Here is a 72,089-nt window from a genome sequence, read left to right on the forward strand (position 1 = left end):
CAGTTCTGGTTGATACATTTAAAGCGGTGCACAGACCGTGACACTCGGTCGTGCTTTGTGCCTGCAGAGGGCACCTTGTGACAGGAGGCAGCGGCGGCTGCTGCTTCGTACTTACAGACTTGGGGGGAGGCTGCAAAGCCAAGTTGTTCTGCAACACCCCGAGCACCTTCCTGCCGCCCTCAGCCGTGGCTTTGCGGAGATTTCGCTTGCGGCCTTCTTGCTCCGGATCCTCCCAAATCGCGCTCTTTAGCCCCGCGGGTGACACGTTTTCTCGGTTCCCGGCAGCATCGTCGGGACAGCTCCGAAACATCTTGAGTTTCAGTGGATTTCAGTGGACACATAAAAGTGCAGGATCAAGTTGAGCAAACGCGAGGCCCCAGCCTGGACGGTTTGCCCCTTCCGGAAGTCTGAGCAATGCCGGCGGCGGCGGTACCGCTGAGCCCGGCCCAGGCCCAGCCAGGCTCGGTGCGGGGGGAAGAGAGGCGGCGATCACTGAGCGCGGATTCCTCAAACTCTCACTCAGGCCCGGGTCCCGCTCGGTATCTCGTCCCTTCCCCCCGCCTTGCACCCACACTTTTCCTAAGGCCACGCTGCGTGGGCTGCAGCTGCAGCTCCCCCTCCCCCGGGCCGATTGGGGCAGTTGCTCTGCGACCAGCAGCCCCGCTGCCTGAACCCTCTCACTGCCCTACGTCACCAGCGGCAACCGAAACCCTCAGTTCAAGTCTCCCGCGACTATTGAAATCAGCCAATAGCCGCTCCGCCCGCGGACGTTGGTCCCCTTTCGGATTTGAATTTTCTTTTGCTATTGGCGCGGTGGCGACTGTCAATCAAGTGAAGGGCGGGGCTACGGTCAACTCTCTGTCACCCTGGAGGGGAAAGAGCCGACACGGGAAACGATCCGGATCGACAGGTTGCAGCGAAATAGAAACTGACTGACTCACTCACTGACTATAGTTGTAAGGATGTGGGTTGCCCTTTGGCGCCTAACTTCATTCATTGTTCCAACAGTTAAATGCCCGCTGCTGTATTTAAAAAAAACGCCCTGCAGATGCTGGAAATCTGAAATAAAAACTAAAACTACTGGAAAAACTCAGCAGGTCAGGCAGGATGTGCGGAAAGAGACATTTCACATTTCAGGTTGAAGAGCCTTCCTCAGAACTGGGGCTAAAAAATACTGTCAATTCCTGGAAGAAATGGAGACGCAAGAGATTCTGCAGTTGCTGGAATCTGGAGCAACACACACAAAATCAAGACCCTTCATCAGGACCTGCTGGAAACGCTCGGCAGGTCGATCAGGATCAGGACAGGGCCTGATGAAAGGTCTCAACCTGAAACATTGACTGTTTATTTCCCTCCATAGATGCTGCCCGACCTGCTGAGTTCCTCCAGCATTTTGTGTGTGTTGCTCCTGGAGCACATAGAATTGGGCAGAGCATTGACGGATGGGATTTAATTCTGACAAATGCAGGGTGATGCGTTTTGGGAAATCAAATAAGGGTAGGACACACACAGTGAATTATAGCGCCCTAAAGGAGTATTGATGAACAGAGAGACCTTGGAGTACAAGTCCATTGTTCCCTGAAAGTAGCAACAGAGGTCGAAGGGGTGGTGAAGAAGTTAAATGGTATGCTTGTCTTCATCGGATGTGACATAGAATATAACAGTTGGGGATATCATGTTACAACTTTACAGAACATTAGTTAGGCCGCAGTTGGAGTATTGTGTGCTGTTCTGAGTGCCTTACTATAAGAAGGATGTAAGTGTGTTGGAGAGAGTGCAGAGCAGGTTTGAACAGTACGACAGTCGGCATAGACATGGTGGGCTGCAGCATCTGTTTCTGAGCTGGACAACTCCATGACTCACTGACTCTAGGAGTTAAAAATCCTTGAAATACCCAGCAGATTAGACAGGATCTGTGGAGGGAGAAACATTTAACATTTCAAGTTTATGAGCTTTTATCAGAACAGTGAAAATTTGGAGGGAAACTAGTTTTAAGACCAGATAAAAGGGGGAGGGGAGCAGAGAATACAATCGGCGTGATTAAATGGCAAAAAACAGCTATAACTGAAGGTGAAAGAGGATAGTAAGTAGGAAATTATAGTGATTAACTTACTGTCTCAGTAGTCAAAATTATGAATCATTCACTATGGCAGCTGGGAAATTTAAATTCAAAATAGCAGAGTTTTTGAAAAAATACAATTTAAAATACAAAGCTGGACTTAGTAATGGAAACCATCAATCTACCAGATGCTTGTAAAAACTCATACTGTTCATGCATGTCAGAATCAGGTTTATTATCACTGACATATGTCGTGAAATTTGTTGTTTTGTGGCAGCAGTGTAGTGCAAGACATAATAATTACTATAAGTTACAAAAATAAATATTCTTGCAAAAGAGGAATAACAGGGTAGTGTTCATGGGTTAATGGACCGTTCAGAAATCTGATGGCGGAGGGGAAGAAGCTGTTCCTGAAACACTGAGTGTGGGTCTTCAGGCTCCTGTACCTTCTCTCCAATGGTAGTAACGTGAAGAGGGCATATCTCAAATGGTGAGGGTCCTTAATGATGGATGCCGCCTCTTGAAGCAATCTATCCTCCTTAACTGACCTAGTTGGTATGTGACACTTTTGAAGCATATGAAATACTTAGTGGGCTCAACACGCTAGATACAGGGTGCATGTTTCCCTCGGCTGAGGAGTTTAGAACTAGAGGTGCCACTCTCAAAATGAAGGCCATTTATGACTGAAATTTCTTCACCCAAAAAGTGATAATATGTGGAATTATCTACCACAGAAGGTGTTTGAGGATATAGTTCTAATGGCAAGGGAAATGGGGGGAAAGCAAGAACAGGGCACTGAATGCGGATGATCAGTCAAGATCATACTGAGTGGGGGAGCAGGCTTGAAGGGCCAAATGACCTGCTCCTGCTCTTATTTTCCATGTTTCTACGAAATGAGGAGAAATCTCTTAACTCAAAGGGAAAATTTAGAATTCTGTACCCCACAGAGCTGTGCTGATTGATTGCACTTGAAACAGAGGTCAATAGATTTCTGGATATTAGGGGAATCAAGGAATTTGGGGATAAAGCAGGAAAACGGTGTTAAGGTTGAAGATCTGCTGTGATGTTGTTCGATGGAAGAGAAGGCTCAAAGGGCTGAATGGCCTTCTTCTGTTTTTATTTCTTATGTTCTTATGATCCACCAATGTAGTTAACTATGAACTGCCTCCTCAGTTCAGATGCAATTTGGGATGGAAATTAAATGTCAGCTTTGCTACTGAAGTGCACATCCAGTGAACGAATAAGAAGTAAAGAAACAGAAGGTCAGTGTGTGGAGACATACTGAGCATTTGTTTATCTTTTTATTTCAATTATTAGTGACGATGTGGTGAAGGCTGCTTGATAGGATGTGCCAAGAGCAGATGGTGAGAGAGATGGGATTGTGGAGGAAATAGGGACCCTGGAGGTTAGGTGATTGGGATTCATGTGAAGAGAAAAGGGAGTGAGTGCCTTTGGGACCAGTATTTTCAATGCTGCTGGATCACAGGTGGGTGGGAGTGATATTGAGGGATTTGAAGCCAGGATGATTGAAATCCTAGCTGGAGGCCAACATTAGAAGTAAACAATCAAGTCTGTCCCCTACAGAATAGAGATGGTGTAGGGATAGTGGATTCTTTAAATAAATAGAGTGCCAAAGGATGTGTTTCTTCATGGGCTAACATGAGACATGGAGAGCCATAGAGTTATGTAGGACAGAAACAGGCCCTTTGGCCCACCTCATTCATTCAACCAAGACTTCTATCTGAGCTAGTCCCATTTACCTGCATTTGACCCACATCATGTGATAGAAATTAGAAAAGGCAATAAATCTGGTTGTCGTAATCCATGTTGGAATAAAAGATGTTGTGGTACAAAGAACAAATGAAGGGATCCATGGGAGTATCAGGAGTTAAGAAAGAAAATAAAAATCCAGGTCTCAAGAGTAAAAATTTTTGGATAATTGCCCAAAATGTGTGCAGATGGCTTAGAAACTGACTAAAGTGCTGTTGGGAAGGAAGTTCTCGGATTTAGACGCAGCAATGATGATGGAATGATGAATCATTTTCAAGTCATAATAGCTTGTGATTTGAAAAGGAACATACGGGTGATGGTATTGCCATTCCTTTGTCCTTGGTAATATAGATTACAGATTATGGATATTGCAGACATCTACAGATATTATTTGTTTCCAGGTATGGAGAAGAGCAAAACCATCAATATTAAATAGCCACAAGGAATTAAACAGAGAATTCAGAAGAAACCACTTTACCCAGAGAATGGTGGGAATTCTACACTATCACAGAGTATAACTGAGGTGATTGGTAAAGACATATTCATGGTGAAGCTGAATTTAGTTAATTATCAGTGGAATTCAGCAATTAACTATTAATTATTTGTAGAATTAATGCTGCACCCCTCAGTTTCTTTCACAATGAAATGCCTTGCAAGGCAATCCACAATGTTTGTACCAAAACTCCAATTAAACCATTTTCATAGCCTGTCCATTTCTAGATACTTCAAAAACACATACACTCGTTGCCTTAGTGATGGAGGGTCTTTTCTAAAATCCAGTTAATTGTTTGTATGTCTCTGCCATGGCTTTCCCCATATTGCTATGTTCTGAAACTACCCCCTCCAACTGTTTTGATCTCCCACCTCTCCCCATCCTTCTGTTCAGCTTCTGTAAAACCAGAGTGAAATTTGGGGGTGGGGCTGGCCACAGTCAGGTTGGAAACACCATGCACTGTGCGAAGCCTCACTGATCCAATCGGAGCTGGCCGCTCACTGAAAGAATGTGACTGGGACATGCTGTTCGAAACAATGTGCTCCAAAGGGTGCACGAGTGGCAAGATCAAGCAGTTCATTGGTCATTGGAAGATTTACCACCTTATTTCAGATGAAGTAACAAGCTATTTAGACAGCTATTTGCTTCATTTTCTCTATCAGTGAGACCCATTTGTAGCTATGGTAACTCCCTTCCTGTGAGAGCTCCCAAAGCATTAACAGCACAAAAGAAGCTATTTACTATGACTAGATAGCTGTTCAAATGAAAACTTGTCTATTAAAAAAACACCTATAATAAAATGAAACCATTATTCCATCCATGAGATGATGCTTAATTTTCTAGATTTGCACCAATCACCAGCAGACATGAAGGGCAAGGTAGTCTGTTGCAAAGTGGTGAGATTTTCTTGAAGTAACTCATTAAATATTCATAAGGTGTTTGCACCATTGAATTAACATGGAGTTGGGAGCTCATTGACAGAATGGATGAGTAAAAAGTAACTTGCAACTGGAGTTAATAACTAAAGAACTCCATAGTTATTGTTGGTGTAAACAATGGGAAAAAATGGTTGGATAAAGAAGCAGATCTGCTCAACTCATTGACGCTTCTTTGGAGTTCGGCTGGAGGAAGTTGCTGAAATATCAGTCTGCAAGGTGGTTAGATTGAAGAGGAGAAGTATCAAGACCACTGGATTCCTACTATATACAGTAATTACATCCTAAATGAGTTGGCATTCTTCACCAATGCCACCCCTCTCCCCAAGCCTTCCCCACCACACCCAAGGAAACAGTTCATGTTAAGCTTCACAGAGTTATACAGCATGGATACAGGCCCTTCAGCCCAACTCATCCATGCCAACCAAGTTGTCTACTTGAGCTAGTCACATTTGGTGCATATCCCCCTGAACCTTTCCTATCCATGTACCTGTCTAAATGTCTTTTAAACATTGTAATGGTACTTGCCTCTACCACTTCCTCTGGCAGCTTGTTCCACATACCCACCACCCTGTCCACTTTGGGCAGTCAGAGACTTTTTCCCAGGGCAACAATGGCTAACACGAGGGGACATAATTCTAAGGTGAGTGGAGGAAGACATAAGGGGGATGTCAGGGGTATGTTTTTTACACAGAGAGTGGTGGGTGCGTGGAACACACTGCCAGCAGAGGTTGTGGGGGCAGATACATTAGGGACATTTAAGAGACTCTTAGATAGACACATGAATGATAGAGAAATGGGGGCTATGTGTAATAGGGTTAGATAGATTTTAGAGCAGGATAAAATGTCAGCACAACATTGTGGGCCAAAGGGTCTGTAGTGTGCTGTAATGTTCTATGTTCTAGTTCCCTCTGTGTGAAAAAGTTGCCCCTCAGATCCCTTTTAAATCTTTCCCCTCTCACCTTAAACCTATTGCCTCTAGTTTTAGACTCCCCTACCCTGGGATAAAGACTATGACCATTCACTTTATCTATGCCCCTTATGATTTTGTAAACCTCTATAAAGTCACCCCTCAGCCACCTACACTCCAGGGAATAAAGTCCCAGCCTATCCAGTCTCTCCTCATAGATCAAGTCCTCCATACCTGGCAACATCCCTGTGAATCTTTTCTGCACCCTCTCCAGCTTAATGCCATCCTTCCGATACCCAGGCCACCAGAACTGCACACAGTATTCCAAATGCGGTCTCACCATTGTCTTGTACAACTATTACATGACATCCCAACTCTTGTGCTTAGTGCCCTGATTGATGAAGACATGAGTACCAAATGCCATCATCACCACCCTGTCTACCCGTGTCTCCACTTTTAGGCAACTATGTACCTGTACTCCTAGGGTCCGCTGTTCGAAAGTGTGGTAAACCAGGGCCCTATCATTTACTGTGTAAGCCCTGGCCTGGTTAACTCACCAAAGTGCAACACCTCCCACTTGTTCGAGTTAAAGTCTTAGTGAAACTGCACATGCAGATCTGCTCACCCTCCCTATCCCACGTTACCAATGGAATTTCTGAAAATAAAAAAAAATGATAGTGGCTATGTCAGTGCTATTTTTTGAAACAGTAAACCCAAAGGCTGTTCAAAATTACTTTATCAGTGTCACAATTACAGTCATATTGCAACGAACAGAGATCCCATCCCTCACACCAAATTGTTGATGTCTAGGGAATTATCAATTCCCTAAATAAAACACAGTCAGCTGATGCCATCAACTGAACTGTATCATTAGGGCTATGGGGAATTATATCAGGAAAGGAGTGTAAGGTAGTGCTGTGAATTAGATGCTGGCCTTTCAACCAATAAAGTAAATACAATTCACATTGCCAGTATTTGTCTCCTGCGCCCATCAGCTGTGAAGGTCTCATGTAAATGAGTTCAGACAACCTCAATCTTATTCCTAGGGGCATTGATCCATGGCACCAAATATTAAAGAAAGAAAAAGGATTAGCATTTGTATAACACCTTTCATGGTATCAGCATGCCCAAAGCATTTTACAGCCAACAAAATGCTTTTGAAATGTATGCAAGATTGTAGAAAATGAACAACCAGTTCCCACAAAGGCAATGAGATAGCCAGTTAATCTGTTTTTAGTATTGGTTGAGGGATAAGTATTGATTAGGGCTTTAGGAGAAGTCACTTCCCATTTGAAATCTTGCATTAAACTTTCATATCTATCTGCGAGGTTGGCTTTGTCTTGGTTTGATATTTCGTGCAAAAGATGCCACCTCCAACAATGCAGCATTGCTGCTGCATTATCACTGAAGTGTCAGCCTGGATTATTATTTAAATCTCTGGAATGTGGTTTGTATTCACAATCTTCTAACTCAGGCAAGATAGCTACCACTGAGCCACAACTGATAATTTCCATTCCATTGGAAATTCCATCAGAGGTCATAGGATCACTAAAATATGATACAAAGTAAGGTTAAAACATGATTACAGGGGATTATGGTATAGACAGTTGAAATATAAAATTATAATAATTGGGTAAAGAATTCTCTGTCAGTATGTTGAAACTTGGTAAGGAGAGATTCAATGTTTCTGATGCCTGCTTCTTCACATACATGGAAATATGTAAAAAGAACTGAAGAATTTGGCTGCACTTTTTTGATGCTAGAACCTGATCCCAACAGCTTTGACAAGGCAGGAAAACCAACATTGTTCCAATCCTAAAGAGGACTGACTGCCATTTTACATTGGCCCTGAGAGGGGAAGTAGTATTGGGATCTAGTTATCGCTATAAAGAAGTTATTTCAAATTTTCATAAACTATAACTGGCTTGGGTTGAGACCCTTCATTCATCTGGACCCTTCATCAGGGTCATTACCTAAAATCCTCCCATCAACCCATCAGTCCTGATGAAGGGTCGCAACCTGAAATGTTGACTGTCCATTTCCCTCCATAGATGCTGCCTGACCCGCTGAGTTTCTCCAGCATTTTGTGTGTCCATCCATATGTTAGTCTTATATGTGTCTTTACAGCCTACATCATTTATCTATTTAAGTTTAAATTATTAATTCTCACTACTGAACACAAGAAATGTCTGTAAGTATAAAGTCCCATCCTCATGAGCATGAACACTTATTGTTTGGTAGCTGAATAATTTGGCCCAAATACTTGATATCAAAGATGATCAAATAAACATTAATCCTTATACCTTCTTAAGTTGTTTTCATGAAGCTTATTTTTAGTCTAGTGACTACAAGTAAAACAGTTTTCAGCTGCTTAATGTACTCTGTAGAAAAGTAAACAGAATCATAAAGTGAAGTGATTTATTCCGTCCTGCCAGCAAGAGCTAGTGAGAAAAGGAAATAGCTCCAGTGTTGTATGCTGCCTGCAACCTAGTTCAATCTATCATTAGAGAATATGTTGTACACCTCATTATCATTGTTAGCAATAAGACAAGGGAATATGATGGTCTATTAAGATTTCTATGTACTTTAAGAAAATATATGTTATTATTTAAATAGTGATATAGTTACCAGGGAAATTTGCTGGAGACATAAGAGACTACAGATGCTGGAATCTGGAGCACAAAATAAATTGCTGGACTCAGCAGGTCAAGCAGCATCCATGGAACCAAAAGGATGGTTGATGCTTCGTGTCAGGACCCTGCATCAGGACTGAGAGTGTAGAGGGAAGATAGCCAGTACATAGGAGTGAGAGTGAGTGATGAGACAGAGGCTGGTAGGTGATAGGTGGAACCAGATGAAGGGAAGATGATGGGCAGATGGAACCAGGTGGGGGAAGTTGAGCATTATGGGTAATGGATGATGGAAAAAGTGAACAAAGGGACAGAGACCCTGGATGAACTGTTGGGAGTGGGAAAGGAACACAGGGGGAATGGGTTACATGGAATTAGAAAATTCCTTGCTTATATATTAGGGGTATAGGCTACCTAAGTGGAATATGAGGTGTTCTTCTTCTAGTTTGCATTTGGCAGTAGAGAAGGCCAAGGGCAGATAGGCCAGTGTGGGAATGGGAAAGGGAGTTGAAATGGCTAGCAACTGAAAGCTTAAGTTGGCCATTGTGGGCAAAGCAGAGGTGCTCTGCAAAACAGTAGGCTAGTCTACACTTGACCTCACCAATATAGAGGAGGCAACATCGTGAGCACCGAATGCAATAGACCAGGTCAAAGGAGGTGCAAGTGAATCTCTTCCTCTGTTGGAAGGGCTGTTTAGGTCCCTAGATGGTGGCAAGGGAGGAGGTGAAGGGACAAGTGTTGCAATTCCTACAGTTGCAGGGGAGAGTGCCAGGGGATGAGAAGGGTTGGGTGGGACAGGGAGTCAAGGAGTGGTCCCTGTGAAAGTCAGAAAGCAGGGGAGAGAGGAAGATGTGGTTGGTGGTGGGATCCCTTTGCAGCTGACAAGAGGGGCAAAAGATAATATACTTGATGTGGAGGCCAGTAGGATGAAAGGTGAGGACTAGGGGAACTCTCTCTATTCTATCTGGGGCGAGGTGGGGGTTGAGAGCAAACGTGAGGAAATGCATGTGAGGGCTCCATCAACTGAGGCAGGGGGAATCTACATTTGCTGAAGAAGGAGAACAATTCATAAGTCCCAGTGTGGAAAGCCTAATCTTGAGAACAGATGTGATGGAGACATGGAAACTGAGAGAAAATGATGATGTCCTACAGGACAGAGGGTGGGAGGAGATGTAGTCTAAGGAGCTGTGGGAGTCTGTAGATTTATTGTTGATATCATTGAATAGTTTGAGTCCCGATATGAAGGCAGAGAGATCCAGAAAAGGAAGAGAAGTATTAGAGATAATCAAGATGAATTTGAGAGCAAGGTGGAAGTTGCTGGCAAAGGTGATAAAATCGATGAATTCGGCACAAGTGCAGGGTGCAGCACCAATATAGTTGTTGATGTAGTGGAGAACAAGTTGGGAAAGGGTGCTAGCCTAGATTTGGAACAAGGACTGTTTCACGTAGCCAAAAAAAGAACAGGCATAGTTGGTACCCATACAAGTACCCATGGCTGCATCTTTGATTTGTAGAAAGTGGGAGGAATCGAAAGAAAAGTTGTTGAGGGTAAGAGCTAGTTCTGCCAGGTGGTTGAGAGGGTCAGTGGATGGGAACTGGTTGGGCCTTTGTTCCAGAAGGAAGCAGAGAGCCCTAAGGCCTTTCTGATGGGGGATGGAGGTGTATAGATATGGACGTCCATGGTAAAGATGAGGTGGTTGGAACCAGAAAATTGGAAGTTGTTAAAATGACGGAGGGCATGAGATGTATCCTGGATGTAGGTGGGAAAGGACTGGACAAGGGGAAACAGGATAGAGTCAAGGTATGAGGAGATAAGTTTGGTGTGGCAAGAGCAGGTGGGTAAGCAGGTAAGAGATAGAAGTGGGCACTCCAGGACTGGGACACTATCAGGCTGGAGGCTGTGAAGGGGAGATCTCCTGATGTGATGAGATCTGTAATGGTCTGGGAGACTGTGGCCTGGTGTTTGTTAGATTGGTAGAATATATGCCATGCTACCTTACATGTAATTTGACCATTGGAATAATAGTTTTAGAAATCGAACCCTCAGAATCAGTCATCCATGAGTCACCACAGTGGCTTCACTTCCTCTGCAGTTCCTCCATTAGGTTCTTCCCCTTGAAGGTGCAAGTAAGAATTATGCAGCTGCTGAGCAAACAGTTTTAAGAAAGATTGCTGGTTTGTGACCAACAACAAGTGAGCGTTGGGAAAAGACATTACAGGATTAAATCTTTATAAACTGAAAAATGGTGTTTCATAAAGATTAGGTGCATGTCCAGCATTAGAAAAACCTTGTTTGAATTTTCAGAGTGACGTGAAAGGATAGTTGTTTATCACTTTTCAGCCAAGGAAAAATCAATTTTTAATCATATAATGTCAAAACAAACAGCTCCAATGACAGCATTGTGGGTATACCCACACCCTAAGGACTGCAGTGGTTTAAGAAGGCAGCTCACCATCACCTTCTCAAGGGCAACTATGGATGGGCAATTAAACGCTGGCTCAGACTGAATATATAAATAATGATTAAACCCCTGGGCTGACATCTTAATAGTGGCTACTGCAACAGTCACCTTTAAAAGTCATTGGGTTTGATGACATCTAAACTATGCTTTCCTGGATATTATCAATTCAGAGCCAGCTCCAACAGGGAAACCCCAATTTTGCAAAGGGGGCTTCAAATAGGCTTTAGACACATAAGGAGCTTATTGCCCATTTCAGATATGGATTCCTGACGGTCTGAAATAAGCATGTTATCTTGAATCCCTAGGTTTTGTTTTTGTTTCTTAAAATCAGACATTGTGTAATTGAATTAACATGCTGATATCTCCAATTATGCAGCAGTGCTGCATGAGCATGTCAACCTAGATTATGTGCTCAAGTCTCTGTAATGTATACAAGCATTTGGAAAGACGGGTTGACTAGGGATGGTCAGCGCTGCTTTGTGCATGCGAGATCATGTCTCACAAATTTGATTGCTTTATTGAAGAAGTAACCCAGAAGGTCGATGAGGGCAGGGCAATAGACGTGGTCTATATGGACTTCAGTAAGGCCTTTGATAAGGTTCCACATGGTAGGCTGCTATGGAAAGTTAGATTGCATAGGATCCTGGGAGAGCTGGCTAATTGGATACAGAATTGGTTTGATGGTAGGAAGCAGAGGGCAATAGTGGAAGGTTTTTTGGGTTGAAGGCCCATGACTAGTGGTGCTCGCCAGGGCTTGGTGCTGGGCCCATTGCTATTTGTCATCTATATCAATGATTTGTATGAGAATGTACAAGGCATGGTTGGTAAGTTTGCAGATGACACTAAAATCGGTAGCTTCATTGACAGTGAAGATGGTTATCAGGAATTACAGAGAGATCAGCTGGGAAAGTGGGCTGAGAAATGGCAAATGGATTTTAATTCAGATAAGTGCAAGGTGTTGCATTTTGGGAAGACAAATGAAGTTAGGACTTTCATAGTGAACAGTAGGGCCCCGTGGAGTGTTGTAGAACAGAGGGATCTAGGAGTACAAGTACATGGTTCCCTGAAAGTGGTGTCACAGGTAGACAGGGTGGTGAAGAAGGCTTTTGACACACTGGCCTTCATCAGTCAGGGCACCGAGTGTAGAAGTTGGGATGTTATGTTTCAGTTGTCCAAGACATTGGTGAGGTCGCATTTGGAATATTGTGTTCAATTTTGGTCACCCTGCTGTTGGTAGGATGCCATTAAGCTGGAAAGATTGCAGAAAAGATTTATGAGACCGTTGCCGGGACTCGATGGATTGAGTTATGGAGAGAGGTTGAACAGGTGGGGACTTTTTTCATTGGAGCATAGGAGAATGAAGGGTGATCTTTTAGAGGTCACAGTCTTTTTCCCAGGGTTGAAGAATCAAGAACTAAAGGGCATAGGTTTAAGGTGAGAGGGCAGAGATTTAATAGGAACCTGAGGGGCAACTTTTTTTACCTAGAGAGTGGTCAGTATATGGACAAGCTGCTAGAGGAAGTGGCTGAAGCAGGTACATTAACAACATTTAAGAGGTACTTGGACAGGTACATGGATAGGAAAGGTTCAGAGGGATATGGGCCAACCGCAGGCAAATGGGACTAGCTTAGATGGGAATCTTGGTTAGCATGGATCAGTTGGGCCAAAGGGGCTGTTTCCGTGCTGTATGAGGCTTGATTTTATACTATCTGAATCTGTGATAGCAATGCAACCTCTAAACTTATCCTCCCACTTGATTAAATTATATTCTCTAAAATTCTGAGTTAATCTAAAAGTATAATTAAAGAATTCTAATGGTTTGCAGAAACATGAAAATTGCAAATAAAATTTAATACTCAGAACATGGCATTTAATGAAATTAAAGCCTTCAGCACTCAGACAAATAATTCTGTACATGAAGGACATATCTGTTATTCCAATTTTAATTCACAAAGCTAATTATCCTGCGACAACCCACATGCTCAGCATTATCAAATTAGCTGTTATATTCGGAGACTGGCTTGACAGTTGGAGCAAGGATCACAGGAGATTACTGCAGATCCTATTGGGAGTTTATTCTCTGAGCTAACATTACAGGGTAGTACCAAATCTGTAAGCTCAAGACTAAAGCAAATTGACAGTAATAATGTAAACAACAATTTTCAAACAGACATTGTCTTCAACAAGTTGTGCATTGAGAGAATGGTTAAAATTCACCTACTTAACCCACACCGAATGTTCAATTCATATAATGTTCTGAATGCAATTATTTCCACATAATGTAAAATTAGATATTTTCTTACTATACCTCATTTCAATTTTTTTTGTTTTTGTTCCCTTCTTTCGTATTTCTCGTTCAAGAATTTTTTCACTTTCCTCATTGTTTTGGCTCCTTTAAAAAATCCTTTTTTTCCATTCCTTCCCATTAGCTGAAGACACATATTAGCATGGCCACTTTAAAGTTATCAAGGGCAACTCCTCAATAATTCACATATGGCAATTCTCCCCAGGATTAACATATGATTTAATCATCAGGGCATGAAAGTTGTATCTTCAGCAATGAAGATCACTGGATAGAATACAGTTACTACCTTTAGGAAATGAAAGAAGCAAAATAATTTTGGTTGGAACAAGGGAATAGGCCTCTGTCCTCACCTGTTGCTTCTTGAGTAACAATCTGAGATCTCCAGAAAACCCAGGATATTCAGTTTTTCATTCTTTCTACCACAGGCCACCTAATGAAAAATGGCACATCCAACTCTACCAAATCACGAACGCTTATCTTTATATATTGAAAGCTTTGACAGTCAGCACATGGATTGAACATATGAAGCTTCAGATCATTATCACTACTGTGCACAACCTACAAATTACAAACATTTCCTTCTTTAAAGTATTAATTCAATTGCCTTGATAACTCCTGAACTACAGATTGCCAAAATAAAGCTGGTCTGACCATGTGTTGTCCTTATTATGAACATCAGGCTGACTTCCAGTGTCTCCTCAATGTATTCATCTTAAACAACACCATTTGAATCATTGCTTGACTTTAAAACAGCTCCACTTGTTCCCGTGTGGAATATTTCTCTTCTATCTCTGGTCATTGCTCGCAACCAATGGATGTGTATCTAACTCTTAGGCAAAATAGGAAGGCTAAGGTCCCTCTTGGCCTTCCTTTCTTCAGTGTTTAAGTAAGTGGCATGTCCATTACCTCTTTGTGGAAAGCTTCAAATGCAGATGAACTGGCATTAACTGGTCAAAGAATTCCAAAGAGATTGAAGTCACACTGAGATCAGACCTGCTGACGATGGCAGTACATTTTCACAAGTGAAAGCTACAGCAAATCCAACAGTTCTGATGAAGGGTCTCAACCCAACACGTCGACTATTTCTCTCCATAGATGCTGCTTGACCTCTTAAGTTCCTCCAGCACTTTTGTGTGTGTAAATCCAACTCATTGTGATATCTATTTCACCTTAGTCACAATGAATATGCCCATCTCAACAACTGCTACTAAGAAGGATTGATCTGTCACTGTGGCACAGCAGTTAGTGCTGCTGCCTCACATCTAGGAGTATCTGGGTTTTACCCTGATTTTAAGTGTTGTCCGTATACAATCTGCAAATTCTCCAAGTGGCCACTTGGGTTCCACCAACTGCTCAGTTTGCTGCATTTGTAGGTTAGTTAGCTACTCTAAATTACCCGATTTTGTAAATGGAAAAAGAATCAAAGGGAAGTTGATGGACATGCATGGGAGAATACATCATAGCATTACAGGGGATCAAGAAATGAGAATGGGACGTATGGGATTGCTCTGCTGGGAGCCAGCATGGACCTGATGTGTTGACTGGCCTCCTGTTTTACAGTAAGAGAGAAAGAGTAGGTCTATTCTCTCAGGTCTAGAAGAAATAATGATCATCTCATTAAAACATGTAAGATTCTAAGGGATCTTGACAGACTGGTAGCTGTAAGGATGTTTCCCCTGCTAGTGATGTCTGAGATGGAATATGGCTGGGTAGACTGATCATTGTTTCAGGATATAGTTTAGTCCACTTAAAATTGAGATAAGGAGGAATTTCTTCTCACAAGATGGAAATCTTTGGAATTCTCTACTTCAGAGAACTAAGAATGTATGCAGGTCTGAAACAGACTTTCGGGCTACAGGAGAATTAAAGCCTTACGTTCTGAAGTACAACACAATCTAACTCATGACATTCAATCACACTTCAGTTCTTGTCCTAATCTGTGATCTGCTTCTGGAGATCTGTGAGAAACAGCCGTGAAGACAAGATGGATGAATATAGAGCAAAGAAGAATCATTGGGAAGAGCAGGAACACCATCATGGAAACACTTCGCATTTGGCTGTTGCACTGGTCTACACACATTACTGAATTGAGTATTTGCATGTTTTGAAAGCACCAATTTATGGCACAGTGGCACAGCTAGCAGAGCCACTGCCCCACAGCACCAGAGGCCCAAGTTCAATCCTGACCTTGGGTGCTGTCAGTGTGCAGTTGTGTGTTCTCTCTGTTACTGCATGGGTTTCCTCTGGGTGTTCTGGTTTCCTCTCACATCCCAAAGACGTAAGGATTGATAGGTTAATTGGACACTAAATTGCCCCTAGTGTGTAGGTGTGGTAGAATCTGGGAGGTTGATGAGAATGTGGGGACAATGAAAGAAGGGGATTAGTGTAAGTGGGTGGTTGATGGTCAGTGCCAACTCAGTGAGCTGAAGAGCCTGTTTCCATGCTGTATCTCTCAATGACTATAACTCATTCCAAATATGTGAATGCTTGGCTGATCATAATACATACTTACACTAGAACTCCGTATTTTACACTGGTTCACCGATTACTGTTGCAGACCAATGATGGATTCCCAAACATTTACAATTTGCTGCAATGCCTGCATAAAAAGCAACCCAGGTCTTCCTATCCAAAGAGACTTAATGGATTTTCCAGCTAATTGCTCGATTTTCCAGAAACCTTTTCGGACATGTGCCCAAGTATCTGTAGGACAAGACAATGCCAAATCTACACAGAAATTTTGGGATGAAACCATTGCCTGGAAAGAAAATCTAATTTCCCATTCAAAGGTGAAGCTCACTGGGTTTAACCTGTCAGATAAATCTTACAAGGTTTTTAATTGGGTCTGAACAGGACATGTGGCCACCTGCTGCACAAAAGAGGGTTGGCAGTTCAAACTAATCACCACAGAACAATACTCTCCTCTAAACAAATATTGTGGTTATACTACTGGAGGTAAACTCCTTCTCCTCAAGATCTATTTAGAAAGACCTTTATCAGAGTATTATTAAATATCTTCTGGACATTTTACTCAAACACTGAGCCATGGGGATTATGTGATTATTTTAATTATTTTGTCAAGAACCCTCTTCACTACCATGTAGATACAAGGTAACAGTTGCATCAACTTAATAATATTGTTCAATCACATGCTTTTTCCATTATCCATATTTTCCTCACTGTTTTGTTGTTCTTTTTCTGTAAGGTTTTCGACAAGGATGAGACCAAGAAAATGTACAATAGACATCTGATAAATGTATTCCAATTTAATATTGATACATACAATCAATCTTTCATAAAACACAATCATTGAATTAATGAATGCATGTACTGAAACATGTAATCCAGCTGGGTAAAATAGATGGCATTTGCCCTAAAAAGACAAAAATTATTGTTGCACTTCCTTTAGTAAATGAAGTTACCTACTAAAATTGCAGTGCTGATAACTTAACAGAAGCTTTAGTGAATAGTATGTCAGCTGACATTATAAAAGTTTTCCATATTTATTTGTTATTATATGAAGGGAATTATACTATTCTGTATACTCATACAAGTACTGTATTACACAATATTGATTACAAGGCATATGCTATGATATTAATGAGTAATCCCATATCTACATATTTTACCCCAAAATTTAGTATGACTCAAAGCAGCGTACATGTTAGCTCTCACAAACAGCGAATATACTTTAAAATCGTATATGGGCATCTGGCCTATAAGAAAGGTATTTTAGGTTTGGAGTGATCAATATAAACAATAGTGTTACTCCAGAGGGACACAGGGAGAATCAAACTGTGCCCTTATTACTATACTTCAGTAAAAGGAAAAGGCATAAAAATATACCTTTAATACAAGCTCTCTCTCTCTCTCTATATATATATATATATATATATATATATATATATATATATACATACATACATACATACACACACACACACACACACACACACAATATAAATAAGTAAATTATCAAAAAAGTTCAGAAAAAACATAACATTAAATCAAAGTGAATTCTGCGCTTAGCCTTGCTGGATTCCTCCAAAGAAAAGTTTAGTATTGATGCCTGGACTTGGGATGCCGATTTTTCAAAGTATAATGAACTACTGCCAGATAAACATTTAGGTTATACCGTATATATCAGCTGGGGTAGGGCATGCCAATGGGAAATTGGTTGGTGATAGTTATTCCACTCAAGTTTTAGTCAACTCTTTCAAATTCTGGAAATAATGCCTTTTGAAAATATTTGACTATCATTTCAAGAAAAAAATGCAAGTTCATATTTACATTGTATTATATAACACCTGCAGATTTTGAGGTAGAGACTAATTTCCACAGTGGCTATCCCACCCTTGACAAAAATTAAAGGTGATCCAATGAAATGCAAGAATACAGCAAACTGTTTATACTATTTTCGACTTCCATATTATCTTCCACCCAACCAACAGTAAATACGCGAGAGAAATTCATCTCCTAAATAGCTCCACAGTAAGCTGATCAGTTCATGTGTATTCTGTCCATCAATTAGGTCAAATGGCTGTACCACTAATACAGAACATATTCCCATCACAGTACTTTAGTCAGGAACTTTACATATGTTTATCAACAAGCTTTGCATAGCTTCTCTATGCTGAATCAAAGAATGCTGCAAGACTATTAGGGTCATAATTATCCAAAATTTCTAGCAGAAGAGGAACTTTGGTTTTCACATTCGTACCTTTGAATTTGAATTTATCTATAAAGAGGTCAGTTATCATGCCTAAATGGGTTGTGGGGGAGGGGGGGGGAAACAAAAATAAAGGAGAATTAGTTTAAACATAAAGATGTATCGGTTCAAGGGATATTATCTTTAAAAGTAACATTGCACAATGTTTATATCTTTAACTGTATTTCTTTTCTATATCAGTTTTCCTCAGACATGATGGAAGACAGAGAACTTAGTTGTTGAAAAGTGCATCACCATGGCACAAAATGTGGTCAAACTGCTTAACATGGCACCAATCCAACAGGTTAGGAAGGCCACACTGTCTCTGCTAGATTAACTGATTTTAGTGATATGGTCAGGATATTCCAATCAGTGGCAAAGGTATTACAAGATGGTGACCTTGAAAGAACTTGCTTACAAAACTATAGCTGGGCTTTGTAACATGCACCTCCCCCTTTCAAACATGATTGATGACACCTGCACAGGATCCAAGAGGTCCAGTAACTGCAGTGTCATCAAGTCAGCTGAGTAATCGAACTGAAGATAGTAAACCAGGATAAAAATAAGCTAATTCCTACAACCTCTTAAAATTTTTTTAGAGACAAAATTAAGACAGATGTCAAAATATATATATATACTTTTGTAAAGTGTGAAAAATATAGGATTTTCAAAAGTTATGGAACACAGGAGACTGAGGAGATTTAACTGAGATATAAAAAATTATAAGGGGTGTAGGCTGGGTAAATACAAAGGTTGTATTTCCTTTCAGGGTTACAAACCAGGGGGTACGTAATTAAAATGATTAGCAGAAGAATTAAAGGGGAGATGTGAAAAAAAACCTTTTCATCCCAAGGGTGGTAGGATCTGGAACTCATTGCCAGGAAGGGTGGTAGAAACAGAAACCCTCACCACAATTAAAAAAGTACCAGATGATTCAGCTGGAACAGTCCCACGAAGAATAAATTCAAAAATATTATCTTTGCTAGTCATTTCAAAATCAAAGCACATCGATTTTAGAGGGAGGGAAAGACCTGAAAACAAAGGATTAGTGCATAATATGCATTTAGAAGAGGCACCTATAAGCAAAATTGTATGTTTTCAGCTATTTACATAATTTTTTGCTCTCCATTTATAGTACTTGCCATACAATCTCTCCAAGTGAGCAGGTTGTTTCTTATATTCCTCGAGCAGACTATCAGCTTCCTCCAAAATGGAACGATATTCGGGTATTAGGAAATCCACATTTCCTTCATAAACTTGCAGCTCCTGCAATGGAAAGGATCACCTGATCACATGGATCATTACATTTAATTTCAGAGGCTCCCCTCATTCTACTGTTGTTATACCTGCACTACACTTTGTCTGTAACTGTAACATTATATTCCGCATTTTTCCCCCTTTTGTACTACCTCGATGTACTTATGTATGGAATGATTTGCCTGGATGGCAGGCAAATAAAAGCTTTTCACTGTACTATGGTACATGTGACAATAACAAACCAATTACCTATTAACATCGTGGTATGCTACATTATTATTCACATATGGGATGTGGACATCATAGCTATGGCCAACATTTATTACTTAGTTCTAATTGAGCTCAATGTGGTTGTTGTAGGCTTTATTCATAGAATCATACAGCACCGAAATGAGCCCTTTCACCCCATCTCATCCATGCCAACCAGGATGACTATCTACGTTAATTCTAATTGCCTGCACTAGGCCCATATCCTTCTATGCCTTTCCTGTCTAAATACCTGTCAAAAATGCTTCATAAATGTTGTAATTGTATCTGCTTCTACCACCTCCTTTGGCAGCTCTTTCCACATAAACACCAGTCTCTGTGCAAAAAACTCACCCCGATATCCCCTTTAAATTTCTTCCCACTCACCTCAAGTCTGTGTCCTCCAGTTCGAGACTTCCTTGCCCTGGGAAAAAGACTGACCATTTATCCTATCTAGGCCCCTCATAAATGTTATAAACCTCTATAATGTCACCCCTCAGCCTCCTACATTTCAGTGAGAATAAACCCAGCCTATCCAATCTCTCCTTATAGCCAGAGCCCTCCATTCTAGACCAATCTCTGCTGCACTCTCTCTATTGCTATCACATCCTTCCTGTAGTGTGGCGACCAGAACTGTACACAGTACTCCAAATGCAGTCCAACCAAATGTTTTCTGGAATCACTTTTTATTCTTGAATAACATAAGTGTGCATTGTGAGGTTCCCTCTATGCAGTTAGGTTCCACAATTTTGTTCCAGAATTTTGATCCAGAATTTTGATTCAGTGACAATGCGGTAATGGCAACTTTTGTCCATGACAGGACAGAGAATGACAGGAAAATTGAAGCTGCTGGTGTTCCCTTGTGCCTGTTGCCCTTATCTTTCCAGGTAGTGGCGATCACTTGATTGAGAAGTGTTGTCAAAGAAGCTTTGATAGGTTGCTGCACCAGGACCTTGTAACTGGTAGACAGTGCAGTGATTGTAGTGAAAAAAAATGGTTAACATGAAGAATGGGGTGCTTATAAAAGTAGGCTATGGAGTCAGTCAATCAAACAAGTTGAGAATTAAGATTCAGGGAATCAGGATGCAAGCCTCTCATCAGAGAATTTGTTCCTGTGGTTACAGTGTTTACATGGTTGGTTCAGTTACGTTTCTGATGTTGACAGTATTTGATGATGTTATTGCCATTGATCAGAAGCTCACTTAATGGAAATGGTGTGCACGCAATGTACATACTTATCAGCCCACGACTGACCTTGTCTGGGACTTGCTGCATGCAGATACAGTCTGCTGTGTTATCTGAGGGGTTATGGATGGAATTGTACTCTGGGTCTTCTGTGAATGGTACATTTTCTGTAGTGATAAAGTGAGTCATCACTGAAACCGCTGCAGATTTTCTGCCCTAAGGTACTACTCTGAGGAACACCTACAATTATGCCCTTGAGCTGAACAGATGGCCTCACAACCAGAAGTATCTTCTTTTGTATTGTGAGTACAGTCAACAGCAAGTCTTGCCTTTGATTTCCATTAGCTAGGACTTCTTGATATCATACTTTGTCACGATGCCTTTATACCAAGGCCAGTCACTCTCACTTCACCCTAAATTTTTTAAACATATCAGCCTGTTTCATGGAAACATAATCATGCAAAAACTGACAATTAACCAAACATGAGATATCAGGAGTGAAGAAAGAAAATAGGACCTTGTGTAGGGGTGACTAAAAGCATGGCCAGCAACTGCAGGGTGCACAAGGGGCCAGGCTTAGAGAAACAAGGTGTTCGCAGAGAGGTTACAAAGATAACGGACTGTGGAGTTCGCTAAGAGGGTCTGAAGTTTGGGACAACAGTAGGAGACTAAGAAGGAAGAGGAGTAATGAAGTGGTCAAGCCAGGAGAAGAAATGAAGGGGGAGGAGTCAATAAAGACACAAAGGGGTTAAAAGAGCACAGGAAAAAGAAACATAAACCAAGTCGAAATGAGGAAAGATCAATACACCATTGGTGCACATCCAGCAATGTTTTTGCATTGCGTCAATACTTTTTAACTTTGGTAATATCTGAATTATAGCCGTTAACATTTCTATTGGAAAAATAAGTAGTGACAAAATAACAATGACGTTACTATAATGACACAATGCTCTTGAGAAAGCAGCAGCTCTTTGTACAAAGAAGAGGTTGACATCAGAAAGTTGTTGGGGCAATAAGATGCTTAGCTAAAATATGTCAGCTTACCTAGCTGTGAGATGCAATGCATGGGGAATAAATGAACAATCCAGTTCACTTTAGATCCACATTAGTTTCTAGAAAATGCATTTATATGAGCAAATATCGATTACTCAGGTGTTTAGCCGAAGTGAACAATTTTTATTGACTGCATTTAATACAATATAATGTCTAAAAACCTGGCTATACAGTTTGTACATTATCAATGCAACTTACCTTCAAAGCATCAATCAATTGGACTTTCTTGGCTAACAGCAACTGATGTTCCAATTTGGGATGGATCAGTTTTAAAGTGTAGTTTACTGATTCCTCATTAACATCTTCAAGAAGAAAACACATTCCTCAGGAAAAACAGTTCATAAATAATGGAATTCTAGGACATTGAAACAAATTATGGTTTGGTTCTCACCATATGAAATGTTGAGATTGATTTTTCTTTTTGTAGCTTCTTTAGTTAATACATCCTTCAGGATGGAAATGGTAGAGATGTTGTCAGATTTAAAAGTTCCTTCACCTTTTCTAAAATTAAGTTCGAAGTGCACTTATTAAACATTCCTTAAAATCAAAATCAGCCAGAGCAACACAAAGTACAAGCTTCTATTTTACAACAAACTGAAATTGAAATAAACAAAATACTTTCAACAGTCAATTTGTTTTCCTCGGTGACAAAAGGACAAAGACAAAGACAATAAAAGTTTTATATCAGAGGATTTAAATATTGTAGGAACAAACAATGTACAAATATAGTTAATTCTCAATGGTGTTAGTGAAGTGACAGAAAAAACTAGATAATTTAACCAAGTACATCAGTATACATGACATTATTTCTCTTCACCAAATCCTTATGACGGATATTTTCTTTCACATAACGTGATACATAATAAAAAATCTTCATTTTTCATTCCAAAAAAGTTAATATTCAATAAATAAATCCTAAGAAAGAAAACACTGTTATAAGTCTTTTCTGTTTTAAGGATTAGAATAACTAAAGACTAGGATTTATAAATTGCTTATTGTTATTCATGGTTTTCTTGTATGAAAAGACTGGTTGCAGAGTTGGGGTGGTGGGATGGGGGTAAAATTGATCTCAAAAGTACAACAGGTGCCCCTGCAGAAAATCTAGATGAACATTGTTCATCTGGTTTGTCTTCAACCATCCTGCTAATTCAATTATACAATGATGTGTTTTTTTGAATAATAGCAACAATCTGTAGCTATTAATCTATAACAAATCCAGAAATGCTGTGTGGGATGTCCCTAGGGTGAATAGCTTTCAGAACTATCATTTTGAAAACTGTACTGGCAAAATGAATTGGATACCAGAATGCAGAAAAGCACATTTTTTTTTAAAGCAATTTATTACATTTATTGGAGACACAATGGAGATGCAAGAGACTGCAGAGGCTGGAGTCTGGAACAAAAATAACATACTTCTGGAGGAACTCAGCGGGCCAAGCAGCATATGTTGTGGGGAAAGGAACTGTCAACATTTCCAGTTGAGATCCTGCATCAAGGCCAAGAGTGAAGAGGGAAAATAGCCTGTATAAAGAGGAGAGGGGGAGGGGGCTCATCAACAATTCCTCCCCACCCCCCCCCCCCCATGTTGCCTGACCCACTGAGTTCCTCCAACAGTTTGATTTTTTTGCTCCAGATTACATCATTTGCAGTCTCTTGTGTCTCAACCCTGATTACAGACATTCCCTTTGTTTTCTCCTCGCGCTCTCCCCTTTACAATTTAGAACACACTTTAAGTCATCTAAAACTTGGTCAGAAGGTACATTTTAAGGAACACAAATTTTAAGTTACACAAATGGGGAGGAGTGAAGCCATGGAGATATTTAAATATGAGGTTGAGACATTTTATTACCAAGGAATTGTTGGACTGAGAGAATATGTAAATTACTGAGAGGTGGTGACAGTGAACCAGGTGCGCTTTTGGATTTGAAGCAGCAGAGTTTGGGATGATATTAAGTAGAGTGGAAGATAGAAGGTCAGCTACATGGAAATGTAAGAAGATTTTGGCAGTTGAGGAAAGGTCAAAAATGGGCAATATTATGGAGATCAAATTAGTAATTTCTGCCTGTTTTTCCTAACTAATCTGTGTCTGACAAGTTAAATGTAAATCTTAAGAACAAATTAAGGCTTACAGAATTGGCTAATAAAAGGTTAGATTATTTAAAATTATTAAATATTCAGTATCTAAATAATAAGTGATTCAACAATGGTATACAATTAACATAGTCATTTCTCTTACCTGTAGGTACATTCCAACTGTGTATCCAGAAACGTATTCTGAAAGTAAAATGTAACACTATCACCCACTGGGACTTTATCTGGTACTTCTGGCAAACAGAAGACAACCCAGGAATGAATTTCTGCAAAGCTGAACTGTCCTGTGAGTGTCAGCGAATTTACTGGTCTGTGGTACAGAAAAGATGGAGAAAAAGGGAGTAAAAATTACTATCATGGAGAATTACAGTTATAGTCACTTCCTAATTTTCTGATATTGTCCCCTTTCTTCTGAAGATGGAAATACATACTGGGATACAATTCACTTTCTGTTTTCAAGAGTGGGACTATACAATAACAATTGGAAACAATCCTCATCTCACACAGTCTAACAGGAATCAACTAACATTGATCAAAAGCATTCCCACCCTGGCCATAAGCACTGCAGCTGATTATAGCATTCCTAACACTCTACATCTTTATGGTCTGCACGGTGTGAAGTATTGATATAACCGAGACTTCAGAGCTCAGACCTCTAATAAATCCTTAATTTAGATTATCAAGCAGCTCTACAATGTCATTAACTCTTTACTTTCATCCTCCAACACCATTTCTTTTAAAAAAACTCAAAATACTTTGTGGCCTATATACTACATTCACAAGTTATTCTACTCAGAAAACCATTTACATGTTTTTTTTAAAATAAGAAAACAATATCCTTTGGAGGTACTTCTACAGCAAAACAAGAAACAATTCAAATTTGCATGTTATGTGGAATGTAAACCTGAACTGCTGGCTTCTATTCACACAGTGGAAATACATGTTGAAGCTGCTGGTATCCAGCAATGACATCAATTGGTGAGCAATGCATTTCTGATGCTGCTGAAGCACGCATGTAATCTGAAGAAACGATATGGCATTAACTGAAAAGGTAGGCTTCAAGAGATAGATGAAGACTTGCTCAAATATGAATTAAAGAGGCAGTTCTTACCAAAGCCAGTGTTGGGGTTTACCTCTGAAGACAACCACAGAATTCCTCTGATGGTTCCAATTTTACAGGCTAAAGCTTTCTGCTTTCTCTGGGAAGGCCCAAATATCCTGTGCTTCCCCAGATACTCACTTCAGATACCATGATATTTCATCATCTGACAGTGAAGCATTCACTCTGCCACCTCTAATTAGGCCAGATTTATTCTCATTAAATTGGAAGAATGCTTCCCTTTGAGAGCTGTTGCTTTAAGAGCTTCCACTATAGTGGGCAGTTGCACAGGTAAATTGGTGCTTCCTGCACAACTCTTGAAATTATGTATGGTTATTTGTTTAATAAAGAATCCTTATAGATCATGCATGTAAGATCATCCCATAGCTCTGAAAGAAATTGGAATGAATTCACTGTGTATTGCTATTATAGCACACATTACCATGTGTTTTAGAACTTTTAGTGCAAAGACTAGCTCCTGAACAACTTCATTGTTTTCATTTGAAGAAGGAAAAACCATGGGAATTCTATACTAAAGCAGGGTTATAAGATGTCCATTGTGAAAAATATCAAGCTATCCAAAGTTATCACACACTGAAAGATTCAGGAACACCTACGTTTGAAGTCTATTCCGCCACTCAATTAGGTCATAGCTGATCTGTACTTTAATTCCATTACTAATTTGGTTCCATATCTTCAATACCCTATCAAAAATCCATCAATGTCAGTTCTGAAATTTGTCACTGAACTGGCCTCAATAGTTGTCCAAGTAGTGGCAGAAGAAAAGCAACAGTTCCAGGTTTCTACTAATCTATGTGCACAGTGCTTCTTGATGTCACCATTAAATTGCCTGAGGCCCCACCAGCACAAATAGTTTAATTACCCCATTAAATACTTTAATTTTCTTAGATACATTAACTAGTCAATGCTATCTCTTCCCAATTTAACCATTTTAATGTGATTCTTATGAAATTGTATCCCCACCTGGACAATGCATCTTTTCTGAACTGCAGTACCCACATGATACACTGAAATATTGTATTTCATAAAGCACACCAGAATCCCAATTTATATCATTATTCAATAAGATACTGTTGGAGTACAACTAATAACCATTTGGATGAGAAAATAAAGTGATTTCTCTCTCATAAAAGCTTTGTTCTTAACATTTCAGCTACTTGCCTTGGATGGAGCGTCTCAGTTATGAGGAGAGACTGGGTCTGTTTTCCCCAGAGCAGAGAAGATTAAGAAGGGACAGGATTGAGGTATATAAAATTATGAAGGGTATAGATAGGGTAGCCTGCAGGGAACTATTACCCATCTCAGAGGTAGATAAAACTAGAGGACACAGATTTAGAGTGGATAAGGGGATTTAGAGTGGATCTGAGGGGGACCTTTTTCACCCATAGAGTGGTGAGTAGCTGGAATACATTGCCTGAGAGAGTGGTGGAGCAGAGTTGCTGACAGCATTTAGGAAGTGTCTAGAGGAGCACCTGAATCACTTCAGCATTGAAGGCTTTGGGTCAAGTGCTACAAGATGGTGCCTGCTGGTCAGTGTAGATGTAGTGGGCCGAATGGCCTTGTTCCATGCTGTATTACTCTATAACTCTACAATTTCTACACAGATTATTGATCTACCTGTTATGATCGATAACATGTGTCCTCTGATGAAGTGATAATGGTTTGATCTGATACTGATGGACCTGGCATGTTTTAGGCTGCAGACGTGGGGTAATGTAGGCTTGTAATGTTCCATGCTGTCCTTCAATTGAACGAATCTGTAGAAAGAAAGGGAAATTTATATTCCGGAAAGGCAGCTTAATCTACATACCCCTGCCTTCAGAGTCACAAATTTGAAACTGCTACACAGTGGTATATCAAATTGATCCTCCAAATCTCCTATGCTACTTTGGAAAAAATATAGAATATAAACTTCTGTTGCTTTCATTGTAAATATACATTCTAATGGCTTATAATAAATTAATACAGATAGAAGTCTTAAGGAAACAGGCAGCAAGCTAGTCTACTTTTATTTTATGGCTATTCTTAAATTTAAACTTGGTACCTGAATCTCAAATGTTAATCGACATATCTAATTTGATATTCTTGGAAAGAATTCAATCTATGAGAAGATTCCACATATTATTTTTGAGACATTAAGTGGGCTAAGAAGGAGTCTCATTTTTGTAGTGCCTCTCAGAATCTCAGGATGTACTAAAATGTTTATAACCAAGTGCAGTCACTGTGGCAATGTATGAGGTGTAGCAAGCAGCAAGACTCCACAAGTAGCAAAAAGGTAATGACTTGATGTTTTAATTATATTGGTTGAGGGATAAATATTGGCTAAACCACCAATGAGAACTACCTCACTATTGTTTGATCTATTATGGGATCGAAAACAATTCATTTCAAACAAAATGAACCAATTCGAGTTGGTTTCTGCCTTTTACCTAGGCTTGCCACTCATGGTCCTGCTGGTCCTCACTTACCAGAACCAGATGTGGAGGGCTGAACAAGCTCATTCCCTCCACATTTGGGAGGCTTCATAAGGCCTCAGAAGATCTCAAGCAGTATTCCACTTGGGCCCTGCCCTCAAAATAGCCTTGCAGCCTTTCACAGGAGTCAAAGATATGAGTGTGGGAGTGGAGCCTTATCCTCTATCAAAGCTGTCGAGGCTATAGATCAGCTTTTAAAGATGTTTGGAAATTATAAAGATTTCTTTAAATAATTAATAAAAATAAAAACTAATAAAGCCTTAAAATGTTAGAAAAAATTAAAATAATATAAAGTAAAATAATAAAGTATTATTAATAATCATAATATTAATATGAAGTGGAAAAAGATGAATTTGTCTTACCTTTTCCTCTAATCTATGGAGACAGGAATCTCTGTTCAAATCAAAGGGGTTATTGCTCCAACATGAAGTCTGGCTGGCAATGACTGGAAGCACTGGCACCTCTGATTCCACATGTGCCAGACTAGCAGCAGGTTCACATGAATTGAAAACTTACTTACCTGGAGCAAAGGAACAGCAGCAAATTCCATTTATGGGCCATTGCCAGCACAATTCAGCCAATATTTTCCCAAAAAAATTATGCTTAATAGATTTAAAAATTAAAAACCTGTACACAAAATCCTGTGTAAATTGGGATAAATGGATCATTTTCAGGTTGGCAATCTATAACTAATGGAGTGCCCTATGAATCAGTGCGAGATTCTGGAAAGGAACCAGCAGACTGGAGAACTTCAAATGAAACTCTTCTATTCCTGAAAGGAGGGAAACAGAAAGCAGGAAACCACAGGCCAGTTAGCACATCTTCTGTCAATGGGAGACACAAGAGACTGCTGATGCTGTAGTCTGACTCAAAAGAACTGCTGAGGAACTCAGCAAGTCAAGCAGCATCTGTGGAGTCGACGTTTCGGGTCAAGACCCTGCATCAGGACTGAGAATGTAGAGGGGAGGTAGCCGGTATAAAGAGGTGAGAGTGAGGGGTGAGGCAAGGGCTGGCAGGCAATAGGTAGAACCACTCTACACTCTCAGTCCTGATGAAGTTTATAGCATATAGAACAGTACAGCACTGGACAGGTCATTCAGCCCACGATGTTGTGCCAATCTTGATGCCAATTTATACTAAATGTCCTCCTCCTGTGTATCATCCATATCCATCCATTCCCTTCATATTCATGTGTCTATCCAAAAGCCTCCTAAACTCCACCAAACTGCCTGCTTCCACTACTACCCCTGGTAACCCATTCCAGGCACTTACCACTCTCTGCATAAAACAAAACCTGCCCCTCATAGTGTCTTTAAACTTCCCCCCTCTAACTTTAAAAGTATGTCCTCTGGTATTTGACATTTCTACCCTGGGGAAGATTCTGATTGTCTACCCTATTTATGCCTCTCATAATTTTAAAAACCTCTATCGGGTCTCCCCTCAGCCTCCAATGCTCTAGGGAGAACAACCGAAGTTTCTCCAACCTTTCCTTATAGCTCATACCCTCTAATCCAGGCAACATCATGGTAAACCTATTCTGCACCCTTTCCACAGTCTAGACATCCTTCATATAACGGGGTGACTAGATCTGCACATAATACTCCAAGTGCGGTCCAAATTTGTCCAGCAGTTTAGTTTTTTGCTTCCGTCATTGGGAAGTTGCTGGAATCTATTATTAGGAATGTAGCAGTGGTAGTAGGACATTTGGAGAATCATAATCATAATACAATCAAGTCAAGTCATAATCGTTTTATGAAACGCAAGTGGCTTTTGACAAACATACTAGCCTTTTCTGAGGATGTAATAGTGGACACAAATTTGGTAGATGGAGAATTAAGTGGGGAAATGCAAGGTTATTCATTTAGGTGGGAATAGAAATTGGGAATAGAAAAGCAGGAATACTGATTAGATAGAGAAAGATTACAATATTCTGCTCTACATAGGGATCTAGATACTCTCATATATAGTACCTTTAGTTCCAATCTGGTGGTATTTGCTTGGCATCGATAAGTAGCCAGGAGAAAATTACCATTCTGCTGTGAAAAAAAATAAAAACAAGTTGGAAATACCAGGCCATTTTAAAAATAGACTAAAAGTGACAGCATTTCTGAAAAGCTGATAGTATTTCATATTATCTACCATTTTAAAAATATTCTCTTTTTGCTCTTCTAATTTCTCTTTCACATCCCCAAAAAACATTATATATACTTCAAGGTTTGTTCAATGTTGTAACCCCCAATTTTATCACCTGCCTACAATTAGGTTTCAGTTTAGTTTTAATTTCCAATTTCACTATGGAACATTATTCTCTAATGCTCCCCTTCCTTTACCTCCTGGAATATATTTATTTTTTCAATCTGCTAATCACATAATTAAGATAACTCAGAGCTGATGTAACAAATGTTTGCCAACTTTCCTATCTGGATAACACAACTTGTTTAATATTTTTTAACCATACAACATTTTTACTTTCTATATCTATTTCTATATTTGTACCAATTTGACTACATTGTCCCCTAATTCTCAATTGTTCTCTAACCATCGCATTAGTTATTTAACCCATTTTTTTGTTTCAAATCCATAGATTTGTAAATCAGATATAATGGCCTAGAAACTCAAATGGATCCAATATAGAAACAACACAGTACAAGTTTCCCTACGATCTCCAAAAGCACTGCACTGGGAAAGATGTCATCTCATGCACCCCAATCAGGCCCAGGGGTGACCAATGCCCAGGAACACCTGGTTTCACTCCAGAAAAAAAATCAATTTTGTACTGTATACTATATTGCTGCAAAAGAAAATTATATCATGACATTGACTTCCTAGTCAAATGACTTTAACTTCAGTTGAAACAAGAATGATAATGTGAACATTACTGGGGAGAAAAGAAACAATGATTTAAATATTACATATTCCATTTATAAAGTAATTACAATGCCTCCTAACCTTGTAGTTGTAATGTGACTGGATTGATTCAATATATCCTTGCAAAAAATCATTTAGGCCTGACAGTCAAGTGCACAAAGAATCACCGATGTCAAGAATGATCTCTGTAGAATCAGAAGTAGTTAGCATTTTTCCTGAATCCAATGAGTCAGCAAAATAAGGTACTCACCACCAGTGCATAACACAGTATACTAACTCTAAGTCACTACTGCATTAGGAATTCAATTTGGAATCCAAATCATCACTTGGCTTAAAATTCCCAATCTTGGCAGCACCTGCCAAAACTGCTGACACAAAGTACATAAAAGCAGTAAACATAGAACATGATGCCTTGTTCCAGAAATTACCATATATCCAAGGGAATAAGAAAACATCTAAGTGAGTGCCTTAGTTTGATATCAATATTTTAAATTTTTCAATAAATCTTATATACTGTATTTCATACCTCTGCATCACATCCACTGAAGCTGACCACAGCTGAATTTTTGTCTACATCCAGTAGATCAATTGGGACATCACTCTGTGAACAGAGACAAATAGGAAAAAAATAATCAGGGTTAAAGCTTGAAAACCAAAATTTAGCTTTATATTTAAATATACAAACAAAGTTTTCAATCAGGCTTTTCTCTGGAGCACACAACTGGTCTAATGCTATTCTCAGCTGCACTTACCTGCAGCAGCACATTGTCAATAGCTGTCTGCACTTCGAGGGTGAGGCTGTAGCTTGCATCATCACGGTTTAGAGTAAACTTATCATTCACATTAAACACAGGCATTGCTGAAACTGCATCACTTGAATGTGCTGACTGGTGGTACTTCTCACGTTCTTGAAGCACCTTCAATTGTAACTGGTCCAACTCCACCCTAATGAAGAAGGGAATTCTATAGTTAACTTCATATCCCAAGATAAGAAAGAGGGTATTGAGTTATAAACACTTTTTCTAAAAATTACAATAGAACTTTTTATCAGATGATCAGATTTGCAAATGTCCCAGATTACGTTACCATCTGTCTCTAAAAGTAATTTTACTTGAGAAGACAATGGCATAGAAGGTAAGTAAAAGTCGAAAGCAACTAAAGACACAAATATCAACTATATAACTAAACACTGAAGCATAACACTCATCTAGTTCTAGAATACAACAAGGAAGGACAAAATGCCATGATGCCAAAGTGTGGTTTTAGTGAGTCTACAGAGATCCCAATAGTTACGTGAATGTACATTTCAGGGATGCAGAAGAACTTTCAGAGCTTATTTAGCAAACTAGAACATCAACGTTAAAAAGTCAGAAAATTACCAGAATAAGAATAAAAAAGTCAGCTGCCTAAATAGAAAAAAATTATCTTACAGTATTCCTGAAAAGACAATGCAAACTGCTTTTTTTAAATGAGGCAGTGCAGACAGAGACATCTGATATCCATCTGGAAGAGCAGTATGGCTAATGCCAGTTGTTTACATAATACAAATCAACTCGAACAGTGAAAGCCAATAAAATATTTAATAAAGGTTTCCAAAGTTATGAATTCTTTTTTGAAGTGTCAGAGTGCACGAGAAGGCAGGGGAATTTCTGATATGGTTCCCATTCTGAAGCTACCTACTGATTTTTGATGGCAAGTGCATGAGTGTGAATATTAAGGAAAATATCATACTCAGTGACCAAGAATCCCCTGGCAAATAATCTTTTTATACACAACATGAAACTCTTGGTTGGGTGAGATGCCTGAGGGCTGAGAGCACCTGTGGGACTGTAAGCCATTCAAAGATGGCCCAGATGTGAAAAAAAAATATTTTATAGGAATTTATGTTGCTTTTTTTCTAAACTAAAGTAAACCAAAAATTTAACTATCCTGTCAAAAAAAAATTATATTAAGAAATACAAAGATTAATAGTGCTGCATGTGAGGTGCTTTGCTGAAATGGACGCAGATAGGGGAATCACTTATGGAATGTACACCCATTTTTGTCACTGGTTCTCTATTTATTGATAGCTGTTCAAATACTGCTCCTTTCTAGTATGACTCTACATTAAGAACAACTGTGTAAAGGCTATCTTATAATGTTGCAGTATAAGAAATTTTAGAGTTGTTTCACCTACGTGGATTTAATCCCTTTGTTATTACAACATACTACTTTTATTTAAAATATTCCTCAAACTACAACATAAAAGGCAAAATGTAAACGTGACTATTATTTCAGACCTCAAATTCATGAGTTTATTCTGCATCTCCTGGTTTATCTTCACATCATCACAAGGCCCTGGCTCTCTCTGAACTGGCTCTGTAGTTAGAGCCATCACCCAGCCTATGAATCAAATAGTATAAATAGAAAATATCATCAAAAAAAATCAGCAATTCTTAAAACACCAATCTTAATGTAAACATTTGTAATTTTTTTTTACAAGCTAGACAGTAGGAATAAAGACTAACTGAAGCTTAATCTTCTTTCATTATCAAACACCACAGGAAAAAATCCTAAGTTTTAGTTTAAACTATAAAATTAGTTGCTGTAAAACAGTAATTGTAAATGTATATAACAGCTAGTTTGTGCAATTCAGAGCCATTATGTTCATTTTAAAACAATGCCAACTTCCAAGAGACTATTTAGACAGGTATCAATCTTTTGCCAATTTATCATTTTAATGAAATAAAGACATATTGAAGCACAAAACTGTTAAGGAAAATTGAATTGTTATTGAGCAGCTGGCATGTAATACTTCAGAATGAATTGAGCTATGGTTTAGACAGAGCACAAATATACAGACCTATAAAAACTTACAAGGCATCTGCCAAGCTAATCTGTGGCGAGTCTCCTCTTTTCCTATCAAGCTTCTCCTAAGGTCACTCAGTTGTCCATCTTCCCACCTCCTGCTCTCTGAACCATAACCTATTAAATTGCTGAGCACCCATCTTTCCTTCCTGCCCCACAAGCTCACTGATATTGTAAATATTTCCAACTGCCTGAGTAGAAGGAATTAACTCGTCTCTTTCATATCTGTTTTCCTATCTTCTCCTCTAAAATTCATCCTCAATTTCTCTCTACTCTCCTTTACAGCTTTCCTGAAATTCCATGTTTGAACATCTTCAATCAAATTTCTTCTCCCAAAAAGGCAGTGAAACAGCTCTTATCAAAATTGCAAATTACATCCTCTGTGACATTGTGTACCATCCCTCCTCATCCTTCTTCACGTGTCTAAAGCCTTTGATAAGATTGACACCATCCTAATCTTAAAACCTCCTGTGTTGCACAGCAGACTGAAGCAGGACCCCACTCTCATTGAATGGAAGACCATGCATTCAAGGTAGAATCTTGAAATGGAATCTTGTTATGCTCAGAGTTATGCTTGTAAAGAGACTAAGATAGAGAGGCTAAATGTTAAAATGCTAAGACATCTTTGGGATAGAATATGGGAGCATGCTGCTTCTTGGTGACCAATCAAGAAAGAAGGAAGTTTATTCACAGACAATAGATGCCAGTTACATTTTAAAAAATAGTCAATGTGGCTGTTAGTGAGACTGGAGCAGCATCAATGAAGTCAACTATGCTATAACCCATTTGAGATCAACTTCTTCAACAAGCAAATCCTGATGTTTTATAATATCTTATACCACTTCAAGCATTTGATTTGGCTATTAAGCTACTCAAGGAGTAACACAGATTAAATTTTGCTTCATGAACAAAATCATCAAATGTGAAAACAGAAAAGTTAATTTATTTACTTACATACCTGTGTATGTGGCTGTCAAAACTTCATCATATCCTTCTTTTCCAACACATCCTCCTTGAATAGAAGTGATGCTTTCAGACAAAGCCTGGAAAGTGCAATAGCACACAAAATTCATTTTTAGATACTCCACAAACGTCTGAACATGCAGCTTATAATTTTCTAAAGCTGACATGAAAATGTCTATCTACAAATGATATACAATTTTCCTTTCACAGAAAGGGATAATAAGATGAAAAAGCAACAAGATGCTGGAGGAAGTCAGCAGGTCAGGCAGCATCTGTGGAGAAAAGCACATGGTCAATGTTTTGGGTTAGGACCCTTCTTCAGGACCGAAGATAGGAAAAGGGGAATTCCAATATATAGGGGGGAAAATAGAGAAGTGATAGGCGGACAAAAGAAGGGAAATGGGGTGGGTACAAGGTGGTGATAGGTAGATGCAGGTAAGAGATAGTGATAGGCAGATGCAAGGGAGAAGGGGAGAGCAGATCCACCAGGGGATGGGTTAGAGGTATGGAGGCAGGCGGCATGGGGGGAGGGGAGGAGAGGAAAAGGAGAGAGAGGAAAAAAAAGAGAAAAAAATGGTGAGGAGAAAAAAGAGAGATAGGTTAGGAACGGGAAGAAGAGGCGAGGAGGGGGGTGGGCACAGGAGATTAGTTTACTTAAATTGGGAGAATTCGATATTCGTCCCGTTAGACTGTAAAGTCCCAAGATGGAAAATGAGGTTTTGCTCCTCCAGCTTGCATTTGGACTTCTCCTGGCAGTGGGGGAGGCTGAGGACTGACATATCAGTGATGGAGTGGAGGGGGAGTTGAAGTGACTGGCAACAGGGAGATTGCTGTTACGGACGGAGTGAAGGTGTTCTATGAAATGGTCACCTAGTCTGCGTTTGGTCTCGCCACCTCAACCTTACACTGGATGGCACAGCAGTTATTGTTAATTCTGCACAGCTCCAACTCCAGACACCCCAGTTTGATCCTAACCTCGGTGCCATCTGTGTGGAGTTTGCACATTCTCCTTGTGTACTCATAGGCTTCCTGCAGTGGCCCCAGTTTCTCCCCACATCCCAAGATGTGCTGTAAGCATAAGTGGCTACTGAAAAATTGCCCCTAGAATAAGGGGATAGCAGGGTAGTATATGGAAATAACTTGAATAAACCTGCTCATTTCTCTTCCTTCCCGATATCTAGGAAATCTATAATTGTAAATGTTACAGCCACATTGCACCAATGGTGGAAGTCCAATAGCAGGAGGTGCAAAGCAAGTAAAATACTTTGTCCTAAATGGTATTGACTTTCTTCAGTACACCTGTGGCAACCCTTCATCATGACAAACAATTAATATATCTCACACTCCTGAATTGCAGGTGCTGAAGAGACTTTTATGGAGTTGAGTATCCAATTATGTACGACCCATGTTTTCTTTATACCTTCCCAGATTATAGATGCTAAGGTTACATGGTAGGGGAGAGAGAGGCAATAAACTTCACAGCATTAATGACCAAGCTGAAATCATATTTATGAAGTACATCTGCTTGTTTTCATATAACTATTTTTTAAAATATAAGGCTCAATATTAGTGATATTGCCTTCATACCATACCATCAGTTCATGTCTGCCTAACAACCTGAAATATCTACCTGTGGAGTTTAAAGGGAGCACAGCGTACACAAGTCCCTGGGTTTAAGGACAGTGCAAGAGACAGAGGCACCATTGGCTTGGGATTGGTGAGACAGAAGATCCATGGGTTTAGGAACAGTAGGAAAGGGATTTTCTGTTTGCTTTAGGGACAGAGGGAGACAGAGGTCCTAGGGATTTAAAGGGAGCACAAGACATGGAGGCCTTGTTGGTTTAAAGGCAGCATTGGAAATTGAGGCCCAAAGATTTATTGAGAGCAGAAAAAACAGAGGTCTCATGGACTTAGCATGGAAGATAAAGGCCCCATTAGTTTAAACACAGCAAGGGATACAGAAACTTCATTGGTTTAAAGGGAACTCAAGAGAGGCCTCAGGGAAGTGCAGGAGACAAGGGTCCTGTGGACTCAAGGGCAACAAGGAATACAGAAGCCCCATGGGCATAGGAATGCCTAAGAAGAATGTTCACAGTAAGCCATGTCAATCAGTATTTCCGCATCCTTCAATTTCCTTTAAAAATATATTTTCATATCTTCTTTGTTTTTAAGCACTCCCCTAAACTCAACCAGTCTTTAGCTGGCTGTGATTATAACAGCAAAAGACAAGCAAGAGTTGAGTAAGATGACCTGCACTCCAAATTCAACTTTTACCCTGTGACAGTTCCTAATTTCTCGTGACACCTCCTGAACCACATGACAGAGATCATGACCTCACTGTTAAATTGTGAACAGCCCATATCATGACGCATTTCAAATTCATTTTAACTCTTTATCCCAAACCTACAGAATACATGTTCATGACAAAATATTTTTATGCTAAATATGCTCAAGCATGCAACATTTGGATTGCAGAGGCTATAGAAGAATCAAATTATTGATATAAAGCATTTATCTACATCACTTATTTTTTTCCCAATTGCTGTGAGTGTTTCTCATATCTGCTGTTCTCAATGTCCTAATTTATTCATATCTACTGTCATGCGGATGTTTGCTTATTGTTAAGAATTAAAGGAAAGATAATTAGAATGTTTCCACTTAAACTACTTTCTGAAGTTACCATTTAAGTAAAGAAATTCATTTAATTTTTTACATCAATTGTTTAGTCTTGCTAGAAAAGGATATTGTGCCATAAACAGTAAAACACAAATGACATGCTATCCAATTGTTAAAAAATCCTGATGGTTCAGCATCTGGTTCACTGGGTTCTGTCCCCCAAGCTCCCTTTAAACTCATCAACGCCCTTTTTCCCTCACTCCCTTTAAACTCATTGGGTTCCATTTCCTGCACTCCCTTTAAACATTCTGGGGCCCTGTTTCCCATGCTCCCTTTAAACTTGCTGGGTTTACTGGAAAATTTATAATACCACTGTGTAACATCTAAAAAAAGTGAACTAAAATTGTGTTGGGATATTAATAGGAATAATATTCAATAGTCTGGAAAATCTGCCAGTCCAGCACCATCAAAGTCCCAAAGGTCCAGAGTTTTATTGTAAATTGCCTAATGATAATTAAATAATTAAAATAGCACTAAGAATAACAACATCTGTGGCACAAAGGGGAAAAAGAAAGGCAAAAACAATGGAATAAATATCAACACAGAGGAAAAAAAAGATGATTTAATTAAAGAAATATGCAAACCATGCTCAAGTGTACAATACCAGGAGTACAGATATTGTACCAGATTACCTAATGATACCAAAAGAATGAAAATTGCTGTAAAGTCAAAGAATAAAAACATCTGCAGCACAAAGAAGAAAGGGAAAGGCAAAAGGAATAAAATATTGACCAACACTACCAGAGGAAGATGATTACAATTTAAAACATAGATTTATATGTTTAAATTCAATTCATCAAATATTGAAGCACATTAACCTACACTAAAATTATAGTGCCACCTTTATCCTCTCAAGGACTGAAGACTTACATGCTCGTATCGAAGGACAGGCTCACTGTTATTATCAAACCCATAGATTTCCACCATTCCATCATCACGGCCAACAAGCAGCTCTTTGACGCCATCTCCCAGGATATCATAGTAGTCAACACACAGAACACCTACAGTCCACAGAAAAAATTCTGATTAAACTTTTCTCCCTGCAGTTTCAATTTTTTGAAGGAATTATCAATTAGTTCTATATCTATTCTCCCCAATTCTGTTCCAAGTATCACAACTGGATTTGAAAACATGTTGTAGTTTCTTCAAGAAGCAGGTCAAGATACTGAATTCCCTTTATTACAAAGTGGAAAAACTGCATTTTCACCACCAGAATTAAAGTGGTTTAGGAAGGCCCACCAATGCCTATTCGACACAGTGACTAACTAGGATCAGGCAATAAATATAGCTTTCCAACTAGAATCAGACAACTAATTTATTTTTGCCAGCTTCGTGCAACATGGACAACAAAAGTTGTGTCCAGACCATCTTGCATTAGATTAGATAATAGTTCAAAGGCTTAAGTATGTTCAAATCTCAATAATGCGGCATAATGTATTTGAATAAGGAACCACTGAAGAAAATCAACTCCATTTTCCTAAAGCTGATTTTGTGCAGGACTGTTCATCAGGAATTAAAAATGAACCTAGATCTTACATACCAGATGTAATCTATCTAATTGCATTATGAAGCTAAATCTGACTCTAGATGCACTTGCATGAAATCATCTTGTCACTGACAATCCAAAAATAAATCAAACCGAAAAAAAACATAATCTTGAAAGAATTAATTTGTAAGGGCTGCTGAAATGATTTCATTCACTCATGCTTTAAATTACTTGTTATTAGGACTCTTATTTGCTTTAACTCTGCTTTAATTCTGTCATTTGTACCAGCACCTGTACTTTAGGGGGATTAGTTGACTCACAGAGCTTCCAGGACAGGAAGATGTGTTATATAACTACCTTAAACAAAAATTAAACACTTCTTCTCTCTAGCCAAGCTCAATTAAAAGGCAATACAAAACACCCCTTACCTCCTCTTTTCTTATCATTGGAAATTTCCCAACGATGTAATGGAGAACTTTTAGTAATCTGTACCACTCCTATTTTCCCATCAGATGTTCCATATATTAGCTCTTCTCCAGAGGCACCTAAGCATATTGAAAAGTATACACTCCTGTTTAATACGACATCATAGCATTTACAAGTAAAAAAAAGAACGATTTAGTCAAACAAAATGTTTCTCAGTCTCACAAATAAAACATGCATTTGGGAGAAAATGCACAATATGAATATTCTGGGAAAAGACCTGGCCAGCAATCATGTAGCAGCATAGTTATTATTGGGTGCTAACTTAAAATATTTTCCACTTCAACTGACAAACAAAAAGTTCAGTGCTGAAATTGGTCTGAGTAATTGGAAGGACTCATGTGACCCTCACATTGTTTGAAATTAAGATACAGTATAAGTGCAATTTTTTTCTTATAATATTAGGTTAGTTGAGTGTTATGCTTAAAGAAGCCATGGACAAGGGCCTGGTTTTGCCGGTCCTTTTGAGTGAATTGCACAGCAAGATATTTAGTTAAAATAACATTTTAGTAACACCATACACTGCAACTGGAGTAAAAGGAATGAGCTGTTGTTCACTATGGCGATAGGCAACTTTTGAAATTACCATTCAAAGTAGTAATGGCAGTGGATAACAATTTATGAGCACAACTAAGCAATCATTGCAGGATAAACAATTATTATAATTCTACTCATGAGTCCAGTGCTATTCTTGCCTCCATTTCCATTGTTTAATGCCAGGACTTTAGGTACTCCAGGGACTTCCACCTCATATAACAGGTCAGATCCCTGGTTAAAAAAAGTGAGTACAAGATTGTCAAATATGCTGTCTATGAAGTACATGAAGAATAAAGTAATCAAAATTGATTTTAAATGTACTAAATTTACTAATTTTTATTAAACTTTCATTCCTATAGATTATTTAAAAATGTGAAAATGGAGCACATTATAATTGGTTAATCCTCATGTCAACTTTCTACAATATCAAATTTATTCCACTTTAACATTCAAAAGTTATTCAACATATGCAGCATTTCAAATATACTCGCAAAGGTAGTATCCATCAAGAATCACGAGTATAATCAATCTAGGCTGTTCAGATCTAAGATGCTTTCATTCCTACTTTTATACTTTTTCTACAACACATCTACTTTTGATCATGGAATATGATGCAAGTATAGAACCAAGAGCTATTCTCTTGCCTATGAATGACTAAAACCTATTTTGTACAGCTGTGCAGTGTACCATTTTGACATGAGTAAAAAATAGATTACAGCCTAGAAATTCATCTGTGCTTTTTTTTTGGCACTAAAACTCATCAGCACTCTACACGCGATCCCCAGGTCACGACAGGGTTCTGTTCAAAAATGAACAAAAACTGTGTGGGAGAGGATCACAGAAACAACTGTGATAGGAGAGCAAACAGGCATGGGAAGACTTAGTGAGTGAGCGAGTGAGTCTGCTTAGCACTCCCAGCTCTGTTTGAACCAGTACATGAATGTTGCAGCTTGGTGGGGGGTGAGAGAAGATGCAGCAGAAGCACCGGTCTCCCAAATGCTTGTTCATACCTACAGGGTGTTCATGAGTCAGGCATTCATAACCTGAGGAGGACTTACACCTAACAGTTTCAAAAAAGCCTAAAACAAGATCAAAAAATTCACTCATGTTGTTTTAGAAATGGTGTTAGCAGGCTCAGTTTCAGGAACAGCAGGCATTAGGTGGTTGAATTTCCAGCACCTTCCCTCATAGCTCTGAACTCAGGAGGTTGCCCCTAAAGAGTCACACTACTGCACAAATGGCACTCTTCTGCTACACTGGAGTGTACCATGATGATGGGAGTGGGGGAGAGAGGAAGTGGGAGCAAGGTAGCAGGATTCTCCCAGGGTCAAGGTAACCTGCACAGGTTTCCAATGGCTTCTTTATGCAAAGGGCACTTGTTGCAGTAGTTTGCCTAGGAACTACCTTCGGAGTCATGACTGCCCTCTAGAAATGCCTACACTTTTGGGGGCACCACAGTTTAGCCAAATTCCCATTCCAAGTAAGAGTACAAGAGTTACAGTTATCAAAAATGAAAGATTCCCACTTTGCCAGTAGAGATATTCTCGACTTTTATGGCATACCGCAGCATAGCTAGACTGCAAAGTTCTTGAGGTAATATTTCTGAGGGTTACCCTGGCTTTGAAAGCTGTGTGGATACTTGTGTATGTTTGCCATTTGAGGCTTGACTTGAGGATCCCAAAAGTGCAGGAATTCATAGGGTACACTCATGTCTTACACCTGCCTTGTAACTTCCTGCCACGAGTGTCAACTCTTTTGTCACGTGCCTTTCTCTAGAATTTTACTCACTCCTGATCCAGTGTACATGGAACTATTTCTATTTTCACAGAATTTCTCCTGGCATTTAATTTTTTGGTGGAGCTGTGTTGACTGGGATCCCAGTTTGGATCAGTCTACTTAAGGTTCATTTGACAAGAGAGAATGATTCTGCCTTTGATTACACGAGGGTAACGTCAGACCTCTAAATGACGTTCAGTTTCATCCTTCAGTATTATTAAAAGTGGTTGAAAATCTTGCCAGAAGTGAATTTTGGTTATTGCACACATATTGATATCACTGCATGAGAAAAACAGTGCTAAGACAGCAGCACCTTGCACCCAAAAATCCATACCTTATTAGCAACCAGTGTTAACTTACTCAAAAACATATGCTAAGTGAGTTAACATCACTTTAATATTCTTGCGCAATGCTGTCTTTGTGGGCATTGCAGAGACAAATTTCTAGGCCTAATCCTACTGTCTACATAATCTCCTACTTCCTGTTATGGGGTACTTCACCTTTTTTCCTTAACATCTATTATTCTCCCGTATCCATGATTGAATCTTTCTTCACTCCTACCATCCATTAATCACAAATAAAGCAAAGGCCTGAGAGAATACTTCCACTATGTTTTCTGGAGCAGGGATTTCTCAATACAACAGTGTGAAAGGTTTGCTGTGATATGCCAGCAAATTGCTAGTCATTTACAATCTTAGAGGAAAAATATTAAAGCTTAATTCATTACCATTTTAACTATATTTCTGCCTGAATACATTTTTTCTATACATGTCAGTAAATCAATGCAAACATTCAAAATAGCCACTTTCTTCAATTCTCTCTCTGAAGAATTGCTCCAAACCTATATATTAGCAATCTGCTACATTACCTTTAATACTCTAAGCACCCGGTCTTGGCAGGCAAGTATTGGTGTAATATTGCCTACTTTTTCCACTGGCAAGCAGATTATATCATTGATCTTGTCACTGGATAGGTAGTAGTCCTGATCCTTACAGTCACAGTAGTGGTTATAGATATAACTTGCACACAAAAAAAGATCTGCACCAGACACATACCTATAAGGAGCCAAAGTACAATGAGAATTTCAGGTTTATGTACAACGGGAGTGAAAAACACAACTTCACATGCATAAGTACATCTTCTTAGTAGATGAAATTAAGCAAAACACTACTTATGCATATTACCTGATTACATTTGAAAATGGGCAACAAATGCAAATTCCAGACTGAAGCACACACTGGAGGGAAATCAATATATACTCAGAAGCAATAAAGAGGATTTGGCTGGCAGAAGGATAGTGAAGGAGAGGAAGAATATAAATCCTAACTACCGTTAGCCACTAATTGGTGGAATATTGTATGGGATAGGAAGTAGTAAATCTGAACAAAATTAGATGGACACAATTAATAAATCACTTACAGAGCTCGAATACTTTCCATGAGGTTAGTCTCAAACGACAAAAACTGCTTTCCCTTTTTAGTGAACCCGCGCACCTCCGAGCCAACACTTATAAAGATCTTCTCCTGTGGAGTACCAACAGCTCCTCCCAGTTCCAACCTGGAAACTTTCTGTCCTGGCAAGGTCTTGAACACTGGCTGTGTACAATTCAAATCATACATTTTAACTTCCATGAATAATGATATTTTTTGCAGTTTTAAAAACATATCCCTTTAAAGCATATTAGCATCTCACATTTTAAGAAGACAGTGGAGTATTTTCAAGTACAAGTAGACTAAAAATCATTACCTAATACCTCTGCCTTAGCATTCACAGTAAAATAAACAAAATCTGCTCTAAAACGGGAGAAGAACCACAAGGTATGCTATGACATATACAATCATTCCTCTGGGCAAAGTCAAGAAACTCTTCCCCACTGGTTCTAAATGAAGCCATTGTGCTTGATCTGGCCCAGGTGTCATGCTCACCCCAACTAAACTGTTGTGGTCCGTATGACAAATCAAGATCCAAGCCTTGCCCCTGCTGTTGTCCCATGAAGCAGAGTAGGCCACAAATCTCAGCCAGATCTCAGGTGGTGGATCCTAAGGCGAGGCCCTTAGATCGTCCCAATGGCCTTTTGATAGCTCATTGCTCACACATGCTCTTTTTTACTGACCTTTTTCACTCTCTAACTTTTGATTATTTTGCTACCCTAATCCCTCATGGGAATGTACCTAGATTGAAGCTAAAACAGGTTCACTTCAAAAGCCTTCGATTGTTCAATTACAGTCAATTTCAATTCAGTTTTGCCCTTCAGGATTTGATTCTAATTTACCTGGACCTGCTTGGTTGCCATCCAATGAAATTGGCCTTACTCCATTTTCTATATCTTTGCCTAGATATTCTAAATCTTACAGATATCATTATCATTATTTCCTAGATGTCCCCCACTGATGCTTGCTCCACTTGCCAAGCTCACATCACAGCATCAAGTCCAGCAATATGACCTTACTCTTTGAGCCAAAAATGTACTGATCAAGAAAGCTCTCCTGAACACACCTCAGAATCTCTTTCCTCTCTGTCCCTTGTGTTATTGCTAACCCAGTCTATATCTAGTTGGAGCTCCCATAATAACTACGTCTTTTGCGCATCTGTAATTTTGAAAATCTGCTCCTCATTATCCTTTAGTGGGTGACATATAGTATAGTCTCAGTAGTGTAACTGCACTTCCATCAGTTCCTAACTCTAAACAGATGGATTCTGTGCTTGATCATTGCAGGACATCTCTCCTAGCATGGCAATATTTTCCTTCATCTATACTGCCTTTCCCTTTCCTTTCTTCCTTTCCCTATCTTTCCTAAACATCTTGTATCCAGGAATATTTTAGGCCTACAGCTTACCACCTTCATTTAATCTATTTCTTGCATTTACGTACATGAATTGTAAACCTTTCGTTGATATTTTTGCACTCTGGTCAAATCCTATCCAAAAAAATTGCTATTTATTCTGGTGCCATTTAGCTCTCCCAACTCTTTTTTTCATCTTCTCTTTCTCTTCTTTCTCTTTTTCAGATGTTCCCTCCTTTCAAATTAGTTTAAACCCCCCTCCATACCACTCGCAAACCTCCTGCAAGACACATTGACTCCAGCTCCACTGAGATGTAATTCATCCAACCTGTGTGATCCCATCTGCCTAGAAACTGGTCCCAGTGCTCCAGGAATATAAAGCCCTCCCTCCTATCATTATACTTACTGACAAGTGGAAGAGGGACAAATCTGAAGATTACCACCTTTGAGATCCTAGTTCTTAATCCCTTTTCTAAATCCTTAAAGGCCGTTTGCAGATCTCATTCCTTCTTGTAGCCATGTAATTTTTACCAAATTTCACTCAGTGATATCCTTAACTGTGGCATCAGGGAGGTAATATACTATCCTGGAATCAAGACTGCAATAATAGAAGTGCCTGGTCCTCCCCAAACAACAGAATCCTGTACAACTAATTTTTTTTAAATCATTGTCTAAAATTGATACTTACAACTGCCTCTCCCTTTTTAATTCCAAAACAAGTAACCACTCCATCTTGATCTCCAATAACAACCTAAAAGTACAAAATAAAAAAAGTTAAAATAAAAGAACTATACAAAATATATTCTAACCAGTTTGAAGAAAAGTTCAAGTGTTGACATAAAATTAAAAGGTAAGATTACAGTAAAAGTTTGGTAACATATGGCAAATAAATCCCTGCTAGGTAACCTGTCTGCTCCTATATCAAGGGCAGGGCTCGAAAGTTATCCTCCTCTCTCAATAGTTATACAGGAACTGGAAAATCAAATGACTATCTGAATATGAAATTACTTAGAGTTGTCAAGTTATTGATTCTTGCTCTCTATTCATCCCCACCCCCACTCTTGCCTTCCATTCCCTACCCCCATTCTTGCTCTCTCCTTTTCCCCACCCACACTGTCTCCCTTTTCACAACCCCCACACATTCTCTCCCTCTCTTTAACCCTACCAGTCTCTCTGACTCCCCACATACATCTCACCCCCCTCCCTCCCCTCCACCCTCCTCTCCCTCACAATGCTCTCTCCTTGTCCATTCACTTCTTCCCCTCCCATCCCCAACAATACTTCTCTCCCATCTCCCCCTTCCTCTCCCCCACAATTCTCCCTCAGTCCCCTCACTCCAACTCTTCCTCTTCCATCCCCATCTCTCTCTCAATTTTCTCTCTCCTCTCACCATCCCTCTCCTCCCCCCAACTTTCCCTCTCCTTTTTCTCCTTCCATCATCTCTCCCCATCCCCATTCTCTCTTTCATCCCCAACTTTCCCCCTCTCCCAAACTCACCAATCTGCTCCCTATTCACCACATTCCCCCTGCATTCTCTCTTTACTACTTTCGTCCTACTCGCTCTCTCTGCCTCTTTCCTGCTACTCACCTCTCTGCCCCCACATTGTTTTTAATTCTAATTTCTTTAAGTTGCATTTTTATGTTAACTTACACAATATATACATTATTTTTTTGAATTAACATTAAAATAACATTTTTCAAAAAAGCTGTGCTGTTAACATGCAACTAATACAATAACTTTAATTAATCATAAATATCAATTTAGATTAACTGCTAGTTTTAAAATTAACCTTTTGGATTGTTCGGCGTCCTGATGCAGGTAAGAGCCTCATAGTCTTTTGGGAAGTAACTCCCACCTTTGTTAAAAATAAAGGAACACAAATTATAGCATAATCCCAACATAAAGATTATTATCTATTCTGAATGTGCAATTTACTGCAGAACGCTTAAATGGAATATGAAATTAAAACAAAAATGTCTTGCACAATACTGTCATAATATTTTTATTTGAAATTTAACAAAACAGTACACTGAATAAAGATCAAAGAAACTACCTTAATCCACCACATCCTATTAAAATCTCACAAGCCAAATACAGTTAAACGATTCCATTTGCCCATCCAAGTTAATTCAGCACATAAAGCAATAGTGGCCCTCATTACAGCATCCAGATGCATCTCAGCTAATTCCAAAGATTTTGCATCTTGTATTCTCAATGAATGTCAATATGATACATTCATCATTCTTTCTGTGAGGAATTCCCTGACAAAAAAATCACGTTGTGCTTTCAGGATAGTAAATACAACCTGTGAAAAGCAAATTGTTGAAATGGTTCATTTGTGTGACAAGGAAACTTCGAGCCAAGTACTTGATTGTCAGTGTAGAAGTGGGTCATCCTATGATACATTTAAACCATACAGGGATGGGCTTAGCCACAATATTGACAAACATGAAACTGAAGACCATTTTGTCAATTATATGCCTGGAAATATATTAAGTATATCCCACAATACGTAAACAGCTATACAATAAACACACTCACTACTGAAGCTGCTTTCATATTACGTTACAAGTCTCCGCTCACATGAAGATAGTTAATTTAGGTCTTTAATGACCCCAACCTACTTCTGCAATTAGTTAAATATATTAAACTGTTCATATTTTATGTAATCTTTAGAACAGTATGTAAAATATTTGATTTCCTACATTGGAAAATAATACTTATTAAACTGTTTTCCATTTTCTTCTAATAGACTTCATTTTCTTCCAATGGCTATGCTGTCAATGCAGGCACTGAGCATCATAATAAAACCTGATTCCATAACCATCACCACTAAGTGTTCATACACATAATTGAGTAATGTTGTTATTACCTGAGAGGAAAAACTTCTCCCTCCCTTCAAAATCACTAAATCAATTGTAATCATTCTGACTTACTTCAGCACAGAAAAGAAGTTTCTACTTGGGTCTAGCTCTTTATGGAATTCATTTGTCTATAAACCAGGACAGAAGAGGTTATGTTCACATAAACTTCTTAATCAAGCCCATTAGTGAAGCTTCACAACATGAGAGTCAAGTTGTGGACAAGTCACAGTTGCTTTATTAAAATGTAGGACCATGGCCGTAAGAAAGTCAGTAAGTGTGTAAAATAGTAAAGATCAGTGACAGCAAATATGGGTTCCTTAAAGAGACAGGAAAATTTATAATGGAGAATAAGGAAATGACAGAGAAATTAAATACTTCATATTTTTCTTCATAGAAGATACAACATGTACCAGGGAACCAAGGGTAGCAAGAATGAGGAATAAGGAAATCAGAAAAGCATTTTCCACTACTACCCTTGACCTCTCATTACCAAGCCAATTTTGGATCTAATTTGCCAGCTTGCATTGGATTCCTGTGCTTTAACCCTCTGGACCAGCCTAACATTGTCAAATGCTTTACTAATCTCCAGAAAGGACAATGTCTACTGCCCTGCCTTTATCAATTTTCTTAGTTACCTCCTAAAAAATGCTCAATTAAATTAGCGAGACAGGATTTCCCCTGCATGAAGCTGTGCTAACTATCCCTGATCAGCCCCTGCCTTTCCATATCCACATGGATCCTAAACCTTAGCATTTTCTCCAATAATTTCCTTAGCACTGATGTAAGGCTCACCAACCTGTAGTTACCTGGCTTATTCCTACTATCCTTCTTAAAATAAACAACATTAGCTATCCTCCAGTCTTCTGGTACTTCACCTGTGGCTAATGAAGACACAAAAATCTCTGTCAGAGCCTCAGCTACGTCTTCCCTCATTTCTCATAGCATTCTGGAATAGATCTCATTCGGCCCTGGGATTTATCCACCGTTATGCATTCCAAGATTTCTAATAAATCAGTTTCTTAAAAGTGGCATGCTCCAGACTATTGATGTACTCTTCCCCAAATACTTATTGTCTTCCACGTCCTGCTCTTTGGTGGATACAGACAAAAGGTATTCATTTAGGACCACACCCACATCCCCTGGCTTCTACACACACCTTACCCCTTTGGTGCCTAAGGGGGCCTACTCTTTCCCTGACTACCCTTTTGCTCATAATATCTTCTCCATAATTTTACCTGCCAAAGATATTTAATAGCCCCTATTTGCCCTCCTAATTTCTTTCTTAAGTTCTCCCCACACCCTCTATATTCTTCAAGAGATTCACTTGATTACAGTTTCATATACCTGTCTTATGCTTCCTTTTGTATTAAATACCATCATTTTGTATTAAATAACATCTTTCAAATGATATAGATTCAGAATATTTCTAAGTTTGCGAATGATACAGAAGTATCCAGGATAGTGATTAGAGAGGAGGATGTAGAGAGGAGGACGTAAAGAGGTTTCAAGTGAGTGGGTGAGAACACAACAGATGGAGTATAATGTGAACAAATGTGAGGTCATTTACTTCAGGGTAGGGGTATTTTTTAAATGATGACAGATTGGGAAATGATGATTCAAAGCAACCTTCCTAATTGCTTATTGCACTGTCCTGTGCATTAAGCAATTAGGAAGACAAATAGTATATCGGCCTTTATTACAAGAGCTCTGAGTGCTGCAGTAAAGATGTCACTGCAGTTATTCAGGACTGTGGCGACAGCACCTCAAGTATTCAGTACAGTTTTGGTCTCCTTAACAAAAAGGGGTTGCAACCAAAGATTCATCAGATTGGTTCCTGGGATGGCAAGTTTGCCAAATAAATATAGACTAAGTAGGCCTTGTCAATATTCCGTAGAGGTTAGAGAAATAAAACTTATTGAAACTTACAAAATTGTTACAGGGCTTGACAGAGTCAATACTAGGCAATTATTTATCCTGGCTGAGGAATCCACAACTAGAGAACTAGAGGAAAATTTCTTCACTCATGAAGGTGGTGAATCTTTGGAATTTTCTATTTCAGAAACTAAGGCCCAGTAATAAATTCATTCTAAATAGCAAACATGGGTTTTCTGAATAATAAGGGAAATAAAAGGATATGGGGAGTACAGGAAAGTTGTGCTGAGGTAAATCAGCCATAATGCCATGAGTGGTACAGCATTTCAGCAGTTAGCGCTGCAACCTCACAACTTCAGAGATGGTGTTTGATCCTGACCTTGGGTGCTGCACTATGGAATTTACATATTCTCACCAGGCCTCCATGGGATTTTGCTAGATGTGCTGGTTTCCTCATATGTCCCAAAGATGTACTGTGCAGGTATGTAGCAAAAAGAATCAAAGCTGATGGGTATGTGAAAGTGAATAAGTTGCAAAACTACAAGAAATAAGGAGAGAGGGAATGAGACTGATGCAATTTGTCTGCTAGGAGCCTGCATGGACCTGATGGGATGAATGAGTTCCTGTGTTGTAGTAAGTAAATAAGAATGTGAATGCACTTAATAAGGAAGATGTTGAAAGGATATTTCTTCTGTTGAGGAGTTTAGAACTGGGGACATAGTGTCAGGATAAGGGATCACTTACACAATGTTGACATGACGAGGAATTTCTTCTCACCTCACCAATGACTCAAATCTTTAGAATTCTACATTCCAGAGATATGGATGCTGAATCATTTAATTATATTCAAGGACGAGGCTGATCTATTTTCAGACCACAGGATTATGTGTTTCTGGCAGGAAAATGAAGTTGAATCCAAAGGCCAACCCAACCATAACTCTACTGAATGTACAGCATGGGTCAAATGATTTATTCCTGCTTCTAACACAGCCCGGTGCATCACGGACACCAGCCTCCCCTCCCTGGACTCTGTCTTTACCTCTCGCTATCTTGGTGAAGCAGCCAGCATAATCAAAGACCCCACCATCTGGGTCATTCTCTCTTCTCTCCTCTTCCATCGGGTAGAAGATACAGGAGCCTGAAGGCACGTACCATCAGACTTAAGGACAGCTTCTACCCCACTGTGATAAGACTATTGAATGGTTCTCTTATACAATGAGATGGACTATGACCTCATGATCTACCTTGTTGTGACCTTGCACCTTATTGCACTGCACTTGCTCTGTAGCTGTGACGCTTTACTCTGTACTGTTATTGTTTTTATCTGTACTACATCAATGCACTCTGTACTGACTCAATGTAACTTCACTGTGTAATGAATTGACCTGTACAATCGGTATGCAAGACAAGTTTTTCACTGTACCTCGGTATACGTGACAATAATAAACCAATACCTAATTCTTGTTCTGATTGCATTGCCCTTTGTGAATACACTCCACTACCAGGTTATGTTTCGAATATTAAAAACTGCAGACATTTCAAGAACTGAGTTTACACGCAATCGTCAGAATGTTAAGAATCACTGATCAAGTGTCCTACCTGTAGGTAGTCGACACGATTTAAATTTAACTCCATGGTCACCACGCCGGGGGCCCGTCTCTTTTTCCTGGAAAAAGTGGCAGATCAAAGAACGAGTTCGATTGAAAACAATGTCAGGGGAAAATCGCCAGTAAGGACACAGTTAAACCCAGAAATCTCATCCTGAAAGACCCTCGATACATCCGTACAAAACCGAAAAAATTAGCTGTAAACAAACAGCATCGTAACGACACCTCCGTCCACACGCTCGACCCTCCCAACCCCGTTTCTAAGGAGGTCCTAACAGCGCAGTCCACTGGTTACAGATTGTTGCACCGGCGTTAAACCTCGCCGCTCATTGGAGAGCGGAGGAGACTGGAGGGACGTGGCGGTGGCCCTCCGACGGGGTTTCATCGGAGGTTCAAAAAGGAACTGATGCTGGATTGAATCCCAGCTGCATTTTCCTGCAGATTCTCAGCGCAACAGAACTAAAAGTAAACAGGGCCTCAGTAATTTATTCCCTTCTTTTATTTACCGTCTCGCACCGGACTGAAAGTGCATCGCCACGCTCCCTCCTCTCACCGAGAAGCCAAGCACAATTTCAGACTAGCTGAATCTAACAGTATTTATGAGAACTACATTGTAATTCCTACATCTGAGATGGGAGGAGAATGTGAACCATGGCAACTTGCAAGGAAATTGCAAACCGGGACACACTCCTTCCATTGATCACCAGGGCGAGTTGTATTCAGAACCAAAGTTAAGGATCCTTCTGTGGGAGTTGAAGGTACAGTTAAGAGTTAAACACTACAAGATCATTAGAGCTCCAAGACTGTAAGAATGCATAGCATTTTGTTATTGTATTCCATATAACTCCCACTTGCAATATCTTTAATATATTATTTTAGCTGTATTTAGTTTTAAACTTTTATGGTGTACTTTGAGACAATAATAGTTTACCCCACCTGCATAAGGTCAGAATGAACATAGAAATAAGGATACAGTGCTACTTAAATGAAGAAAGGTAGAACGGATCTGGTCATATTCACTGAAATTTACAAGAATGAGGTGCCTTTATTGGAATACAAGATTGTGAAGAAACAGTACAAGGTTGATGCTGAGAGGATATTTCACGTCTTGGTGGAATGAGGGGGCCCCTATTTAGACAGAGTTAAGGTGGGTCATAAATCCTTGGAATTCTCTATCCTGGAAAGCTGTGAAGGCAGAATCATTGAACATATTGAAAGCCTTGCATGAGATTAGAGCCTAGGCCAAGATCAAACCAACCACGATGAACGGTGCAGTAGCTCCTGTTTCTTCTGTTCTTTTAATTTTCTTAAATCTGCTGAGATCAAACACTAGTTTTGGATTTTACTGCTGTATCTGTATAGCAGAACTAGAGGAATACCACATTTTCCTCCAACCCAAACTGCTTTCAGCAACTTCTGCCTTTACTCCATCTTATTATTGAAATAAAAAATGTATGGACATTTTGGGATAATTTATTCTCATCTTGCAGTAAGCAATTTGCCAAGTAACTTAGTCACATCATTCCAAGAAATTCCTCCAGCTCATTATGCAAAGAATCTTTTCCATCAGCAACATCTCAGCTACTTTGTTAAAGTGTGTTGTAAATGTGACAGATATATTTGCTTTATCAGGAAAAGTATAAGCTTATTTTGATGAAATTTCATGTCCCTTTAGGCATTCTATTCAATAATTCATAGAATCACTGACATTTACAGTAATGAAAGGAGCCAATTCAGCCTGTTTCTAAGTTGGTTAGAAGGCCTGGCCCATTTTTCATCACCTACTTATAAGGCAAGTTTTATGATGATGATGATATCTTTATTGGTCACATGTACATCAAAACACACAGTGAAATGCACCTTTTGCGTAGAGTGTTCTGGGGGCAGCCCGCAAGTGCCACCACACTTCCAGTGCCAACATAGCATGCCCACAACTTCCTAACCCATACATCTTTGGAATGTGGGAGGAAACCAGAGCACCCAGAGGAAACCCACACAGACACGGGGAGAATATACAATCTCCTTACAGACAGTGGTAGGAATTGAACCCGGGTCGCTGGTGCTGTAATAGTGTTACGCTAACTGCTACACTACCATATTGTTTCACTTTGTCTTTCTACACTGAGAATTAACCAATACCCAATTACACACCAAAAAAATCATTAACTGGAAAATTAAAAAAAATCTCAATTGTATCTTCCAGTCATCCATTCTCTCCAAAATGAAAACAGAAAATGCTGGAAATACCCAGCAGGCTAGGCAGCATTTCTGGAGATAGAAACAAGTTAACCATGTAAGTCAAAACTCCATCCTTCCAATTACAATTTTCCAGAGATTTGCACACTTTCTGGGGCTGGTGTTGAGATTGTCCAAGAGAGCTAGGTAGGATCTTCTGGGACACTGGACAAAGAGTTTCCCCAAAAGTCAGAGCATCAATTCTTCTTGGCCTCCGCCATGGTATCCCTATTGGAACACAAATTATAGACCACAGTATGCCGGTTCCATGTTAGAGTGGACTAGAGTGTCAGGAGTTGTTCACTTATCCCACACAGGAGTCACTGAGATGCCAGACTAGCTCATTCTTGACAGTAAAACTCACCCCATTTAGACAATGTTTCTCTTGTGGTTTCTTCTTTGAGCTAGCTGTATTCTCTGTACATGCCTCATTTAAACACTCAACTTCACCATCCTGAGTTCCTAGGCTGTGATAAGAGAGTGACATTCAGGTCTAAGTATTGGGGTTTGTCCACGAGTGGAAGTTGCCTGTGTGCATCTTTTAATCTGACATGGCCATTGCACTCCAGCTACCAAAGGCATAAAGAGCAAGGTCTTGATCCTGTTGCAAGAAGATCCAAGATGGCTGGACACCAGGCCTGCTGCATAGATATTAGATGACAGTGCACACTCCAAAGTGGATATGTGCCCAATCATATACAGGTGGGTTCAGGTACAGACACCCTTGCCCACTTCCTTTTCCTGTCCCACACTCTCCCCTTGAAACTCCTTGTCCTTGATTATCAGCTGTCAATATCCCCACCCCCAGCCTTTACCCACTCTGTCCATCCTCCTCCTCTAAGTCTTATACCTTCACAGTCCTCTCTTGCACCCTGCCTGCCTCTTCTCCTTTTGTTTTTCCCGCTCCAGGCACTCCTAACCCCTTAAACTCTGCTTTCCTTACTCTGAAATGTTGCTTCCCCAACCTCTACTACCACCACCAGCCATTATCCAGCCCTGAGAAATGTCTCAGGAAAAGATGTGTTGAAAACAGTACATTTCCTTTCCTCCAGTGATAACAAGAACACCTATGATCATAATGTCATCCTGATCTTTAGAGTCATTTAACACTGACACTATTTACTCTGTCCCCAGAAATACTTTCAACTGCATCATCAATAACCTTTCATCTTGAAGGCAGGTGGGGATTTAAAACCTTATAAAGGATGTAACAGCTCCATTTAAAACAACCAGAAGAAAACAATGAGCAAAACACTATTTCTAGAGTGGAGTTAACACAAGTTGGTTTAGGTTTCTATAAACAGATGAGAATTATTTTTTTTTTGCAATGCACTGATGCACTCAAGATCAAATGGAAAATTATGCAACTTATAGCTCCTCAAAATAAAGCAGTCCATGCCTACATGCATCAAGGCCTTGACAAGAAGTTAATGGTAACAAGGGCCAGGCATTGACAACTGTCCAAAACAAAAAAAAATCAACTAATCTACCCTTAAAATACAATGGCTGAATTCCCAATATCAATATTCATGAGGTCCCCACTGACCAGAAACTTAAATGAACATAGCCATAGTATTAATATGGATACATTAGCAAGTTAGAGGCTGGATGTCCTGCAATAAATGACTCAATTCCTAACTCCCCGAAGCCTTTCCACTGTTAAATTGCACAAGTTAGAGTGCAATGGAATACTCTTCACTGAGCTGGACGAATACAGCTCCCATAACATTCAAACAGCTCAATACCATCCAGGACAAAGCAACTGGCTTGATTTGTACCCCACTCGTTACCCTAAATGTTAGTTTTCTCCAACATCAACATACTGCCTGTAGTATATACCATTATAAAATGTATGGCAGTAACTTGTCCAGATAACACCAATTGGATCTCCCAGAACTATAACTTTTATCATAAAGGATAAGAGCAACACACACCTTCCCAACTTAGAAATATATTATCACTTGTCTATAGGCAGTGGATCTATCCCTGAAATCACAATGCAACAGCAGTTACAGTACCTCACTAGAAAAATAGCAATTTGAAACAGTATAACCACCTTAAGGGCAATAAATGCTGACCTTCTCAATGAATCATGTAAATGAAAAAGCCTCATGAGCCAATACCCACATTTAACTTCCCAGAATGTTCCAAAGCACTTCCCATGCAAAAAATCATTTGCCCCTCTCCAAAACTTGAGTATTATGTAAATCACTACAACACAAAAAAATCTTTCCTGTCAACTGTCAAATGATTTGAACATTAGGGTGAAGGCATTGAAAACATACAAATTTAATTTTTGTCCAATTCAGAAGTTTGCATCTATTTGTGGTGTAATCTCACTCTAGGAAAAGTTTTGCTCATTCATTTTCTTTCCAACTTTGTCAAGTTGGTATTGTATTTTTATAACATATTCAATATTAATGGAATTAGCAAATGCAACAAATAAACATGAGAAATACAACAGCCAAAGAATAAAGTTTCTGCAATACAGATTGAGCAAAGCTATCACACCAAATAAAAATGGAGCGACAAATGAAAACCACACAAAAGTCAAAAGTAACTAGCAAGCTTTTTTTTAAATCTTGCACACACAAATACATCAGTGATATTTTTCTTAAGTAGAATAGGCTAAACACACAATCTTTTGATTTCAAGACTAGCACTGAAATAATGAATGCCTAAAGCATGGGGGATGCAGGACAAAAAAAAAGGAATTTAACATCCTTGGGAGGGAAAAATATTTAAAATTTCAGATGTCAAAGATTAGTTTCTCATGCAGTCCATAAGCAGCAAGATTTATGAACAAGTTAACAATTTGCACAATTACAGGAATGCATTACTCATTTTAATGTCACATTTATTGGTGTATGATTGCTGCAGCAACAGGTTACACCACCAAGTAATTCTTTAACTGGTACTTCTGAAGCTTCGATATTATACGTAGGAGAAAAAAAATCCTTTAGCCTTTAATGTATCAGACTTCTAGTCAGAACAGCAAATGAAATACATGTTAATTTATTAACATTTGACCAAAGGTGAGATGGTAACTATCCATTTTTCCCCAATTATCAATTTTCACTGCAATTTTAAGTTGCACATCATTTTAAAGGAATCACAAAGATACATGATTCACAATTTCAGCAAGTTAAATATTTATTAACAAGGCACATTTTCTCCCCCTGTACAAAGCACATGTAATGCCATTTTTTTTTTGAAAGCAGTATTGGTGAAATCCGATGTTGATCTTGTTTCATCTGCTAGTCTAGCTTCCATCTTTTAAGTAATTATGTTATTGGTCCTAATCTTCACACTATAAAACAAAGAGCACAAAATTATTCTCATGTACAAGCTTATGCTGGAAATTGTTCTATTACAAAATAAGAATTCACAAGCCATTTCAAGACATGAAGCACTTTGACAAACAAGCATGACTATATTTCACTACAACTACTTTAAGGGTCAATGATTATTCTAAATAGTGTGGTTCATTACCTGTTAAATGTTATGCTCTTGTGATATTATATCACTCCAGCTTCTTGGGATTGTTAACAGCAACATAGTGGTACAGGACAACTAGGAGGAATAGAGATACTCCTAGCATGTTGGCAAAGATCGCCAGCTGCACGTCTGTGATCATCCTAAAAGAAAAGCAAGAAAACCATATTAGAACAAAAAGTGTGAAGAGCACAGCTGTTGTGCAAAGGAAACCATTCTGGAATTAATAAACCTGTGCAATTCTGGCACCCATGAACAGTTAATTCCAGAATCAAATCACAAGGTGCTCATTCAACAGTATTATCACCAGTATCATGCAGCTTCTAGTGTCAATGTGCTTTGTCTCTTTGTACAATATAGCTGATGTGATACTTTAACTCAATGCTTCAAATTCACCAAGCCACAAACACAAGATTGACCCAAGTGTTATAGATGATTCAATGTTCAAGCACAAAAATCAATCCCTATTAGGTTGCAATGCAGTAACATTACAGAGGGTAAAAGGGGGGTCAAGGGGAGGGAAGGTGAGAGGATGAGTGGGGTAAGGAGCAGGCAGTGGGCAAGGGCATATGGGTCACCTCTGTGTGTGATTGTACACACCAACAGGTTTCTTCATGGCTTAATGGGTCCTAAAACAGATAGTGTACTCCAAGCTCCATCAAGGCAAGAGATTATCATGAGTGCAGGAAAATACTTCAAGTATGTTCTCAAAGCCCCTTGAAGAATTGTATTATTCTCTCCTACTTCTGGGAATCTTTGGCTAAAACTGTTCAAAGTGAACCAGAGAGGATGGCACTGAGAATTTCTAGTCCCTTCTGTGGAAGAATAAAGAAACCCAACAAAAGCAGGAGTATATCACCAGTATGCCCCCATTCTCCCCACCACCTGCGGCAGGGTCTGCAAACCCCACTTTGGCTTCATTAGCAACCTCAGAATTGCAGTAGAAGTGACTCTAAAGGACTTCCTAAGAATTAATTAAATTCTACCTCGACAATAGGATGCACAAATCACTTAAGTCTACGCCTGCTCACAGCAAGACTTAGACAACATTCAGGTATTGCTTGATAAGTAACATTGTACCACACAAGTGATAGACAATGACCACTTCCAACTACCATGACATTCGATACAGTATCATAGCCAAGTCCCCCACCATCAGCATCCTAGGATTACCATTAACCAGAAACCCAGTTGAGCTATTGTGACAGTTGGTCAGAGGCTAGGTATCCTGCAGCAAGTGACTGGCCTCGTGTCACTCCCAAACTTTCCATCATCTACAGGGCACAAGTTAGGAGCATGATAGATTACTCTCCACTTGCCTAAATGAATGCAGCTCCATAACAATCAAGAAGCTCAACACCACAAAGCAGCCCACTTCAGTCGCATCTTGTCAACCACACTAAACATGCATTCCATCCACTACCATGGCTGCAATGTGCACCATCTACTAGTGCACTCAGTTGCTCACTTAGAATATTCCAACGATACCTCCTAACCTGACAACCTCTGCCAAAATCAAGGGCAGCAGACACATGGGAACTCCACTACCTGCATGCTACCCTCAAAGCCACGCACCATCTTGACTTAGGAATGCAACACCATTATTTCTTGATGCTGGGGGGAAAATCTTGGAACGCCCCATCTAACAGCACTGTGGGAGTACCCAGGTTTCACTGCAGTGCTCAAGGTGGCAGCTCACTACCACCTGCAAGTTCACTTAAGGATGGGTAAAAAAGTGCTGACCTTGCCAGTGATGTTAACATTTTGTGAATGTCAATGTCAGGGACTCCCCATCAACCTACATAGTACTATACCAGATTCGGAATTTGGGAATAATTCGTAACGACTGAATGGTAGTTGGTAGCCCAGTGTTTCTGTGCAGCTTATAAAAAAAAACTGCCCCTAAACCTGCCGGGAGCTGATACATTGTTAAGAAATTCATTCAGTCAAGTAATACGGTGGTTGCTCCCATATCAATAGTATTATTGCTTCTACTTTACATGCCAAGTTAAAATTAACAACAGATCACATACGTTTTGACTAGGTTAAAAACATTAATGAACGTGGATAATTCAATCATTTAATTAGATAATTATCAAGATGTAATCTACTAACCCACCTTTACTCTCAATCAATTTATCAATCTCAGGTCTTGCAAAATTCAATCAACCCAGCATCCAGTCTTTAAGAGGGGAGGCACAGGAGGAGGAGGAGGTTTTTTTTAATTATTTCTCTCTGTTGTGGATTCCTTCACTAGAAGGAATACTGTTTATCTACTTTAACAAATTCTATTAGTTTGAGCAAACACAGATTCAATCATATGTATTTTATTTGAAGTCCAGAGAATATAAACCAAGTTCAAATAATTCATTTTCATAATTTAACATCTTAACTCTGGTGTAATTCTGACAAATCCAAGACAAATACCTCTTTCCTGTGACGTACCCAAGTCTCAACACAATGCTCAAAATTAGGCCTGAAGCATAACCCTCTACAAGCTTTGGTATTCCAAGAAGATAAAAGCAACATAGCCTTTATTTTTTAAAAAAACTGCCCAAATTAATCCTACTTCTCTTCAGTTCGCATTCTTAGCGAAACAAAACCTGCTAAACTACCAAAATATACAAATGTATCACTGCAAATCTAACACTAAAAATCAAACGAGAATTTGACTCCAGCATTATTAATTACTCATCAAGACCACCCAATTATACTTTCCAAAATGTCGATGAAAACCAGGCAATAACATTCAGCACATCCAACAGATCAGTAATTCCTTTACTTTCCCCCTTTTCATTGACGTCAACGCATATCAAAGGACCCTGCTTCCTGCAAATGGCCTAGTTGAACTTACCTGGGTATGCCACGAAAATATACTTTTAAGTACCCTATTTATTGCTAGGGATACAGACCATTAACAGAAACAATGCTGTCCAGACTCAGATAACAAACTCACCTCTCGGAGGGGTTTTTAATCTACACTCCACTCGGACGCCTGACTTCCAGCCACGTCTCCCCCGCAGCTCCTCTGCGCAATCCGACGTGTACACGGAGAGCATGCGTGGCGAGCGCTGCCCCGGCGTTCCCATCACGTGTGGGGAGGGCGGTGAAGGGTGGGCGGCGCAGGGCGGGGGTATCCGGCTCCGTCGGGAGGGGGCGCTTGTTGCACCGTGAGTGGAAATTCGGGGCTCGAGTGAGCGCAGATTCGGAATTTGGGAATAATTCGTAACGACTGAATGGGAGTTGGTAGCCCAGTGTTTCTGTGCAGCTTATAAAAAAACTGCCCCTAAACCCGCCGGGAGCTGATGCATTGTTAAGAAATTCATTCAGTCAAGTAATACGGTGGTTGCTCCCATATCAACCCTGAGGCCGGTCGTTGTACCAGCTGCATTGGTGGTTCAGTGGTAGAATTCTCGCCTGCCACGCGGGAGGCCCGGGTTCGATTCCCGGCCAATGCAACACCAACTTTTTTAAACCAGAGCACTTTATTCTGCAGAAGTAGACCTATTGGTCATTTTGTTTTTAAAATAAAGCTACCCAAATTAATCCTACCTCTCTTCAGTTCGCATTCTTAAAAGATGTAGCGCGCCAAGTGGTCTTACAGGTACTTACTATGAAAGGGTGAGGTTTCTGCTTGTACCACCATTTTAGGCAATGAGTTCCACAATCCTCTACCATGCCAAGAAAATATAGTGTAAGAAATCAAAGCAGGATAAACCACCTTGACTGGCTAGGTCATTGGAGGTATTTAAAGAGGAGGTAGATATATTTTTGGAAGATCGAGGAATTCAGGACTAAGGGGAATTGCAGAGAGGTGGAGTTGAGGACAGATCAGCCATGTTCATATTGAGAGGCCAGGTGGCTTATACCTGCTCCTATTTTTTTGTTTTCTAGTGTTGACCTTGACTGAACCAATCTATCAGTGGCAGATACATCTGTCCATAACAGTCTTTGTGGAAATCAAAGTCCCGTCTTCACATTGAGGACAACATCCATCATTGTGTGGCATTAAGTGGAATAGTGTCAGAGTAGATCTGGCAGGTCAAAACTGGGCATTCAGGAAGCACTGAAATTTTCATCATCACAATCTGTAACCTCATCGCCTGGCATATCTTTACTATTAAGCCAGAGGATCAAACCTTGTTCAATGAGGAGTGCAGAACGGCCCACTGAGACCTGGTGAAACTGCAACTCAGGATTACATGTGTGCTAACCAGCATGAGATAGACAAAGTTAAGTGATCTCCCAACCAACAGACCAAAACAAGTCTCTTCAGTCCTATACATCCAGCCATGAATGATGGTGGACAATTAACAGCCAACAGAAAGAAGAAACCCCCTCAAAAAAAAATCCTCTTAACAACAGCAGACTCCAGCAGGTGAGTGGTAAAGAAAAAGCTGAAGGATCCATAAGAATGCTGAGTAAATGATCCATCTTGGCTTCTTCCCAGCATTGCAGAAGCCAGTCTTCAGCTAAATCAGTTCACACCATGTAGTAAAGAAATGTCTGGGAGCACTGGATACAGAAGAAGCTATGGGACTAGACAACATCCCAGCTATGGGTACTGAAGAATCAAACTCCAAATTTGGCTGGAAATCTAACCAATCTGTTCTGTTATAGGTTTTCACTTGACCATGTGGAAAGTTGCCTGAATATGTCCTGTTCGTAAAGGCAGGACAAAACCAAGCCAGCTAATTACCACTAAATCAGCAAAGAGATTGATGGTGTCATTGGCAATGCTTTCAAATCAGAATCAGATTTATTATGACTGTCTTATGACATGAAATTTGTTGTCTTGCGGCAGCAGTACAGTGCAAGACATAAAATTACTATAAATTACAAAATAAATAGTGCAAAAAAAGGAATAATGAGGTAGTGTTTATGGGTTCATGGACCATTCAGAAATCTGATGGCAGAGGGGAAGAAGCTGTTTCTGAATTGTTGAGTGTGGGTCTTCAGGCTCCTGCTAACGAAGTAGAGCCACTGGCATGCCTTCTCTGTGATTGCATCAATCTGTTGGGCCCAGGACAGATCCTACAATAACCTGCTCTCTGATGTCCAGTTTGGGTTTCACAATGATTACTTGATCACAAACATGGAACAAAGAACTAAATTCCAGAGGGAAAGTGAACATGACTCACTTCGACATCAAGGCACCTATTGGGCAAATGTCGTGTCAAGGAACTCTGGTAAAAATGAAGTCAATGGGCATCAAAGGTGAAAGATCCAACAGTTGAACTCATAGCTTGCAAAGAGGAAGATAGTTGTGATTGTTGGAATTCAGTCATCCCAGCCCTTGGACATAACTGCAGGAATACCACTGCAGGAACAGGCCCTTCGGCTCACAATGTCTGTGCTGACTATGGTGCCAAATTAAACTGCAGTATTGCCTGCACATGGTCTATATCCCTTAATTCCCTGCCTGTTCAGGTATCCATCTAAATGTCTCTTAAATGTTGTTATTGTATTGGCTTCCACCACTTTCCCTGGCAGCATGTTCCAGGCATCTACTATTCTCTGTGTAAAAAAACTTGCCTCATAAATCTCCTTTAAACTTTCCACCTCTCACCCTAAAGCTATGTCCCCTAATATTTGACATATCTACCCTGGGAAAAAAGACTCTGATGATCTACCCTATCAATGGCTCTCATAATTTTATATAGTTCTATAAAGGACGTATGTACGTTGACAATTATTGTTCTGTTCAGTTCTGTTCATTATGCCTCAGCAAATGAAATAGTCTATAGTTTTACTTGCCAGTATTTATTTATGCTCTCTCTTTGCATTTCTAATTTCCCTTTTACTTAATTAAATTATAACTTTAACACATATAGACAGCTTTTAAAGCATAACTTGGGAACATTAAAAGGCTCATTCCAGAAAGGATGGTGAAACCTTGCCTATCAATTAAGACAGTTAGAACCAATAACACAGCTCAATGTTTTGTAGAACAAAGTAACTCTTCAAGATATCAGTGTTCTCTACAAGACACTCCTTTAGGTCTTGTCTGAGTTTTATATTAACAATGCTGTGCCACTAAGGTATTAAATTTACTACATATAAAGGTAAAAACAACCCCAGTAATTAAAACTGGTACATATGAAAAGGAAATGGCCATATAAATCAGTAGATTTATTTACAAAATAATTATTGTGATTTAGGATATTTTCAGATTTAGCAGTGGGTGAATATTTTTACATGTTAACTGATCCTCATGAAGTATTCCTGCATATATGCAAAACACTTACTTTGCTCTGTGAAACTACAAAGTAAAAGTTTTAGTTTTTAACATTTATATTGTACAGATCTAGTATTTGGATTAATCCCTTTATTTACATTTCCCTTCAAAACATAGAGCATGAAACAGTACAGCACAGGAACAGGCCCTTTAGCCCATGATGTCTGGACCAACCATGATGCCAATCCAAACTAACCCCATCTGCAAACACGTGGTCTATATATGATCAAATCAATTAATCATCCAATTGTTATGCACACATAAATATAAAATGACAGATTATGTGTGTGTATATGAGAGAGAGAGGGGGAAAGGGGGTTGGAGTCAGATTGAAACAGTATGAATTCATGGTCTTGAATTCAACCTTAATCCCATCAGGGGAGATGCAGATTAATGAGCAAGTGCTTTACTGCAGGGAATGAATGAAGTCTCTGCAGTGATTCAGCCTATTCCAGTTCAGTGGTATGAAATAAAGGGGTAGACAAAATGCAAGTACTTAAGAATGCACTTCAGAGGGATAATAAATACCAGTGCAGATTATATTTTTAAAATGCAATATTTCCTAAAATAGATTGAGGTTTCAATGATCTTCCATCATAGGGAAAGTGCAAAAAGAATGTCCTGCAAGGGAAAAGCATTCTGTTAGGGACTTGGGATCTTTCAACAAGTGCAATGAAAGAGAGAGAGAGAAAAAAAAATGCACTAATTCATCCAAAGGCACAGGAGAATTGAGATAGTCCCATGAGTCCTGTGAGTTTACCAACAATGGGTAATATAACAAACAAGTTGTCCTCTCTTAACCATTGCTTACACATCATAAAATGTTGGGTCTATCTTAAATAAAGCACAATCATTGTCACCAATACAGGTAATCAATGAATATTTCAAATTTAAGAGCAATGAAACCCACAAATCACAAATACATTAACGTAAATGCATAGGTGCAACACCAGAGGATAGACCGGTTCAAGAATAGTTCAGAGAGATGAAAAAAATGATGGGATACTGGATTGTTAGATCTCTTTTTGCAAACTGGTTCTGAGGTACAAGATATTTCATTCTCATATATCTGTCTTGGGAGTGCTTGACTCTAGTAAAATGAGTGGCTGAAAAATAAACTCTTTCATTCCATAACATTGGTGCCCTTCATCTTGATCATAATGACACGCATAAAATAAAACAGTTGTAATATAATAAAAATGTTGTGAAGGAAAGGAGTACAGAAATAATTAAAGCAAACTTAGCTTAATAGTAGAGGATCATATTGGGAATATAATTAAAGCATATAAGTCAGTAGAATCGAAAAATGAACAACAATAACAAAGGCAGAGATTGTCATCCTTGAGTAACGAGCCTCCAGATCATTCCAGGCAGTGCTGACTAATCTGTCAAATATAATAGAGTTTGCAACTCACCACTGCATTAAGGATGTCAGTAATGTTCTCAGTTTATGGAGAGGGAATTTGAACTCTTTTCCCCTGAGATCAGTAGTTACCATGTGGATGTGGATTTTCAAGGACTGTGGAGTAAGCAAAGGTTTGGGGTTTGATAGATTGCATTCATGTGGTGCTTTGGGTCCCTTTGTGAACCCAGATTCCACATGAATCACAATGGCCACACTCCCTGAATATCAAACTTGCCTGTTCAATTGGATGACATTTTTCATAGTCAGTACCATGACTATGGGGAGCCATGACTAGGTTGTGACTGCTCCATTTTAAAGCAGATTGCAGCTCCCACCATCTCTCAGCTCATACCTACACTTACACAGAATAAGAGGTAACCCACTCTTTCCCTGGGTACATACCTCTCTCTAGGCTTTGATTATGCAAAAGAGTGCAAGCACAACCAGAGACACAAGGCTACTAGAAGCCTTATGGCAACTGTCATTCTGATCCTTATGGTGAGTTTCTGGTGCCTGGAATATCAAACTGGTCTGACAATCTCTCCCTTTTGTATTGTTGCATTCTCTAGTGGTTCTTGTTCTTTGTCTTTTGTTGTAAACCCCCAAATCTGGCCATCAAGCTGAAATCTAGCAGCAGAAGGAGGAAGAAGGACACATTAGCAAATCATAATGAAGAGAGGCCCCCTCTGGACGTGGAACCACCAAGCCTGGACAAACACCTGAGGAGGCATTTCACCAAATCTGCATCCAAGTAGAGAAGTGATAACTGGGGCAATGATGGCATTAGGATTATCTGGATGAGATACTTGGTGATATCCCAGACTGTGGCTGGGAAGAACGATTCTGAATGTTAAGAACTAGGGATGTCACCCACACCTGCTTGTCTAAGGCACTAACAATCTCCAGACTCCATTGTGTAACTATTTCGGAGAAATTTGACCATGAGAGCACAAAATCCATTCAGAAAAGAAGTTTTCTATTCTCAGCTGCATATGGAATTTAGACAATGTAGCACTGATCACATTACTTTCAGGAGAAAAAGGACATGTTAATCTTCCTATGCAACAATGACAGGAGAAGACTGAAGCAGCCCTAGTTTCATGAATGCTCCCCTCAACATCAAGAATAATTATGAAGTCTGGCTAGGTGAAGGCATCTCTCAGCATAACCAAATAGGATGTAGCAAAAGTACCCAGCAGAACATTAACATTTAAACACTCGGCTGTCTTGAGTCCTGCTCACAACAGGAAGAAGTTTGATCAGGAAGAAGTTGAGGGTGATGACAACAGATTCACCAGCTTCTCTGCCAGCCTAATTTCCATGTTATTGCAGTTCATCATTTCTTAATAATATTGTGTTTAGTTTAACAGCATCACTGTCTTTCTGGTCTGGCCGGTGGAAAAAACATATTGCAGCAACATATGGCCACTTGTTTACTTGAATTATTCATGTTGCACAACTCTTTTAAACAATGTTAAACAATAATGAAATATCAATGGTTTTGAACTGTCCAAAAGTTAGATGTTTTGCCTTTGAATGAGTGAAGGAGGGAAATTGAGGAGGGTTGGCGGGTGGTGAATGGAAGAGAGAGGGAGAAATGAGGGGGTGGTTGATGATTAGGAATGTTGCAGCCCCAAGTCACTCATCAGAGATTGGGCAGAAAATTAGACCATGAAAATCCAAAAGACTGCAGATGCTGGAAATCTGAAATATAAACAGTGCTGGAAACACTCAGCATATCAGACAGCATCTGTAGAAAGAGGAAGAGAGTTAATGTGTCAGATCTGATGCTCTTCCTCAAATCAAATTCAATGCTTTCTATCAATCCAAGGAGCTATCTGATCTCCATGTCCTGTAGTCTGGCCTTTGCTGCATTTCCCACATTTTAAATATCCCATGTTCCCTTCCCCTTCCTTTCTTCCCTCCCTCATCTCCACCTCTCTCTCTCATCCCTCTCTCTTGCATTACCTTCACTTTCTTGTCCTCTTTCTCCCTCACTCGCCTTTTCTCTTTCTCACCCTCTTTTCCCTGTCCCTTTATCTTTCACTCCTCATCTCTCTCTCCTCTTTTCAGCCTGCTCTCTGTCACCTATCCCTCTTGCAGCCTCTATCTCTATCTCTTGTTCTACGACCCACCCCCACAACCTGCCCTCATTCCCCTCTCCTCACTCTCAATCTCTCTCACCCTTTCCCCCTAGTTTTGGTACTGATGAAAGATTCCGATGCTCTGATGAAAAATCATCACTCTGAAACATTAACTGTTCTTTGCAGATGCAGCCTGACCAGTTTAGTGTTTCCAGCATTTTCTGTTTATTTTGGATTTCCAGGATCTGGACTATTTTGCAAATGGAAAAAATGATGTGATTAGGTTTGTTTACAAGCAAATATCTCGTGTCTCTCTCTTTCTCTCTCTTTTTCTATCTAGTTATTGCTTTCCTGTGTCTTCTTATTACTTGTAATTTTTGTTTTAACTTATTCTCCTCAATGTGTTTCAGTTAATGAAATATTGACCTAAATTAAAGCTTGGAAGAAATTATAACAACTTGAACACCATACTGACCACGTGAAATTCTGATGTTGTGAATTATGTGAGAATCTCTATTTTCAGATGCAAAATTGTCACATATTAAAAATTGGTGCTAATGATTTCTGTGCTGTAATGGGAGTTTTGATTCCTAAGGATAAAATTTTGTGCAAGCTTTGAAAAAGTACAAAGACTTTGAAAAAGAAGTGTAAAATTAACACATTAAAAGATAGAATCAGTTCCATGCTGTTCCACGATGTATCTGACAGCAATCTGTATATTAGTGAATAAGAGGACGAGTGCCAAAGATCAAGATTCCTCTTTCACATGAAGAGCTTTTAATGAGATACAGAAATCATGGAAATTGCCATAAGTCACTTTCATGTCATACATTTGAAGTTTCTGATGATAATATCATGTTGCACAGTATTACTGGGATCTTGCTTTACCAGATTATGATGGGATGCCTCATATACAGTATATCCCATGATACCTTTTCACACCATCTGCCTCTCTTTTATTATGAATAATAGGAAACAAATGGTTCTGAAAGTTATATTAAATGCCAATGAGACTTGATATTGTAATAGTTCTCAATTAAGTGAAATAATTCGATTGCTTCTGACAATATTTTATAAACCCGCAAAGAAGCTAACCATTTCTGCAGCCGGTATTTTTGTTTTTCTACATTTCCCTTCAAACTTCCATATTATTGTAAAGTTTTAAAGACCAATATTAATTAAACTTAATTGTCTGCACTGTGAGTATACAGTTTCACCAAAGTGATAGAAGGAAATTCTGAACTGACAAATGAAGGGCATAATGGATTCCATTCTATTTTCTTTTCCATTGTGAGGAAGAGCTCGTTGGGATCAGGAAATTAGAAACTGTCAGTGGGGAAGGACATTGGAAGTGTCCCGAATCTCAGTGTGAAGGGACTCTTAGGGGAGAAAAAAATAGAACGAATGTTAAATAGAAGGAAGTACTATGGGGCAAGAGCCGACTAAATCAATCAGTCTGTCAGGATATCCTGCCTGTGGATCTTGGGTAGGGTTAGAGGACTGTGAGGCTGGAGGCTGTGGAGGAAAGATCTGTTGAGGAAATGAGATCAATGTGGGAGGTAATGCCTTGATTTATTTAATGGCAGGGTTATAGTCCAGTGGGAGGTACAAAAAAGTGTCTGAGAGCTGACATTCAGCTTCTGCAAGACAGAGGTATGATGTTTGACTTTGTCCTCAGTGAGTAGAGGGCTGCAAGTTAAGAGCGGGCTAGGTTAGAGTGAGAAGGGCCATAGGAAAAATTGAGATAGTCAGTGTAGTGTAGGAATTAGTGGTGAATAGATCTAGAGAGAATAATAGGACAATAAGAGGGGCCCAGTCGGATTGGAATTCTGGAGCTGGGAGAAAGGATCAACAGTAAGGCGAGGACCTCTGGTCAAAGAAGTAGGCATGGAGGCGAGGGTAATGGACGAAGAAGAGTGAGACATCATCTCAGGCTCAGAATTCATTATGATGGTGATATGGGCAGCTGAGAACCAATCATTCGGAATCAGATGGGGGACAGCGAAAACATGGCAAGGGATGGGAATGGAGGTGTCGGAGGAAACCGACGGGGGATAAGGACCTGGAGGGGTATTTTTAGAATTCAGGAGCCATTGAAATTTGCAATCTTTGACTTCTGAAAGGAAAACAAGTTTTTGTTGAAACTCCAAATGGGGCAAAGGATGAAGTGGAACTGCAGGCCAGATCATTTTTGAGATGGAGTGAGTTGGTGCTATTGCAGAGAAAGTCCAAGAGCATGCCAACACATGGCATTGAATATTTCAGGATAAAACAGGAGTAGTAATGAGAGAGACACTGATACCCTGTCCTACATCATGGATCATCGTCGCCATGATTAGTCCATTGTAGAAGCATTGCACTTTCTGCTGGGGCACTAAAATGATGCTGATCTATGGGGTTAGCTTGGGGAGCTGCTAGACCTGTGTGTGGGGAGCTGATCTGGCGTGAGACATGGTGGGATAAAAGCTATGTTTCTATCCTGGGTAAAGGGATGAAATGTGGAGGCTGGGATTGGGGTCACAGAGAGGGCATTTGCAGGTTTTTGCTCCAATTAGTAATTTAACAACTTGTCTGCAGACATTAACTGACACAACACGGTGATAATTTGAAGTTAAGACTTTGTTAGAGGCTTGGACTTATCCTATTCAGTATTGTTTGTAATTTTGCGAGACAGAATACACAGGAGAAACTTACCAAAGGGAATGTTCAAATCTTGACTAAAAGTTAAAAAAAGAGCAGTACGGTTTTGGAGTTTGTTGTGTATCAAGGAATAAAGATTTAATCGGGAAAATAAAGTTAAATTTTAACAAAGCCTGTCTGTCCAACAGTGATTTGGAATCAACAAACAATTTGTTGGAGGAACTCAATGGGTTAAGCAGCATTTGTGGGGGGAAAAGGAATTGTTGACGTTCTGGGTGTAAAACCCTGCATCATGAATTGGGATCTTTTTGAATGGGTGAAAGAACAATCTCTCAGATATTTATGGGAAATAGTATGTTCTTTAAAATAACCAAATATAATATGTTAATACCCTTATATTCTGCTTGCTGTCTGGGATCATATCATCCTCTTCCACATCACCCTGTGACAAGTGTAAGACAGTGAGAACGAGTCACATGGGAATATCTGATCAACGTCTTTAACAAGAATACTGTATTTTTTGGTTTTTCCAGGGATTCTGATTAATGGTAACTTCTGTCATAAATATTCAATCAAAAGCAGAGAAATTACAAAACCAAATGGGAAGTTTTCTAAAACTACTTTTGAATTGGACTTGTAATTCAGGATAGATAGTAATAGAATAATTTCCTCTGTAAAATGTTTGTTTCTTTGCCTATAAGAATTTTAAGGAAATTGTATTTGGTTGCCTGACCATTCCCACAACATTGAAAAATTATCTCTCAAGTCTCACAGATAGTTTAGTAAGATCACCAGCAAGCCAAAGAATAGCTTGTAATAGATATTTGGATACTGCAAATGTGATTGGTTATAAGTGAGGCGACAGGCCTGAAGAAACGTTTGGTGAACTTGACTGAAAACTGGTCTCAGACATGCATATGATGTGATTGCAGCGTAACTTGAAATGGTTACTGTGACTCAGGAGAGAAACATAACTGTCTAAATTATCAAAGTAGCAACAGAGGAAGTGACTTGAAGCAGTCAAGATTGGTTAACACATGGGTGTCTTTTAGGGTAACCAGAGTTAAAAATAAGATAGACAATTAAGCACTGGGGAAAAATGATACTTAAGGTAAAAATATTCACATGATGGACACAGTTAATAAGAGAATTGGATAGAATTTTATGTCTGCATTTGCTTGATCATAAGAAATTGTGATAATTACAGATCTTAATATGTTTTAAAAATAGCAATTTGAGACTTTTAGATACTTTCAAATATGTCTTAATTATAGAAATATTAAGAAGCATTCAATATTTTTGACAGCCAACTAAACCAACAATGTATTCTGGTCCATTCTTCTTCAAATGATAACATAAAGTTGCAGAAGGTCCTGTTATCAGGAGCTGATAACAGGGCCTTTTGCAACTGTTATCACAAAATGGAGCTGACTTCTCCCAACATGATCCTACTGAGGGGGAAACTTATGAAGTAAATCCATACCTTCCTTAGAAGCCAGTGACAAACACAAGTAGCTCACTGCACTCTTCTTATTTTGGGCCATTTTGTTTTATTTTTCATGTAGAGAGCGTACAATTTTAAAATTAAGCCTCTGTTACTGACCTGATTGCAGAGGACAAATTCTCCATTTGATTATAATTCTGCATATAATGGTCTGAAAATCTCCTGCAACATGTTTTGAAATGATCCCCTTTAAGTTCATAAATAATTATTAAATTACCTTAAATATTAATTTTAAGGTAATTTTATAACTATTTTCCAGACCATTGTTAACTCAGCTGGCCTTTACATTTAGAATCTACCTTTACATTTACTTTCTTTATGTTGTCTTCATTTTCTGTTGTTTCTTGCTTACTTTCTATACAGCTATCAAAAGCATCTTGTGCTTGTCTAGGTTTTCAATAAATAATGTTATAAAATGTTATAGAATTTGGATAACTAATCACTGGGGAAAAGGACATTAAGTTGAAAAAAATGATAGGGTGGGTGTAATTAAAAGAAGAATTAGACAGGAATAGGACTCCCCACTTTTTAGTTCATCAAACTTGGCTGAGGCTTCTTACAATTGTTACATTCAGGACTTCCACTGGATCTTTTCTTGCTGCTATTTGCTCAATCTTAATTGTAGTTTAATACTCAAAGTAAGTTAATAAGTGAACACAGTTGTGGAAGTATTAATTGAAGAGCAGATGCTAGAAATCTGAAATAAAAACAGAAAGTACTGGAAATACTCAACAGGTCAGGCAGCATCTGTGAAGAGGGTAACAGAGTTAATGTCTTAGGTCAATGGCCAACCACCGGATACATCTACTCTTGACCTCTTTTTTCAGCATTGTGTTCCCTGGATAACATTGGTTTCTGCCTATCATAGACATTCCCTTTGTTCTCTCCACCCCTCCGCCTCCCTGCAACATAAACACACACTTGTTTGCTCACTTTGCCTGTTCTAATGAATAGTCATATCCTGAAATGTTAACTCTGCCTCTCTCTCCACCGATTCTGCCTGACCTGCTGATTGTTTCCAACACTTGTTTTTAGTGGAAATTTTAAGCCTGAGACTTTCCATTTATGTTCTATGAAGCATTCTTTTTCACTTATGTTTTTTTATGTAGTAAATTTCAGCAGTAGGTTTCACTGCAAATGCAGAGCATGCTATAAATAGGAATTAATAGGAATGAAATAATTATAGATGTTTATCTGATTGTTGCTTTGGAAATTGAGAAATTATTTTCTGCCCTTTTCGGAATCCAGCTAATATTTTCTTTTGATTTTCTTTTGTTTTCAAGAGCACTGGATTAATCATAAAAAGCATATATCAGGTTTGTAAACAAACAAGTACATAATACAGTTTATTCATTCACTTATCCTTAAAGTCATAGAGTTATACAGCATGGGAGCCCATTGAGTCCATGCTGACCATCAAGCACCTATTTAAACTAATCCTACACCAACCCCAATTTATTCCCCCACATTCCCATCAATTACCTCTGGTTTCTATCACTCAACTAAACACTACAGAAATATACAGCAACCAATTAATCTACCAACCCATGTCTTTTGGATATGGGAAGGTACCAGAGCACCAGAGGAAACGCACACAGTCACAGAGAGAATGTGCAAACTGTAGCGGCTAGCTACACACTACGAAATGAAGACACAGAGTCGCTGGTTTGAAATCAGAAGTCGAATGAATGACAGGGGCACGGTGCGCCTTTAATATCCGAGTACTTCCCACGCTGATGTCACGCGCGGGTCACCTTATCTTCCCGCGAGCAGGCTTTCCTAGCCCGACGATGGGGAAGGAGGAGGGCCCTGTGCCATCTTGGATCGGGGCCTCCGGCGACGTTCACGATGTCAGGAGCTGGTTCGATGCCAGTACGGTGAGTTGCTACATAACCACCCCCCCCCAGAACCGGCGATACCGTCGCGAAAACCAGAATTAAATAAACTATGACTTGGGTGGCCTGCCCCTGCGTCGCGCTCGCTGCACCACCACGGGTTGGTCCAAGTCTAAATGAGCTGGCTTCAGC

The 72,089-nt window shown here is 39.4% G+C and overlaps 3 protein-coding genes and 1 non-coding gene across 6 annotated transcripts in view; 1 reads left to right on the plus strand and 3 right to left on the minus strand.

The window, feature by feature from the left end:
- ccna2 (cyclin A2) overlaps positions 1 to 695 on the minus strand; it is a 19,853-nt gene extending 19,158 nt beyond the window's left edge. Inside the window, exon 1 of the mRNA XM_052037448.1 lies at positions 116 to 695. Within this exon, the coding sequence (XP_051893408.1) occupies positions 116 to 310 (195 nt within the window). The 5' untranslated portion in view covers positions 311 to 695. The remainder of the gene's footprint in view (positions 1 to 115) is intronic.
- Positions 696 to 16,828: 16,133 nt separating this feature from the next.
- On the minus strand, positions 16,829 to 50,699 carry bbs7 (Bardet-Biedl syndrome 7). Of its 2 annotated transcripts, none has more exons than XM_052039259.1 (19): positions 50,454 to 50,699; positions 45,908 to 45,973; positions 44,806 to 44,868; positions 42,754 to 42,929; positions 42,203 to 42,389; positions 39,717 to 39,789; positions 38,967 to 39,083; positions 37,923 to 38,053; positions 34,372 to 34,456; positions 32,846 to 32,948; positions 31,319 to 31,511; positions 31,093 to 31,167; positions 29,669 to 29,731; positions 26,842 to 26,981; positions 24,250 to 24,414; positions 22,405 to 22,514; positions 22,212 to 22,315; positions 19,415 to 19,538; positions 16,829 to 18,326 (listed from the first exon to the last, which is right to left on the minus strand). In XM_052039259.1, the coding sequence occupies exons 1-19, from the start codon at positions 50,487 to 50,489 to the stop codon at positions 18,193 to 18,195; spliced, it is 2,145 nt and encodes a 714-aa protein (XP_051895219.1). In that variant the 5' UTR covers positions 50,490 to 50,699; the 3' UTR covers positions 16,829 to 18,192. The 2 variants fall into 2 exon arrangements, with proteins under 2 accessions (XP_051895219.1, XP_051895210.1); XM_052039250.1 differs by having other exon boundaries at positions 29,669 to 29,734.
- Positions 50,700 to 55,253: 4,554 nt separating this feature from the next.
- On the minus strand, positions 55,254 to 59,270 carry ost4 (oligosaccharyltransferase complex subunit 4 (non-catalytic)). 2 transcript variants are annotated; one of them, XR_007958297.1, is made up of 3 exons: positions 59,148 to 59,270; positions 56,189 to 56,334; positions 55,254 to 56,006 (listed from the first exon to the last, which is right to left on the minus strand). XR_007958297.1 is itself a non-coding variant. In XM_052040105.1 (2 exons), the coding sequence occupies exon 1, from the start codon at positions 56,331 to 56,333 to the stop codon at positions 56,220 to 56,222; it is 114 nt and encodes a 37-aa protein (XP_051896065.1). In that variant the 3' UTR covers positions 55,254 to 56,006; positions 56,189 to 56,219. The 2 variants fall into 2 exon arrangements, 1 of the variants encoding a protein (XP_051896065.1); XM_052040105.1 differs by lacking the exon at positions 59,148 to 59,270 and having other exon boundaries at positions 56,189 to 56,333.
- A 308-nt stretch (positions 59,271 to 59,578) lies between these two features.
- On the plus strand, positions 59,579 to 59,649 carry trnag-gcc (transfer RNA glycine (anticodon GCC)). Its single transcript has one exon. It is a non-coding gene; the product is annotated as a tRNA-Gly (tRNA).
- Positions 59,650 to 72,089: the final 12,440 nt, after the last annotated feature.

This window comes from Pristis pectinata, chromosome 2, assembly GCF_009764475.1.
Source record: "Pristis pectinata isolate sPriPec2 chromosome 2, sPriPec2.1.pri, whole genome shotgun sequence".
Classification (NCBI taxonomy): domain Eukaryota; kingdom Metazoa; phylum Chordata; class Chondrichthyes; order Rhinopristiformes; family Pristidae; genus Pristis; species Pristis pectinata.

What these genes read in the sequence shown, in the direction of transcription:
- bbs7 (XM_052039250.1), bottom strand. Translation starts at nt 50,489, where the DNA reads ATGGAGTTAAATTTAAATCGTGTCGACTACCTACAG. An exon ending in CATGTTATCGATCATAACAG is followed by an intron (nt 24,415 to 26,841) that starts GTAGATCAATAA and finishes TCTGTACCACAG; the next exon opens with ACCAGTAAATTCGCTGACAC. An exon ending in TCACTTGGAGAGATTGTATG is followed by an intron (nt 18,327 to 19,414) that starts GCAAGTACTATA and finishes CAACCCATTTAG; the next exon opens with GCATGATAACTGACCTCTTT.
- ost4 (XM_052040105.1), bottom strand. Translation starts at nt 56,333, where the DNA reads ATGATCACAGACGTGCAGCTGGCGATCTTTGCCAACATGCTAGGAGTA.